The 72,089-nt window shown below is 38.7% G+C and overlaps 1 protein-coding gene across 1 annotated transcript; it reads left to right on the top strand.

The window, feature by feature from the left end:
* The first annotated feature begins 25,593 nt into the window (after nucleotides 1-25,593).
* Nucleotides 25,594-63,567, top strand: ube2e3 (ubiquitin-conjugating enzyme E2E 3 (UBC4/5 homolog, yeast)). Its single transcript, XM_057336668.1, has 6 exons — nucleotides 25,594-26,262; nucleotides 27,308-27,514; nucleotides 28,576-28,626; nucleotides 58,044-58,176; nucleotides 62,068-62,215; nucleotides 62,783-63,567. Exons 2-6 carry the CDS (start codon nucleotides 27,315-27,317, stop codon nucleotides 62,878-62,880), a joined length of 630 nt encoding a protein of 209 aa, XP_057192651.1. The 5' UTR covers nucleotides 25,594-26,262; nucleotides 27,308-27,314; the 3' UTR covers nucleotides 62,881-63,567.
* Nucleotides 63,568-72,089: the final 8,522 nt, after the last annotated feature.

The raw sequence follows: 72,089 nt of genomic DNA, 5'->3' as shown, positions 1-72,089 counted from the left end.
TGCAAGGTTGCGTGTGTTCATGAAGCTGAGAGCTCAGTAAATCACAGGAGAGGAGGAACATTCATATTTTATGATGGAATAAAGCAAAAACCTACAGCAATTCCAAACACATTTCTGTACACGAGACGAGGTCGCGGCCCGTGTTATAAACAGTCAATCAGGTGCACGAGCAACTGATCTATTGCCCACAACCACATGAATCACATTTCATTAGGCAAAGTATTACAGAAATAATTCACTCCATTTATAATTGGAGTCAGTCTAAATGAGCCAGGGTCATATTTGACTTGAGCGGGGGCCTTACAGACCAATCTATCAACCTCTGTGATGTGTAACATTAGTTTAAATCCCTTATGGCCTCAAGAAGCTAAACGGTGCATGCGAGGGATTAAAGACGGCCTCATCTTCAAGAGAGGCCACTCAGTTCAAGTAATGGACCTCTGAACGGTATGAGCACTGGATTCATCTAATGGATTTTGCCTAAATACAATCGCCAGAAGTAAAAAGCTAACATGAGGCTATAAACAGACTACACTATGGTCGCTCGATCTCGATGTCACCACCACCAAGCTCCTGACAAAACTTGATTAAAAACGCATCTACGTTTTTAGAGATTTGTGCCCATGTTGCATTGTTTGTAAAGATTTATTTGCGAGATGACGTCTAACGTCCCCGCCAAAGGAAATAGTAGCTTTTAGCAACTTGTTAGCAACCGCTGTTTTTAAGACACAATAAGGCTCTGAAACATTACGAGCGGGTTATAACTGGTGTATTTTATGTCATTGAATAAAACGTGAAAATATTTAGAGGTTTTGTTTAGCACAAACCCATTCAAAAACCCATAGACTTTTGGGCGATGGAACCAAAAGTCCTAAAATGCTAACTCGCTTTAGGGGTTTGCATACAAAAATACGTCATTTCTCCGGCTCCCTAGTATATATATTCCCAGTATACTTTTCTCTTATTTCTCTCTACATAAAAAGGCAACAAACAACAAAACAGCAAAAGAATCTATGAACCAACAACAAATCTCTAAAGCTGCTCTGTGAAATCTTCACACAATTCAACAGAAATGTTATTCCTTTACACGCCCTGCATTATCACATCCCCAGCCCACAGCCCGGTGTAAACAACAACAAGTTGCCTGACTTAAGACGTTTAGTTAAGAAAACCAGAACACCCATGCAAGGGCCAGAATTCAAGCTTTGTTGGTCTTTTCAGTCGGGGAGGTCAAAATCTTTTTTCTCCTGAGTGATACAGAAGAGCTTTTCTCCTCCCTGAAGGAGGATGAGCGTGACACCGACATGGAGCCATCCCCTGACAGAGATGCTCTAATGCATGGGACAGATGTTCCAGCTGGGCTCAGTCGCCGTGACATCCTGGCTTCCAGCTGTTGACCGCCCACTTTTTCCCTGTTTCTCAGAGCTGTCTTGTTAGGAACAGGCTCACTTCCTCTAAGAGCTCTCCTTCCAAAGACGGAAAGGAAAGGGAAAAAACAAAATGAGAGCGTAAGAACCATAGCCTCAGCTTGACACTACATACATTAGTGCAGTGTCAAACATCGCTTAAATGACGTTCAAGGGAAGTCAATAGCTCTGAGAATAAAGCCTATAATGTAAAGTCTACCATATGATTCCCGCAGTAAATTGTATGTAAATTGCACAGTATGCAATCTTTCCGTATGCATGAATATGATTGACCTTCTATTTCCAGCATGACGAATTAATCATTTCCATTTGCAGCGTGACAAATGAAGTTACAGCTGTGATTTAACACCTCTCTTTAAATAACCCTCAAAGCTTAGGATCTTATTGTTCTTTGCACATGCTTGTAATGTGAAAGGTAAAATAATGTATATGTAATGATAAGGTTCATATTAATCATCTCCATAATGAAAACCGAGTGACCACGCTTTAACGTGACATGATACGGTATTAAAGGTGGAATAATGGAATAACTGTAAGTTTCTTATTTTTAATACACAGCTCTGGAAAAAATAAGAGAATGCTTCGAAATTATTGTCAGTTTTTCTGAATTTAATGTTTATACAGTTATGTTTTTAGGCAACATTTCTCCCAGATTCCAAATAAAATATTGTTTTTTATTTGCATTTATTTACAGCAAATGAAAAATAACAAAAAGATGCAATGTTTTCAGACTTCAAATATTGCAAAGAAAACAAGTTTATATTCATTTCAAAAACCACAATACTAATGTTTTTACATGTATAATAAGTCACTTTTGGGTGACTCCTGAAATGTGCTTTTCTTGGACACATTCTTCACAATGAAATGGCCACTATGCATGTAGAAATACTGATTAGAAAAATGTGGAGTGGTCTCTTCATTTACTCCAAAGCTGTATATGATTTTTAATGCAAAGAATAGCAGACATTAACCAATCTATGAGACACGAGTTTCAACCCCCTGGAACCGCTCATTGCATCTAGCTTTGAACTTTGTATCCCGGTGGACTGATGTACCCAGATTGCCAGAAATTCGAAAGAAAATCACAATGTCTTTTGTGTGCGATAATTTCATAAACAGTCTATGAGCATACCGTCTGAAACTAAAAACTGGACAACCATGGCACAACTGTCTTGCAGGGATACAAAGACTCCTCGTATTCTACCCTCATTTATCTACATCAAGCTGTCTCCAAAGACACGACATGAACTCCACCTCCTGTCCTCAGTTGTCACTTCTCACAGGATCGTAACCTTAAACATGCACAAGCTTCAATTGTGGAACCTTCAAAGTAAGTGTGCGGCTACAAATGCAACTGCTGCAGGAGTCCCTAAATAAACACGCAAACTACACTCCGTCTAAGCGATGGTGAGAAGAGAAATGAATGTGCATGCCATGCAAAAACCCGCAGTGCCGCACACCCCCCACGCGCAGCTCTCTGCTTACACAGGCCCTCAAGAGAATCTCGCTCCTATCACTGAGAGAGAAATAAGAAGCGAGCCGATAAGATCCACTTCGCTCAGATTCGTCTCTCACACAGAGCAGAGATGCCGTGTTGCTGTGATATTCGGGACTTCAAAACATTGAGACAAATTGGCTTTGTGTAAAATCTCAGAGCCAGGTCTAATGGTGCTTCCCCGAGGGAGCGCGCGGAGTAATTGGTAGCGTGCGGAGACTAAACAGAATGCTCGGGCTTGCTCTGACAGCTACAGATGGATCGCATAAAGACTTTATGGAAAGACGAGGTTCAACGAATGAGTCGACTTAAACATGACCCACATTCTTCAGTGGAAAACCTCTCCGCTCAGCTGCGCCCTCACGACCGCTGCAGGCCTCAGCTCGGCTTCACAAGCTGCTCTGCTAATCCAACGAGTCCACGGGGGAGAGAATCAAAGACGCGGGAAGAAGAGCTACATTCATCCTGGCCGTCGATTCCCAAAATTCTGTCATTCATTACGCGTTGTTGCTTTAAACTAGGGATGCACCCATATGTAAATTTTGGCCGATAACCGCTAATTCTTTAACGTTGGAAGCCGATAACTGAAATATTGGCCAATATACAGTACCTAAATATTAATATAAAATTCCCTAACACTGAAACAAAAGGTAAAAAGTGGACAACTGCCTTTATTAGAAAACATTCACTGCAGAAAACAAGGTAACCATTAGTTACTGATCATTTACACATTCATAAATGCTGTATTTACATACTGTACCTTCGTACATCAACAATGTTTTGCTAATAGCAGTAAGAGAATGATCACGGCAGAAAGACAGTACTGTACTGTATTGTAACTGTGAGCAGCGTGCAGAGGAAATTATTTATGATTTATCGGCTATAATAGATTGGGCTAAATTTGATTACCGATATAGCCGATAATTTATAGTGCATCCCTATACTTTAAACACATTCTTCAGCGAAACAAACAAAACAAAAAAGATGTTAGAAATTTAATGACTGAACACATCCATGATGTAGCACAAATACATCTGGGTGACGTCTATTTGATGTCTGCCTTTACATCTGCAAGACGTTTTTTTATTTGATTGCTTGATAATCTGCAATACGTCTCGAAGACGTCTGCTGTCAGATATCGTACAGACATCTAGAAGTTTAACTGCCCTTTCTAAGCTGTTTATTAGACGTTTTTACACAGCAGACCTCCAGATCTTTAGCAGACATCTTACATTAGACATCAGGTACAGTACCTGTGGTATCTGGGATCAGTCCCATTCACTTTCCTTGTATGCAAAAAAGAGCAATGTCAATATTCTTCACAAATTCTCCTGTTTTCCACAGAAAAAAGGTAAAAAAAAAGACTAAATTATGACAAAGCATTAATTGTTGGTTAAAATAGACTTTTAAGGTGACACGCAATGTCTGCACAGCCAGTGCAACCAAAACTATGGCTTTTATAATATAATACAGAAAAATGTCTGTCTGTACTCTGTACAAAAGTAATAAATACAGATTATCAACACACAGAAAAGACAAAAAAATTATACAATTCCAGTTGTGGATATCTAGTTTATGTCAGACACTCTTGAAATATCTTGCAAAGATTTGACTCACTTTCACCCTCAAAACCATGTGTTTTAAATAGTCTAAGCTATAACTTTGAATCTTCAGGAATCAGCCATTCAGATTACAGCGTGCCAGATGGATAAATTCATTTCCAGTTTTGCAAGCACGATGTGCGTCAGATGTGGCAGAGACTAAGCTGAAACCATTTCAACATCCAAAATTACACGTAAACAAACACTTTGAAGGCAGATTCTGATTCTCTAACTGCAAGAAGTGAATTGTATTAATGTAAAAAGTAAAACAAACAAGCTAGTGGTGAGGAAACCCTAACAAGTGTGTTCACTAACAAGGACACATCCAGAGTAATGGGCAGAGGATGCCTGTGGAGGAAGAGCGAGGCGGAAAAAAGCCCTGCCAATCTATCACAAGAAAGCCTTTTGTTCTCGGCTGAATGAGAAGGCCAGGTCCCAGACTGTAATACCCTCCTTCAGCATGGCACTTCTGGTCGTGTCAAGTCCTCCATCTCTGGCAAGACCTCGCAGACGCACCGTAGGGAAGCGACCCAACGATTAATAACCTGTAACGGCACGAAAAGCCCTCTGCCCGGCCTGGCCTGATCCTCAGTGTGAGCGACCTCTCTCCCGTGGCACAGAGAGCTATTCATCATGGCCAAATGAAACGGGCTCCAGCAGAACGCCTCTCATTCACACCACTGTCTGTTCAAATTACACCAGCCACAAGGGGCCGCCACACAATGTGCCTTGTTTCCTGATGGATTCCTCCAAAAGGCCAATGAGGGAAACACCTTGCATGAATGGAACACAGGTGGGCATTAGGACGAGGAGAATGTCTGGCCGGTCTCTGAAGGGTTGGGGTGTTAAGAACAGAATCTGTTATGGGACGATACCGGGTCATGCTGCACAGCAAAACACATCAATCAAGTAGTCAATGGGTCAGGAGTGTTATAGCCAGTATTGGGGATTGAGAAAACAAATAGTGCCGCTGCTAATTTAACAACATATTTCAGAGGCGTGCCAGTATCTTTAGTGTTTATAAGACAGTTTAAGGCAAAAGAAAAATACATTTCCAAACAATTGTAGTCTTTGTACAGACTTGGTTTTACATTCACATTAACCAGGCTAAAATTTAATTTGCTCCGATGAACACAGAAAAATATATTTGGAAGAATGCTTGTAAGCAAACAGTTCTTGGCCACCATTGACTACCATAGTAGGACAAATTACAACGGTAATCAAAAGTGCCCCAGAACTGTTTGGTTTTCTACATTCTTCCAAGTATCTTCTTTTGTGTTCAACAGAACAAAGAAATTGATGAAGCAATTTTCATACTATGGTAGTCAATGGTGGCCAAGAACTGTTTGATTACAAGCATTTGAGAACAAAGAAATGCATACAGATTTGGAACAATTTGAGGGTGAGAGTGAATGATGACAGAAATTTCATTTTTGGGTGAACTGTTCCTTTAAAGTCATCAGGTCGAAAAGACTCCGCCAGATGAGAGAGAACAGGCGAGAAACAGAGAACAGAGAAATAGCATGAAAAAGGTAAGCCGTGATGGACATGACAGCATCCACAGATGCCATTAACCCATTAAGGCATTTTTGCAATCTGACATCACATGATGACAAGCTGTCAATATTTACTAGAGATAGCAGCAGTTTAGTCATTAGATGATGTCCAGCCCATTGTACACCTGAAAATGTTACAGGTTGAGTTGAAATACGGCATGCTGAGAGATTCATGATTTATCTTTCACAATACGAGCACACTGAGACACATCCATGAGTCTTTCACGAGCAGAATAATACGTGTTTGGATGCTATCTCAACAATGTGAGGACATCTGCGTTTCCTCCTGTGAGAAAAGCCACGCAATAATCCATCTCTTCACAAGGCCGATTCAATTTTTAATACCCACATGCACACACAGAAAAAGCTAAAAAGTCCCGACATCACATATGAGACAAGCTTGTTGTCAACCGAACAGTCACGCTAAGCCAAACGAGATAAGATAAAATTATATTGTAGAACAAACTGAAAGATGTCCATGCTTTAGTAGTTACACAGCAAAATCGCCAGTGTTAAAAAGGGTCAAATTAACTCTCACAGTGTTTATATAATCCACACTTTAAGAGTTTAAGAGGGATTATATATACACTGTGATTGTTAATTTGACCCTTTTTAACACTGGCGATTTTACTGTGTAGAGACATGAAAATCAAGGGTTGTATCATTAACCTTATCAGCTTGATTCATGAACATTAATAAGGTGACACAGGGCTGTACTGGGAAGAAAAATCGGCCCTGGCATTTTTAGGCCCGCATCGGTCCTCCACTGAATCTGTACACGGGCGGGGGGGGGACTGTGGTGTTGCATGCATACGTTACGTTATGGCCCCATACGTTAGCGGCAAACGCGTCCGTTACGGCCCTATACGTTAGCGGCAAACGCATCCGTTTCGGCCCCATACGTTAGCGGCAAACGCGTCCGTTTCGGCCCCATACGTTAGCGGCCCACCGGGAAAACGCCCAGTACGACAGATGGCCAGTCCGCCCCTGAGGTGACATAACATTGAAGGAAGAGTTTAGGAAACTCGAGGGTGAGTAAATGATGACAGAATTGTTATTTTTGGGTGAACTGTCCCTTTAACAGCCATCCTTACTGATGGGCCAAAAAGCAGCTAAGTGGGCGGTATCAAATTTATTTCTCATTTTATTAGTATGTGTGTTCCCTGGGAATCAAACCAATGGCCTTTGCACAGCTAAATCAACTGAGCAAAACAAAACTCTTAAACATTTTTCCCCAGAGTCAGGGTGCAAGAAACTCTACAGACATTTCAGCCATGTCTACGTCCCTACAAATCTAAAGTAGAGCCAAAACTTGCTGTCACGTAGCGCTACATCTACAGTGTAAACATACGTTAAAATTCTTTGACCGTTATAAACCTCTTCATGTCAAGCAGTGAAAATCTAAAAATTTCCTCTCTGCCTGTAGAGCACACTGAAACTGTATCAATGATAAATAGCAGCAGTAATGAATAATGCATTGACTGTAAAGGAAACGTCTCTATCCAGTCGAGCGGGCCGTTTGTTTGTTTGTTATCAGTGGCGACGAATGTGGGGGGGTTGTTCAACGCAATCTAATATTGACAATGTCACATTTGTTCCAGTCTGACTTATTCGTTCATGATCACTAATACAGCTATTGAGCCTGGTGTGCGAGAGGAAGAGAGAGAAATGTATTAGTTGTAATGCAGTCTTTCGGAACAGCTGGGTAGAATTCGGCTTGAGAGAAATGTCTTACATCATTATTACAGCACATCAGAAGAGGACAAGCAAGCAGAGAGAGAGAGAGATACACCATAAATACAAGTAATATAAGAGATCTGTAGACACACAAACACACCTATAAGTAGACAATTGTTTTAGGAGTGCTAAAGTCATGGGTTTGAGTCTAGCTAACACACATACATAGAGGGGTCTCGCAATATACCGCCATTGTAAATAACTGTGATATTAAAAACCACGAGTATCGATATTGTGTTAATACTACACACATTATAATATTGTGATTACCTCAGGATCGGTTTAAAATTTGCAGCTGTCGCCATACACACATATAATGATTGTAGTTTTTTGGACTAAAAAGAAAAAACAAAACAAAGTTAAAGGTGAATCTGAGTGATAGCATTAAAGGTCCAGTGTATGAAATTTAGCAGCATCTAGCAGTAAGGTTGCGAATTGCAACCAATGGCTCACTCCACCCCTCCCCCTCCATTTCGAAGCACAACTGTGGCTGACAGAGGATTATGAGGTCGTCACGTTTTCGCTTCTTTGCCGAAGGAGATAACGTAATTACGAAACGCTCTGTAGAGCAGTTTGTCCTTTTAGGGCTACTGTAGAAACAACATGGCGAATTCCATGCAAGTGGACCTGCGGTGTATGTAGATAGAAATAACTCATTCTAAGATAATAAAAACACAATGTTTCATTATGTAAGGTCTTGATACACCTCTGAAGACAGTCATTTATATTATATTGCATTATATCCTCCAAACAATTACACATTGGACCTTTAATGTATATACAGTATACACAGAAACCTACCTGCAAAACTGCAGTACTGTGAAAAGTTTTAGGCACCGTGAAAAATTCTGTTAAGTGGGGATGTTTCCAAAAATTATGTCATAAATCGATTTTATTTGTCAATTAACTTCTATTAACTAAATAAAATCAATATTTGGTGTTGCAACCCTTTGCGTTTAAAGGGTGATATGACACGGCTGAAACGAATATTATTGTTTGTTTTAGATGTAATGCAATGTGTATACACGATTTAAGGTTCAAAAACGCTGTATTTTCCACATACCGTGCATGTTTGTATCTCCTCTTTGCCCCGCCTCTCTGAAACTCGCAGATTTTTTACAAAGCTCATCGCTCTGAAAAGCGAGGTGTGCTATGATTGGCCAGTTCACCAGTGCGTAGTGATTGGTCGAATACTGCAATATTTGGACATTAGGCCCACCTTACTTGCGTATATATTTTGGCGGTCTTAGTCAAATCATACCACGAACTGATGTAGATTTGTGGGGGTGTGGTTACACTAGGCGTTTCAGGCAGCTCTGGGTGAGCATTCGCTTTTAGATAGAACGCATCTTTTGTTCCGACACTTTAATTTTTGCAATTTTAGGTGTCTAATACATGCATGGGCAACTTATAACACACCAAAGACACAGAAAAACACGTATTCGCGCCATATGACCCCTTTAATGCATCGTTTGTCCTAGATACACTTGCATTTAGTTTTTCAGGTAGCTTTGCAGGTTGGTTTCTTCAAGCATCTTTGCCACAGTCCTTTTGGATTTAATCTGTCTGAGTTTTTTCTCTTTCTTCATGCAATAAAAGATGGACTCGATGATGGTGAGACAAGAGCACCAGATGTTTTTAGACTCCTTGTGCATACAAAAATCTCACTGGATAATTATAAATAATGGCAAAATTCATGTTTGGAAATGGAAACAGCGAAAGGCATAAAACTACATTTTGGGTGAAAATACTAACACGTCTAAGCCTTTTGCATAGTCCTATATATTAAAACAGATATCGTGATAATACTGCCATCACATATTCGTAATATTATTAGTGTGATCAACTGCTGTGCTACAAATCAATAGTAGAGTAAATTACGCAGGTATTTGCAAAAATCGACAAAAAAGGAAATCAGCAGTGAATAAATGTACAAAATCAGAAAAATTCATCAATTTGAAATCACATGGAGCCCCCGCAGTCCTGCCTCTCAAATGCCCGGTGTGCTGCACGATGCTTTGGAACAGGCTGTCATTAGTGGCAATGGCTGAAGCTCATTATGACTAATGGAGGTACAGAGACACGCAGGAACATTCGTATAGCGAGACTGGCAGTCTTAAGCGTACCCGAAGCTCTGTCAGATCACTCAGCCCACTGGGTCTGCCTGCTATAGAAGTGTTGATTAAAACTGTCTCTGAAACCACTTCTACTGTAGTTTTTCTCACATTGGTCTGCTTGTGTTTAAATTTGTCAAATCAAAGCTTTGAGTCATTTCACTATAAAACCACTGATATTTGTTAATAGATATTCAAAGGAGATGATAAACAAACAACATCTTCTTTAAACCTTGATTTCGACTACCACAAATATCAAAGATATGACACCATAAAAATACTTGTATCATTGGGACTCACTATAATATCTCATCGGCAGATTCCTGCTGTTTCCCAGTCCATATTTAACTACTATTACTACACGTTTCAAGCATAATATCCTCAAATCACCCATAGAGAGGAGATATAGAATGACAGCCCACCGCAAGGTGCAGGATCCTTCCTGAAGTGCAATCTGAGAAGTACCAGCGCTGTCATTTTCTGCCGTGTGTATTTTTAGAGTGCATTTAGGTCCAGCCGTTCAATCCATGAGAGAGGGACACGGCCATCACTTCTGTGACCCCCTGTTGCTGTTTCTTTTCTGCTGATTTCAAATTACTCCTTCCAGATGCTTTTCCCACTGTCATTCCATGCTGAAATCTAAATTTCAAAGGTGCCCCGGGGCACCCGCTCATGTTTTAAGAGTTCCAGGCAGGCTACGTGCTGTGTCGACAACTCTATCCTGAATGAATATGCATGCTCATCTTTAAAAGGAACGTTGGAAGATCAGGTCTGATGGTGGATAAACTGGATAAACTGAAAGGATAAACTGTCAGCTTTATTGACAGCTTTATGGAGTGGCTCAGAGATGACGTATTTTTGTATGCGAGTTCCATCGCCCCAAAGTCTATGGGATTTTTCAATGGGTTTTTGGTAAATCGCCGGAAATAAGTTCTGTTGCTAACAAAACCTCTAAATATTTTCAACCTTTATTGTGTCTTTAAAACGGCAGTTGCTAACAAGTTGCTAAAAGCGACTACTTCCTTTGGCGGGGACGTTAGACGTCATCGCGCATATTAATCTCACAAATAATGCAACATGGGCACAAATGTCTAAAATTATTGTTGTGGATTCATTAATTACTTCAGTAATTACTTACCAGGGAACACATTTTTAATAAAGTTTGAGAAAGTTGTGGGAGGCTTGGTGGTGCTGACGTTGATATCGAGCGACCATAGTGTAGCCAGGGCTGCGTTCAGCCCCGACAAAACGTTGCAAAACTTTTTTTAAACGGAAACGGTGGTACGGTTGAACACTCTGTTGTGATGACGCAAGGGTTGAACTATGGCAGCTGAGAAGGAAGTGTTCTTTGTGTTCTTTTTGAATAATTTTCAGAGCCTGTTGAAATCGGAATAAATACGTGTTGATTACTGCAAAATACATCTCTTCTAATATCTTCAATTGTTGTGTATACCGAGCTGCAGCGGACACATTTGTAAACGACTTTACTTGGACCCATTGTGCGAGCTGTCTCTTTAATACCGTGTGGGTTATATACATGTTGCTGCTGATTGGGCTGACATTCTTGACACGCCCACCAAACAAAAGAAAACGCATCTCAAACCCTGTTGCACATCGTTGCAAACCGTTTCCAGGAAACGTGTCGTTCAACCCGGAAACCGTAGCAAAACGTTGCGCACCGGTTTGAGCTTGAACATGCCCCTGTTTAGAACATCGTGTTAGCTTTTTACTTCTTGCGATTGTATTTAGGCTTCAAAAATAGCAAATATTGTGTTAATCTGTAAAGATGATCTTGATAGACAAAACGTGTAAACATCATGAAGATTTGTCAATCAAATTCGTGATCTCACGAATGTGAATCGTACAAAAACGTATGATTATTTGAAAAAACAATACTGAAGCCCCTCCCCTAACCCCACCCCTAAACCTAAAATCACTGGCATACTTAGCAATCGAAACTTGAACGTACAAATAAGATAAAAAACCCTCATACGAATTAGCCAGCTTGTAAAATAGTTACAAATTCCCATGGGATCGTGTTGAAACGGTCATATCCGTACATGCCAAGCGTCCCCACAACAACCCCACCATAAAAAATCCCCACCATAATTGATGTAACTTGAAAATAAAAATAGGCTATTAAAATTAAAGTGATGATGTTGTGTTTACACTGTCATAAAAACGCTTCTAACAATGTGTTTACTAGCACGTACACTTGAAGTGAGTTACTGGCCAATACTGGCCTGTGGGCTGACAACACTACAATAAAACAATCAAACATTGCTTTGAACGTGGTGCGGTCCATTTGCTTAAAGCCACTGCGTCACAGCAGGGAAAATATCTTTTTAATAGCTCGCTGGATGATAATCAATTAGCCCCTGAGTGCCATATCTGAGTATGTTGACAGTGAGTGACATTGACTCGTGTCCTGTGAATGCCCATTAACTTGAGGGCCGATCGAGTAGTCAGCTCATCGGGAAATGCCTGTTTAACCTCTCCTCCCGTGGCTTGAACAAGCTGATGGAGCTCCCCAGGCATGATGGGAGCAGGACCTGGCGGATGGGCCGGTAATGACAGGCGCTTTTCAGAGGGAAATTAATTCACTGTTGGTTTGTGCCGTTGACACACTTCACAGTCTCTATGATCTATAAAGGATCTTGTCCTGAGTCGAAATTTCTTTTAAATGAATCGCAGTGCACTGATATGGTGCAGACGCACGGGGTCATCTCTCACAGCTGTCGATACAGCTCGCCGTAAGAAAGCTTTTAGTGAGACGATCATTCATCTGTCTGAATGTGGCGGTCCTGATGATCTTACAAAATGATGAAAGATCAATAATCTGTCAACATAAGGTGTCCTAGCTGACTTTATCTTGCAATATGCCACAATACATTAAGTGTTGTTAAAGTTTTTTTATTTAATTGTCACTGAAAAATAATATCATTTATTCAAATAATTTAAAAATGCTTAAAATAAAATGTATTTGCTACATAATGAAACTGAATAAAATTTATTTTTATCACACATAAATTAAACTCCCTTATTGGTTTTTAGAAAAAATGTCTGTAAACATTTTTTAGACTTCTACTGAACCCGCCCAAAATATTTGCCAATGGGGTTAGAAAAACAAACTTAATTCTTGACATACCTTTATTTTAATTATGTAATTTTGCTTTTTAAGCAAATCTTTTCTTGTTTTAAAGCTGCAATCTATTGTACAAACATTTGTTTTTAAGCAAGTATATGAAAAAACAGTATTCAAAACTGTCACCTTACCTTTCCTCAATCCAGAATAGTACATTTATAATAAGGAATTTTAAATCGAGTTGTCAGGTACGATTTGTCAATTTTATGTCTTAAACAGAGATGGCAAAAGTTAAAGATTGCAGCTTTAAAACTGTTTGTACAAAAGACAAAATTTCAGATTGAGAAAATGCCTCTCTCAGATCTGAAGGCATTACGTTCTGTTGGTACGGCACCTGTAAACGATGTAACAACACTCAGCCAAGAGAAATGCATCATCTTGCATGCATCATCTTGCATGCATACAATGCATGAGTGATGTGAAAGGCTATCAATCAGGTATTCATGAGGTCCCAAGGTCAGCCACAGTCTGACTGAAACACACGGTGAATGAATGAATACAAAGAGAAATAATCGTATCTCACAAAACATGCGTTCTACAGGCTAAGTATGCAAATTGTGCGATCATGCATATTTCATGCATGCAGACTGATGCATAGATGCATGATAAAGTGTCTGAGCACATGGTTCCATAAACATCCATTGTACACAAACCACTGAGACATTTCTCAAAATATCTTATTTTGTGAAAAAGTCACATACAGGTTTTAAACAACATGTAATTAAATAAATGATGACAGATTTTGTTTTATTTTTGGGTGAACTGTCCCTTTCAGATATCTGAAGACTAAGCATGCAAGTTGTATAGACACCTTCAACGTATGAAAAACAGAAGTCCGTTTCACATTACACAAACATCTCATAATTGTAATCATAATATCTGCCCCCGCAAATCTAGCTCACAGCTATTTGCCGCCACCCACGTTGATGTGGAATCCCTCCGGTGAGGCACGGCTAACAGAAATGATCTTCCAGCTCCCATCCCATCCAAAGCACCACTGTCCTCTATCACAACTGACCACGGGGAGCTGCATTTAACCAACAACCAACTCACAAATCACAGGTACTGCAGTTTGATCTGTTTCCACAGAGCTGCAGGACGGCACATTACACATGTCTTTTATTAAAGTAACAGGTGCAACACGAGTGCTTCTCAACCTGTCTGCCATTGGATTCTCAGCACAGAGTTGCATTCAAATATGAGTTCTGATCATATAAAAGTCAATGAATATACAGTACGTATGTATACATACAGATAATACAGCCACGAAAAAAAGGAAGAAAGAGATCATTCCAAATTTCATTAAATGAGCATTTCTAAATTTCTAAAAGTCATTCCAGTCCAGTGTTTGTTGAATTTCCTCCCAAATCAAACTTCAGGAGTGACAAAGTCATCCAACAGCAATGTGAAAGACTGACAGCATGACAAGACACATGAAAACTGTGATAAAAATTGAGGTTATCACATACAAAAATAATTTTTGAAATTTTCCTAAATACAAATATTAGTGTTGTATTACTTTAAAGTGAATATGATCTTGTTTTCTTTGCAGTATTTGAGGTCTGAAAAAATACAGAGCATCTTTTGTTATTTTTGACCTGATTCTCTAGTTTTATTTTCTGCAAATAAATGCAAACTGAAACAATATTTGTATTTGAAATTTGGGATAAATATTGTTGCTATTTCAAAAAATGAAACAAAAATTTTCCTTTTACCGAAACACAAACCTATAGAAATAAAGTGAGATAAACTGAAAATATTTTTTTCGGCAGCTGTATATTGCAATTAAAATAGTATATAAAAATATTTTAAATGAAAATTGCTTTTCAAATATGTTATCCTAAAAAGACATTTACATGTTTTATCTAAGGTAAATTACACAAAAAAGTCTGCGATCAAGTCAGAGAACTCAAACATCCCAAAAGAAAAATCACAGACGAGATCTCTTTCATTTCTGATTTATTTCTTCAAGATGTCAAGAGGTTGAATGGAGGGCAAACTGAAAATTGGGCTTACGTCTCACGGATTTCTCCAGAGGAAAAAACAGAAACCTTACAAATGTCTCCATCAGAGTTTCAAAAGAAATCTCAACAATGACACAAAACTGAGCTGAGATTTGCCAAGTCTGAACTCAAAAGTTCATATTGGTAAAGAACTCAAATACGTCTCATCATTCATTTTACACCTCCATTCTCTTTATTTGTATTTATCTCTCCTAAACAATTTTAGAACTTTTGATGAAAGTTGATGAACGAAACACAATTGAGAACTCTTAGATTTCACATTGTGTTCTTCTGAATCATCAGGAATGTGCTATCCACATTACTGTTACAGCATTACATTATGAGACTTTCTTTCTCAGCATGCTGATGAAAAGCTGAAAGAGTATTCATATGGCAAGGCCATTTCCAGCACATTCACACGGCCAGTCCTGCACAGTCAGCCATCAATCCCAACTCTGACAGCACGATATCCATGTTAATTGAGTGTGTAGAGTACAGAATGTATCAACAGCACAAAGGAAGACAAAAGGGATTAAAAAAAGGCTGCGGTGATGAAACGCAAAAAAATCAGCTGGCTTTGTACACCCTGTAATCCCCCCTTTAGCCCCGGGCCCAGCAGCAGAAACTGGAAATAATGTCCCTAGACACTCCTAAGACAACAAAGAGAGCTCACACACCCACCGCACACACGGCTCGCACCCGATCTCGCTCAACCTACACCGAATTGAAATCACTGCGAAATGTAAAAGCGAAAAGTCTGCATTGATTGTAAATACACTCGCCTCGAGAGAAACCGCATTTGTTTTGAAACGTCCCTCAGGTTGCTGCAGAAAAGCTTCCTCGCAAATCTGTGATCTAAGTGCCTTCTATCTCTGCGGTGAGCCGGGCTTCTGAGCAGTAATCTGTCAAAATCTTCCTCTCGCAGACACCGTTGTTCAAATGACTGTGAAATCACACAAAGGCCTCCGCAACGCAACATCCGAAAAAAGTCCAGGCAGAGAAAACAATGAGAAGACGCATGCCGTCGGCCGCTCTCAGGAAATCGAGCTCCTCCAGGGGTTTTCTCCACCCCTGGCACACTGACCTCCAGGTCCACAAGCATGCAAAGATCACACACTGCAGAAAATCATAGATCTGCAGGAGAAGCGGCGATCAACGGTTCCATACGTTATATTAGTCAACAGTTTAAGCAATGTTTGGTTTGCATGAACAGGTGGCTCAACGACTACAACGTACACATTATGTTTATTGCCTTTTTGTGATAAATCGCTTGTTGTTTGCCTCAACTGTAGTAACTCCCCCGCTGAAATGTTACCCCCGCTGATGAAAAAATGTAGCTTAGATGTAAATTCTACAACTGCTTGATCTTGAAAGTTGTATACAACAACTGTTTCCTGTTCTGCCAAGTTCAGTTTTGGTCCATTACAGCCCTTTTTAAACTTAGGTTTTGTTAAAGGTTATATTTATATTCTAGAAGTAACACTACAAACAAGCTACTCTTAAAGAGTTGAGTTTTACAGTAAAAACATTGAAACATATACATTTATTTGACAGCCAAAATGTACAAGGTTTTACATATTTTACAAAAAAATGTGTCAAAAATTCCCTCATGTCATTCATAACCTGTATATGACTCGGTCTTCTGTGGAACACAAAGAAGATATTTTGAGAATGTCTCAGTGCTTTTGTGCCCATACAATGTATGTCAATGGGGGTCAGTGTTGTTTGGTTACCAACGTTCTTCAAAATATCTTCTTTCGTGTTCTGCAGAAGACAGAAAGTCATACAGGTTTGGAAAGAAATGAGGGTGAGAAACCGATCACAGAATTTTCATTTTTGGGTGAACTTATCTATAATGCACTGGCCGATATACCCTTAGGAAAATTAACCATGTTTTTATTGTAGTAAAAGTGTAGCAACCACTTTAATCTATGATTATTGTGAGAAGACTAAATTCGTGATTACTATGGTTTTACTACAAATAAAAAAATATGGTTAATTTACCACCATTACCGCACAATTAATTATTTAAAGGTTATTTAATTCTTATTAACTAAAAAAAGTCAATATTTGCCCATTCAATATTTTTCCTGGAAAACAAGGTGAAAATAAAATCAATTTTAGACTTCATGTTGCAGTGTGGGTATTTATTTTCCCTGTAACACACAGAAATAATCCAAGATCAGGTAATTTCAGGTCATGATAACCATCAAGTAGACAAAAAGCAGATATGAAGAGATATAAAAAACGAAATATAGGCTATCAGTTGTGTTTTGAATATTGGTCATCCATATGTAACCATGCTTTTGTCTCTTCTCGGTTAGACTACTGCAATTCTCTTTATTATGGAATAAATTGGTCTTCTATGGTGCGTTAACAGTTGGTTCAGAATGCAGCCGCCAGACTGGTACGCACAAATTCCAGCACATTTTCCCAGTTTTGCTATCGTCGCAGTGGCTTCCCGTTAAGCTCAGAGTGGTTTTTAAAAGACTTATTTTGGTGTATAAATCGTTACATAATCTCGCTCCTGTTTATTTCTCTGAGTTGTTGCATCCCCACAACTCAGTGCGACCGATTAGGTCGAGACGTTTAAAAATGCTATCGGTTCCAAGGTCTAGACTTAAGCACCTGGGTGACCGGGCGAGCTTTTGCGATTGCCGGCCCAACTTTTGAAAAGCATCCTCTTTGTCCGATTTTAAATTCATGCTCAAATCGCATTTAGGCTTACTTGATCAAATTATGACTTGAACGTTTTGTCAAGTTTTGCTCGTGTTGCATTATCTAATCACCTTTCCGATTTGTAGTATTTTTAGGTATTTTTATGTCTTTCAATCTCTTTTCTTGATTACCAGTCTGTTATCCTGTTCTTTGATCTGAAATGTACAGCACTTTGGTCAGCCTATGGTTGTTTTTAAATGTGCTATATAATATAAATAAAGAAAACAAAGCACCCAACCAGCTTAACCGTTAAGGTCAACCAGCCGCACCAGGAACACCATGCTGCTCGACTAACTAGCATAAACCAGCCTAAAACGTCACGCTGATCTTTGCGAAAGGAAATAAAAAATTGGCAGAGTAACAGCACAAAGGCAACAAGCAGTAAAAGTAGAAACCTGCACGGCTGAGCGAGCTAAATGGCAGAAATGCTGGTAGCCACGCCAGGCCTAAAATCAGCCCACCATTACATTCTATTACCCATCAGGGGAGCCAGGGAAGAAGTGGCCACAGATTGCAGTGATTAAAAACAAACTCTGCCAGTGAGCATTCGGAGAGGAGGGGGCCGAGGGGCTGCACTTCACTTCGCGGGAGCTGAATAATACAGCTGCTCTTCCATACGGAGAGGGGCTGGAGTCTGCTCGCCGAGTCTGTCTGCGGCCTGAGGGACAGCTCTCAAAATGCCTGCGCTGTCCAACGAAAATAAGCGGCGCAGGCTTCCCACGGTCGCCGCAAACCTCGGCTGCACACCTTCGGCTGAGTGGTTTCTAAACCACAGCAAACGCCAGACAGAGAGAGTATATGTGGTGAGGGTTTAAAATAAATGGTTTAGAACTGAACAACGACTCTTCAGTTGCTTAGGCCTAAACATAGTATAGTTCGTGTAGACTGATTGGATTCCCAGAAAACACACAGTGATAAATGCATACCTTGAATGAAAGTGGCTTAAGATAAAAGTGTCAAACATTAATGTAAACGGAAATGTATGTGACTCAGATACACGTCATTCTAATGCAACAGGTAGAACAGATTTCTAAAGGATTTTAGAGGCATAGTACACCTAAAAATAGAAATTCTGTCAGAACTTTTTCAGCCTCATGTCACTCAAAACCTTTCTTGTGTAAAGATGATATTTTGAGAAATGTCTCAGTGGTTTTGTGTCCATACAGTGGAAGTCAATGGGGGTCAATGCTGTTTGGTTGTTACCAACGTTCTTCAGAATATCTTCTTTGGTGTTTTGCAGAAGAAGTTATACGGGTTTGGAATGACATGAGGTGAGTAAAATATGTAAGAAGTTTCATTTTTGGGTTTCATTTACCTCTTTATACCTTTCCAAACACCCATCTCTCCAAAAGCTGCCTATGTTGGCAAATTCTTAATAGCCAAATGAGTCGCTGGTAAAATACCAAATTCTGATTGGCCAGTGGGCCGCTCCCCTGACTTATTTTGTCATGGTTCACAAAGCCAAGGGGTTGTCCTAGAGACAGGTGTGATTTCCCAAGACACCTATTTCAGTAATAACTGTCAGTTTGTATCAATTTTACGCCTGGTGATCCAAAACAAAATAGCTTACTGTACCGCTCAGTGCGACGCAATGTTTTGTATTCACAGCTGCTTTAGCAGCCTATATATATAAGTAGCAATATTAATTCAGTCTATTTCCATTTGAACACACAGCCAGTGGAAGCAAAGCAATTGTGCTGTCGGAGGACAATGGGCCTTGTGGAGACACAGAATATAGAGGAGAATGAGGGGGGGGAGGGAGGGGTGATTTGAGTCTAGCGGCATGCTAAAGCATCACATAATAGACTATAAAACACTCATGAGCTGAAGCCTTCACATCAGGATTTCACTCCATCACTGTAAAGCACTTTCCGATCTTTAAATACGCGCAATGACTGACAGTGTAGGTTTTCTACCCTGAGAGTTTTATATAGCAGATTTGCGACATCTCAAGTGTGCGACGCTGGATTTAGCGCCGTCAACCGATTCTATTCTCATCTCTCGGGCACGGTGATTTCCTCACCTTTGTAAATGTACTGCATGCTCAGTCACTGCGCTCTCTGATTAAATAAAACAGCTATACACATTTTTGTGCGTTTGTTAGAGTTTATAGAATATGCGCACAACTGCATATTGCATTCGGATTGCATGCTTGGTTACATTTGCCGCCAATGTTTATGAATTACATTTGCCATAATGACAATAAAATGTACACAAATGTCTCTTTTAATGACAATTTTGTTCATTGTCAGCCTTCAGGGAAGTGAACGCAGGTGTATTTTTAACTTGACAAGCTGTCGTGAAAGATGCTCATGTTGAGAGATGCTGAAACAAATGCAAGACTCAACGCAACGGGCGAGCACATCCATCGAGCACAAATGTACATAGATCAAGTCAAGTACTTGTGTTGACGAAACCCACCCCTAGTTCTGTTTCATTGACCACTAAATAAAAGAAAAGAACCAACAATACACAACAGAGGCTGTGTGTGATTGTTCTCCAGAAAACAGAGAGTGTTTCCACTGCTTACAAGGCACCATTCACTGGAACCCCATCAATCAATGAGGCCTTATCTCTACTGCATGCTTCTGGCATACTTCCAAGCAAATTTGCACAAAGCAAACAAACACACACATGCTCACGAGTCAGGCACAGTTTGTACAAACAACAACCACCAGACAATGTATTAATGACTAGTTATCAATGGAAGATCGCGGAAAAATATTCACTTTCAAAATATTGATCTTGTTTACGGGAGCAGTGAATATACAGCACAGTGCCATCGAAAGACGACTGACACACTTAAAGGGACAGTTCACCACAAAATGAAAATTCTTTCACACTCATGTCACACAGCATCCGAATGGCATTCTTTCTTGTGGTTCTATAGGTAGAGCATGACGCTATCAATGCCAAGATCATGAGTTGGATTCTTAGGAAATTCTGCTGATAAAGCACACCTACACAAACAAAATCTATTTAGAATAAACTGGAAGTGACTTTGGATAAAAGCAGCCACCAAACGCATGAATGTAAATGGAACACAATTCTTGCAGAATAAAAAAAGATGGAGAGCAGAAACACCTGTGGTCTTCGTTTACTTTCATTGCATGAAAAATAGGAACTAACACATTCTGTTAGACATTTTATTGGTACACGCAGATGTTTAGTAGTGTACCCATCAGAGCCACAACTGGGCCAAGCTGTACCTTTCTTACAACGGATGAAACTTCAAGGCATAGTTCACCCAAAAATGAAAATTCTGTCGTCATTTACTCTCCCTCTTGTCATTTCAAACCTGTATGACTTTCTTTCTTCAGCAGAACACAAAAGAAGATATTTGGAAGAACGTTGGTAGCCGAATAGAGCTGCCATCCATTCACTTCTATTAAATGTAGACAAAACCAATGCAAGTGAATAGTTGCCAGTCTTCAAAATATCTTCTTTTGTGTTCTGGGGAAGAAAAAAAGTCATACAGGTTTGAAATGACAAGAGGGTGAGTAAATGTTTGGCTGAACTGAGTAACTGGCTTTGAAAGGAATAGTTTAAAACTGTCATCATTTACTCAACCGTACGACTTTTCTTTCTTCCTTCCCTGGAACAGAGGAGTTGTTTATAGCCGGTGTAAACGCTCAAGCTGCTCTTTTCTTATAATGAAAGCGAATAGTGACGACAGCTGCAAATAATGACTCGTCGACTACCAAACAAATTTATGTTCCTTACACAAATTTTTCATATGGCTTTAGTTTTTTGGACTACGTTTATGGTGTTTTTATAGTGCATCATATACTTTTTAAAGATCGACAGCCCCTAGTCCCCATCCACTTTGTAGCGTAAGAACTTTCAGTAAATATTGACAGAATTTTTATTTTTGGGTGAACTATCAAGGAAGAGATCACCCAAAAATGAAAACTCGTTCATCATTCATTCACCCATTACGTTTACATTTAGTCATTTAGCAGACGCTTTTATCCAAAGCGACTTACAGATGAGGGAAACAATGGAAGCAATTGGAACAACATAAGGACAATAAAAAGCATAAGTGCAAAAAGAAAATTGGTCTCATATAGCCTATCACAGTGTACAGAGCTAAGGTTTTTTTTGTTTTGAAAGAGTAGAAAAGAGATAGAAGTCAGAGCTGATCAGTCAGGTGTTGACGGAAGAGATGTGTTTTCAGAATTCACCCTCATATCATTCAAAACCTGTATGACTTTCTTTCTTCTGAGAACACAAAAGAGAAGAAGGTTGGTAACCGAACAGCGCTGGCACCCATTGACATTGTATAGACATTTCTCAAAATGTACTCACAGAAGAATGAGTCATGTATAGGGTTTGAACCACATGACAAGCTTCAACTCGAGCAGGTCCTCTAGTTTAATATAAGTTTGATATATATAAGAGTTTTCTCTTACAGTTTCTTATACAGGCTTTAATAGTGCTTCATATACTTTTTAAAGATTGACAGCCCCTAGTCCCCATTTACTTTTTGGTGTAAAGACTTTAAAAGTCTGGGGTATACTTTAGGCAAATGATAGAATTCCTCTTTCTGGTTGAACTCTCTCTTCAAATGCGCTGCTTCGGCTCAAAAGACTGGTCTTATAAAGTGCTATCATGAATCAGTAGGAGCAGCCAGCTGTGATTTTAAATATTAATGTTCATTTCTGCCTCTGTATGCTGACAGCCAAATTATGAGTTCATTAATATTCAAGTGCACAATCACTTTGGGTTTAAGCAATTCCAAAATGTATTCTCATTTATCCTTTAAGACACAAAATGTGGATTTTTGAGGTGGCGGTGTTGTATTATGGATGCTCTGGGTAAAATAAACATATTATTTTTAGTACCGGCTCTTCTTTTCTTGCCCGAGTGTGTTTAAACAGCTCGGAGACACGAAGGCTTTATTTCCTTTCCGGCCATTTAAAGATATATGATCAGTTGTAGGTCAACCACAAACTCATTGCGGATTTTCAGTTTCCAAAATACCACATCATTCATTGTTACAGACCAAAAAAATACATTTAAAGCAAATTTGTCTTGGCAAGCGCAAGATCCATAAGAGCTCCCTTGTTAGGAGTCAGTCCCAATGCTCGCCTCATTTTGTAAATTTCAATCCAAAGACGTTCTTCAGCAGACGTAAACATATTCAGAAATAGCAAAACATGCCCTTTGACATAGACCACCCTGTGCTTTAAATACTTAAAAACTGTATTTCAAGTCAACATTAAATAAATAGGGTCCATTTTTCCTTCTTAATCCATGTTTTTGGTATGTGCATGATTCATTGGTGCATGTAGATAAATTGGTGCTCATTGCACATTAAAAAACATTGCTCCATTAATTTTTTTACAGATAAATAAATATTATAAATATTAAATATAATCTGGTTGAATTCTTATAGCATTTAACACCCATTCATGTTTCACAAAGTCAAATCGAGTCACATCCTATATGATATCTCCTGTTTCGCTCTGAAATACAACCGATTTGAAAAATAAAACGCTTCACGTTACGTTAACTTTAAAGACAACCGCATGCCTCAGTTAAACAAAATCCATATGCCTAAGGTTATTGTTTTTCTTCAGAATAAAATATAATCTGTTGTTTCTCAAGATCAACATTCCTGTCCTCACAAGCCAGCTAAAGCTTTTTATCTCTTCCCCTACATTTGATTCATATCATGGCTTTTGTATTTCACCTGAGCTCCCGTATGTCATTTTTTTGACATCTAGTGGTAAGCGCAAACCCACGCTGTTCTGTTTTCCTTTTGTTCCCCTGCTGTCAATGCGCTGTCACACACAATAAGCGCGAGGCGCGAGACACCCGCACGCCGAAAAAACGAATACAACCTCCTAAACCTGGCCTGCTCCCATCTCACCTGGAGATTAGCACTCAGAATGTGCAGAGTGACGGCCTGTCGCAAAGGAGAAAACAGAGTTGCTCTTAAACACAGTGCCGTTGTTTGCTGGAGCGTGGAACGTTTGCTTTAAAAGTGCTCTTTAATCTAACATTTCAAAGCAGGTGAAAGTGAAACCCAGTTGCTACGAGCCGTACGCATGACAGAATGACCAGAGGATTAACATCTCAGTTCAGTGACAAAGAACAATAGAGTTTGACAGCTCTCACAGACATGGGCTCAATGAGGGGGTGTATAGTCGCCCCAAATGGTGGACACTGAAGCTACACTTGAAAAAGGTATGAATATTACTGAACCGGATAGCAATACTAAACATCTGCAAAAAAATGATGCTTGACGTTTTCTCAGAACTAACTTTTCTGAGCAATTTTTGCAGTGGCTTTTATCCAACTGGTATCAGAATGATTTTTAGGGGGTGTTAAATGAAAGGGATAGGTCACCAATGAGAATTCTTTCATTGTTTATTCGTGCCAACCCAAACCCGTATGACTCTTTCTTCTGCAAAACACAAAAGAAGATATTCTAAAGAATGTTGGTAACCAAACAGCATTGGCCCCCATTGACTAAAACTGACACATTTCTCAAAATATCTTCTTACGCGTTCCACAGAGAAATGTCATTCACGAGGTGAATAAATGATGACAGAATTGGTGAAATATCCCTTTATTCATTCTGCTTTTAATATGCTCTTCAATTTCATGAACTTGATCAAACTTGTAATAAAGTTCATACACTATTTGTGTGGTTTATGCGTTCAAATAGTTTTCAGGTTAGTAATAGACCAATGCATCAGCCAGCCAACTCATTCTGAGATTGTTTTATAATCCTATCCTACTCTTGTATGCATTCACAAATAATTAAGTAAATATGTAAAATAAACACTCATTTCAGCAATTCTGTGTACGTCTCGTTTGCCGATTTTAAACTGCCTCATATATCAGCATTATAGCAGCCACCCTGCTGTCTACATGCGTCAGTCTCATGTAGTGAAAAACACATATCTGTCAATGCCCAATTAGCATGTTCCTGTATATTCTCATTATTGCTGATTTAAAAGATGAATGTCATCATTACTAAGTATAAATGAACTTTATACTCCTGCACAACTTTTGAGTTCAGAGCAAAATGCAAATAATACAAAGGTTATGATAATGTGATGAAAACCAAATGGTGCATTAACACACCTGAGTGGCCATACGAGACAGAAATAAGCATGCAAACCCACAGCTATTTTTAAACGCTGTTAGAGAACGAATGACTAACAATCCAGTTAGAGAAATAAGTGAGTGTTTCAGTGTTTCTTAACATGACAGATCATTCATTACATAAACACAGACCCATTGCCCACAGTAGAGTATCTGAAATACAGCTGTGCAGAATGAATGAAATATGAGATTTAAAAAACTTGAACTTGTCTTCAATCGAATATGCAGTAACTGTACTGCCTGTAAAGGCTTCCAACTATACTATACTATTCTATTGAGAAGCTGTGCATTGCATATAACACTACAAAGCTGAATGTTCTATACTCAAGCACTACATACTAAATCTATATACTATAGACTACAAAGACACCAAACACGATGTAGTACTATAACAAAAAAGTATAAAATACTGTCCAAATAAAGTCATACAGCATTTACTATTAAAATACATAATACTAAAGTAACCCATGACGATAGAGATGGCATGCAATATGGATATACACTATATGGCATATACATGCCATACAGCACATACTGCAAAGAAATGCATAATAATAAATTCAATCAGTATAGCTAACACTATATATCAGTGCAGACCTGACAACAGAGATGACATGCAGTATATACTATAGAGAAATATAGACCACAAGTGCCACACAGCCGTGTCAGTAGGCAACACAATAGACTATAACAGTTCTGACAACAGGGAAGTCTTGCATTATAATATAGAGGAATAGACCACTGAATATATAAATGTCATACAGCATAAATTGTACAGTGAGACAGTATAGCCGACGCTATATAACATTATAGACCAATAACAACAGAAGTCATGCAGTAAGTCATGCAGCAAGCCATGCACTGCTGTACAGGGACTCCCACCTGCACTGGAATTCCAGGCAAACTTCTCACCCACACACAAAGTTTCCAAGAGCTGATCTTTCACCACAGAGTCCTCACAAACAACATCTACAAACATCTATTCAAACGCTCGTGCTCAAAAGGAAACTCGATTGTCACGCGTTTTTGTCCTCCTCGCTGGTATATACCTCCCATTGTAATGCATCCCCATATTCTCCAAGCCAATTCTTCCAACTCAAATGAAATTTCAAATGTTGTCTTTGAAAATCCTATGATATGGAAAGCATAAAACACACATGCCGAGCTCCTCTCGCGCACTCGAAGTACAGCGCCACCCGTCGGTTCCGACCAAAAGTGCAGCGCCTCCTCTCCTTCCTACTCTCCAATGTTCACAGCTCGGCCGGAGACCGTCGTCTTCCCGGCTCCATTTCAACTGGATTTTTAACACTCCGAACCACCCCAGATCAGGACAGGAGCGCGTCTAAGGTAAAGAAGAACCTCTAAGGGTCTCGTAGAGTCCGGGTTATGCGGGGTAACGTCGTCTTTTCGCGGTGTTTTTCTAGTCTGTCGTTGAAGAGAAGGGAGGTCGAAACTGACTTCACGCATCAGTTGGTACACCATGCTGATACTGGAGTGTCTCCTACCATAACAAACCTCTCGGCGCTTACAAAGGATTTGAAAAGATCCGATCGGAACCCGTGTGCGCTGAACGACTCGATCTTTCCTCGCAATCAGGGTCGTGATATCGCCTTCTTCGACCAAAGTGAAGGAGGGGGGTGGACATGAAATGTTTTATTTAGCCTCGCTGGCGAGCCCCCCTCGCTGCGAATAGGTGCGATTATTGCTTTCCTTTGCAGCTCGTGAAATCTCCTCGTGCGTTTTTGTCGTTTATTCTCGTAAGCTCGGCTGCAGACAGTCACTGCACCTATTCGGCAGATGGGAAGGAAAAACTCGAGATGTTTTCGCGGAGGAGGGTTTTGTGAACGTGCGATGGACGCGGCAGCTCGTATCGTCAAGCGCAAAACTGCTACAATGTATCCGCGCGAAACGTCATAATGCTTGCAACAATGTTGCCGTTCGCGCTATTTATAAATACTATCGACTCATCCCGCTGATGGATTAAGTTGACGTGTTTTTGTGTGTGTGTCGTGTAAAAACGTGGACGTTTGTCCTTCAGAATGACAACAGTTTGGATGTAATTGGATCGGATCGCGGTCGTCTTCAGTCGTGGGTGTTTTCTCGAGTCCAAATGATTCGTTTTGATTCTCGAGACGATTGGTTGTATGCAGAGATAGTCTAGTGAAGTTTCCTTTTGCAGACGCGATATTTCATCTTGTTTGCTTACCCTCTTGGCACGCGCATCCAATATGACTCGGTTCTGTTTGTGTACAGGAACTTAAGGGTTTAAGAGTTGAGGTTACAGGGTTACCACCGAGCAAACGTGCTATTTGCTTAAACCCCCGGAGACTTTTTGCATGCGCGCGGTCCTGTGATCCCAGTGCTTCAGAACTTGTTGTTGTCCTTCACAAAGGTGGAAAATGTCCAGTGAAAGGCAACGGTCAGATGATGAAAGTCCCAGCACCAGCAGTGGTAGTTCTGATGCAGATCAGAGAGACCCTCCGGTGCCAGAACCAGAAGAACAAGAAGAGAGAAAACAGCCCACGCCTCCACAACAGCAGAAGAAATCCACCAAACTCTCCAGCAAAACAACAGCCAAATTATCCTCCAGTGCAAAGAGGTAAATATGATAAAGAGACCCTTTGTGCACGGTTTGGTTCAAAGATCAAATAAATAATGCCATTTGGCATTAAAGCGCCTGATAAATGTTTAAGATGCAATGTAATAATGATTTAAGATATAATGCTTTAGTGCATTGAGGGTAGGTTTATTTTTCATAACATGCCAGTTAACGGTTTTGACACGTGCGGTTTATATAAAAACACTAAACCTAGATCATTGACTGCATGTACAAAGAAACTCACAGATTCATGATCAATTTATATTTCAACGAAGCAAAGTCTTGATTTAGCGAAAGTTCAGCTGAGATTTGTTCAGGGAAAAAAGTACTTCAGAACTTCTGTGTGAAGTTATTACGAGGAACAAGAGAAGCGAAAATGAGGTCTCATCTGTCCGTATTACGGTTCCCATTTTAACCAGGTTAGTTTGTAGGTTAACAATTGAACATAAAAGCATTGTGATCGATTTGGCGCTAAAAAATCAAACTCCCAACTATTTAGTCCACGTCAACCGTGCGGATCGCAACTGCACAGACTCTAAATGTGGGTGGAATTGACAGATCAAAAAACATTTATTCATAGAAAATGTCAAAAATCCTGCCCCGGCTCCTTACACGCTGTTGATAATGCATTTGTAACAGCACCCGAGCTCTGCTTTAAAGCTCTTGTCAAATATGCCCAAGCACACCCCCTCCCTCCACCTCATTTGCATAGAAGCTTTAAAAGAAAATCTTTTGTGCTTAAAGTGACTAAACTAGTAGATGAGGGCCAGGTTGGGAGCTGAGGGGAGCGGGAATTGAGCTGAGGTGGAGATCAGCGGAGTGCGATGGACAGGGGCTGAAAGAAGCACGCTAAAGTTTTCCTGTTATGGGATTCGGGTTATGCCTCGGAGAACAAAGAGGAAGCAGCCATGTTAGCTGTGCTGAAGGCAGAGCCAGCCGTGCAGTAAACGCAGCTGAGGTAGAGGGCAGTGTAATTCCCTGGCTGCTCGCAATTCTCACAGCTTTCTCAATCTCTCTCTTTTTTTCTCCCCGTCTCTCTCCTCCTCGCTTATCTCTCCCAGAATCCAGAAAGAGCTCGCAGAAATCACTCTGGATCCGCCGCCCAACTGCAGGTATGTGCCGTGATGTTCACATCTCTTATTTGAAAACGGATCACTATTGAAAAGATTTAAGCACCAACTGTTGGAGTGGTACACACTCGACAATTTATACTGATGGACTTGCTTTGGACGCCTTCAAAGAGTTAGGAAGGATAGTGTTTTTTCTCCAGGGGCATTATTGTTATTGATGTTCCTGTGGTCTGGGCGCTGTTGTGTTTTTAATAATACGGCAGATGCTGCTCCTAAGCATATGGCTTTGATTTCTCATCCTCATGCTGAACTTACTGCTGAACCCCCATCTGTTTTAATGAGCTGACCTAGAGATGCCAGAACAAGATGAGGGAGCTTTTAAAATTCCCTCTGTAGCTCTTATGTGTGTGTGTTTTGTAAAGAACTGCAGTTGTTTCGGGGTATTTTACAAGTCCTTTGATTTGATAGATTGGTCTTGTTGGTAGTGTTCGTAACGGTCTTGACGTGTTTGTTTTTTGCTTTCAGTGGTATTGGCAGGGTTCAGATGCATTCCTATTTGTGGATTCTATTCTGTTTTATTTAGATGTCATGTGGGTTACAAAGCTTGTCAGTCATGTTTCGTTTGCATTTCACGCCTAAATTAAAAACGAATTAAATTTTGTGTAAAAAATTGTGTTTTTTATATTTATGCAATGCATAGTAATACGTTTTGCTGTACTGGTTTAATGTGTGTTAATTTGAAACGTGAATGTATTTACAACAAGTATCAAGAATAATGGGAATTACAACAATAAAAAAAAACATAGTTAAAAAATATCGCGTTGGAGCCAATAACCTTGTGGTTAGTGCTACGACATATGTCGCTATTGTGCTCCTGGTGAGTTTGAGTCCCGGTTCGTGGCCCTTTCCCGATCTCACCCCCTCTCTCACCCACTTCGCTTCCTGTCCTCTCTTTCCTACTAAACTAATAAAGGCAAAAGGCCCAAAATAAATCCTTATAAAAAAAATGCTTGCCACAATGTAAAAATCGGAGGAATTGTGACCTGAACACACTTTTGGGGTTTTGAGATTCACCCATTCCGAGAGCTGAGATTGCATTTATCTGTATCATTTTTCTGAGGTTGTCATATAATGTTTCTCGAAATGGAGGATGCGAGAGAAATCTAAACCCTCCAAATAATCTTCTACCTGCCATGCAAACAAATGCTTTGGCCTTGATGTTTTTTGTGAACTTAAAGTGTCTCAGTTACCCAACATCAGATAAAGCCGAATGCAAGTCCAATGTCCGAAAGCAGACATTGAATAAATCACATTCGTTTGATCCATGTCAATTCATGAAGACCTCAAACAGCTGATCCCAGCTCAGTTGACAGCTCATGCCTAAGTGACACTACATTCACACACACACACTGGCTCTTTACAAGATCACTCAGTTTCATTGCAACCCAGAGAGATTTTTGAAGGTGTACGAGATGTTTAAATGACATGATGAGAAATGAAAATGCCAGGTTGTATGGAGAGACCGCAGAACGGTGTGTGCTCTGCCAGCCGTGAGATCAATTCAGCGGCTTCAAGCCGCGAGTCGAAGATGCTGATAATGGTAATTGACAATGCATGGATTTCGTGGCTTTTATGGCGTGTTGTGTGCAACCACACAGTTCAGCAGGCTGAGATGTTTATCCCATAACGCTCTCCGACTGGTTCTTTTCTCCGAGAGCATTTCCCTTGAGCACGGTTTACCTGGAGACTGACATATTAAACTGATTTGTTGGTAGTGCATCATATCGCATTGGATCAATGCATATTTGGATTTTTTTCGTTATGGTACGTCTGGGATTTGAAGAAATAGGTTATAAAAATATGAAAATTCTATCAATATTTACTCATGCCATTCCAAGTACAAAAGTAGGAATCTGACTATAAGTATTTTGATGTCATACATGTTAGTGTGAGAAACATATTCTTTAATTCCTCTGAAAAATGTAGCGTAAAAAAACTCCTTTGTTTTATAAGATGAGAAAACGTGACATGGGGGGAGTAAATAATGAGACTGTTTTTATTTATTTATTCAGAAAAAGCGCTAGTTTCGTTTTTCGTTTTGGCTTTTCTTCCTCAGAGATTGATGCAGCAGTGGTGTGTAAACTTCACGCTTTTGTCGCCGGTTTCACGCTGCTGTTGTAATAACTGTTTAGGCAGGCGCAGTTACGCTGACGTGTTGAAACGACATGTTCCAGCAGGACTAAAGAGGAAAATGGTTATGCTGATTAATTTATCCGGGGAAACATTCAAAGTACTTTAACTCTCAGGTGCCGCCCGACCCTCTGCGTTTTCTCAGAATTTTCTGTCCGACCACTTACCATGTCACTGTGATTTACAACCAGATTCTTCTTAAGGAGCAGATATTTAACCGCAACGTGGAGTGCGCTCTGCGTTTTTAAGCAATCTATTAAAATTCATGCCGTGGAGCAAAAGGCCGGCTTCTCTTAGCACGGATTTGCATGTCTTCATAAAAATAAACAGTAAAATTTAGATTGCCTCTTAAGATGAATGATGAGTACCAGTTGAAGCCTCGCGGCCGTGCTGAACAGGCAGAAAGAGGAAGCGATAGGCGAAAAGAAAGCAAAAATTATTCAACGCTATCATTTCAGCGTAGCTGCTTGTGGGTAGATTAGAGAAATTTGATGAGATAAACAATGACCACTGTGTACGTTCAACTGCTGTTCGCTGTTTAAACTGTCACGTTTGTGGAAAACGTAACATGTTGTAAATAATTACCCCAAGGCTCTTAATAACCAGCGTTTGTGTGTGTGTGTTTGAGGAGAATCATGTTTTTTTATTGTGCATTCCAATTAATATCAATCAAACTGCAGTTGGTTTGTTTTGATTTAAGCCATAATCACAAAAAAAAAAAACTAACTAACACAAGAAAACACAATAAAAACATGATGACATAATAGAAAATAAGATTTTTAAATTTTTTTATCTCATTTTGGAACCAAACTCTTCAAATATTTTGAAGAACGCTGACAACATTGACTTCCATTGTTTGGACACAAAACCATTCTCTCCAGATTTTTTCTTTTATGTTCCACAGAGGAAAGAAAATGACACGAGGGTGAATAAATGATGGCAACGTTTATATTTTTATGCGAAATATCCATTAAACCTTCTTTTATTTTTGGCATTAGTAAAACATAAACGCATGTAAAATTTGATATGGGGTTTTTATGTAGTGATGACATAAATTCCTGAAGTTCTATTTATTTATCCAAACAGTTCAAAAGAACTGATTCACTGAGATTCCCAGACATTTACCAAAATGTCTGGTCCCCATTGACTTCTTTTGGATGGACACAAAACTAATGCCAGTGGGGACCAACTGTTTTTTTTTGTTACCAACATTTTTCAAAATACCTTCTTTTGTCTTCCACAGAAGAAAGAGTCATATACAGGTTTTGCATGTCATGAGGGTAAATAAATGATGACAGAATTTTCATTTTTGTGTGGACTGTCCCTTTAAAGGAGTAGTTCACCTTCAAAATGAAAATTCTGTCATCATTTTCTCACCCTCTTGTCATTTCAAACCTGTATGACATTCTTTCTTAGGCAGAACACAAAAAAGATATTTTGAAAAATGTTGGTAACAGAACAGCACAGCCCCCATTCACTTCTATTGTAACCAATGCAAGTGAATGGGGAGGCTGTTAACAACATTCTTCAAAATATCTTCTTTTGTGTTCTGTGGAAGAAAGAAAGTCATACAGGTTTGAAATGACAAGAGGGTGAGTAAACGATGACAGAATTTTCATTTTGAAGGTGAACTACTCCTTTAAGTGTGATTTCTGAAGAAAGGCAGAAGTCTTCCTGATGGAATTCCTCAGAGGATTGAGATGCCATATTGAGCCTCATTTTTAACACTCTAACTTATTTAAGAATTCTGTTTTCATGGTCCCTGTCGTGCTGCTGTTGTTGTAGTCTTGTTTTAGGTGTTGCGTTTCTGTGACCCCTCCACAATGACAGTGTCGGGCTTGTTGAACGTGTCAGCGGCCCTGAACGAAGGTGTTTAGCAGTGCTCTGACGCAACCATGCGCAACTATCCGCCGTGTGAATCCATCCGTCCGCTTTAGATAAATTCGTCTATTAACCTGGAGTGTTGTTTGCTTTGTATTCTTCATTGATTTTTCATTCTGGCCACTGCTGTAGATTTTATACTCTGTCTTTTTATCTCACTCCATCGGATATTGAAACAATAAGATCAAATTTCAGGCCTGGGCTGAAAATCAGACAGCAGAGTAGAACAGAAGCCATTGTCTTTTTTACTTTTGTCTGCTAGCTGCCCCACAGTTTTATCGCTGTTTATACTAAGCCACACAGTAAGTGTTTAGGTTTGAAAAAATTATTTCATTGTTTACTCACTCACTCATGATTTTTTTCCATGCGGAATGTAAAAGAAGATATTTTGAAGAACGTTGGTAGCCAAAAGAATTGTGCCCCATTGACTTCCATTGTATGGACACAAAACCTCTGAATCATTTCTCAAAATATCTTCTTTTGTTTTCCACAGAAGAAAGTCATCTACAGGTGTTGAATGATGTATGGGTATATTTGTGGGCGTGTTGTGAATCAGATGCTCAAACAATACAGACAGTTTGTGCAACTAATATTTATTTATTAGTAAATAACCCCCTTCAGTATTTGGATATGCCTCTTTTTTATGTACGTGCATATTCAGATGGCTTAAATATTGTGCTCAAGACAATTGGATTTCCTTCATGTTTTTTTTTTGTCCCTTATTAAAATGAAACCCAAAAACCATGGTCTCTGTAGTTAAACCATGATACCTAAAATTAACATTAACAGTGGACATAGTTTTTTTTGTAAAACCATGGTTATATAAATGGTTAACAATGTGGAAAAAAACATGAAACCATTGTTAATTTTCATAAGGAATATTTATTTTAACTAGGGATGCACCAATATGTACATTTTGGCTGATAACGTTAACTGATAATTCTTCAACATTGGAAGCCGATAACCGATATATTGGCCAATGTACAGTATCTAAATAATAATATAAAAATGTCTGAGGCTGAAACAAAAGGCAAAAAGTGGACAACTGCTTTTATTTGAAAACATTGTCTGAAGAAAACAAGGTAACCATTAGTTCTCTTCCCCCCCCTAAAAACCACGTACTAAGCCTACTTCACTAGTTAATGATTCTTTAACTTTTACACTTTTCTGGTAAAATGTTTTTTAATAAACAAAGAAATTAAAGATTTTCTTCCAGTGCAACTCAGAAAAGTGTTCTCAGTAGCCACAAGTCTGGTCTCAAGACAGAAAGCATTCAGACAGCAATAGGCTTCAAACAATATGCTTTTGTTCCTATAATTTACACATTCATGAATATACATACTGTACTACATCAACAATGTTTTGCTAAAAGTAGTAAGTGAATGATCATGACAGAAACACAATACTGTACTGGATTTAACTGTGAGCAGCGTGCAGCTGAAGTGGTTCAACCAGAGGAAATGATTCATAATTTATCGGCTATAATATATCGGCCTAAATTGTATTATCTACCGATAACATTAAAAATGACCATTTATTGACCGATACCGATATGGCTGATAATTAATTCATGCATCCCTAATTTCAACAGTTGCCATTATAGTATGAGAAAATATCAACCAGTACGTACCTCCTTTGTGTTTCACTAAAAAAAGAACAATTTGGTGAACAATTCCTTAAGAAAATCCCTTAAACCATTATGATATTTACACAAATAAAAAGGCCCATTACAAACCGAGTTCAGACCTTTTAAGCCTCTGCTACGTAACGCTCTCTCCTCATTGTTGTCATTACAGCAGACCGCTGCGGTAACTCCCCTTCATTACGGCTAAATAAAGACGCGAGGACAATGAAAGGAAACTGTGCACGACGCAGGTCCAGAGCCCTCGTGCTGCTGAGGCATTCCGAGTAAATATTTAAAGAGGACTCCTGGCAAGATTGTGTAATTGAGATCTGATGCATACTCATGAATCACGGAAAGCAATCACGTAGCCAATTACGGCCCGCCGTCTCTTTTAGTCTGTGCTGATGGTGCTCTCGCTGCTATTACGCACAGGTCAGGCTCTCCACAGGCAGTTTGTACACTAAAAATCCTATAAATGTATTCCGTGCTCAGCAGCTCTTTGTCTATATTGAAAGGTAGCCCTTCAGCGACGCCTCATTTTTTTTTTATGCCGCCGTTCTCTCTCCCTCCCTCTCAGCTCACATTTATTACCGGCTTGTGACAGTGTTTATCATGCCCTGGCCCTGGTCCAGCTGTCAGATTCACCGTGGGTTTTTTTTATTAGTTGTGTCACTAAATGTCCAGCAGACAGCCTCACACCAGTCATAAGACATCTGACACATACAAACGTGGAAAACGGATGGAGAAGATGATTATATAATCGATATACAGGGTTTTATTTTTGATAACGGGCTCGCTTCTGATCCTGTTTTGCATACGCACTACGTAGGCAGCTTGCTAAGCAAGTAGTTGGCAAATTTAAGGCGTAAATTCACTTGGGTTGTAAATGTCATTGAATCTGAGGTGGAAGTGTAGGGCTGAGGTACATCTCGCCTATTGTATCATCTCTCACAGAAGCATGAGTCTGAGCATATCTAATGGTAGTCAGCGATATCACATGCCCTCGTGTCTGAAAGGCTGCCTGAGGAAAGCGGTCTGTCATGGGCTGTTTGTTTCTGCCGAGCAGCGTACTGCTCTTTTTCTCTTGACATTCTGTCCTTACTGTGATAATCACTTATCAGAATGCTTGAAGGACATATTTTTTGGTAGCGCATTTAATTTTCAAGAAGTAAAACCGGGAACAAAATATCAGGCGCCAAGGTCGAAGCGTCAGCGAGTCATCTGATTGCTTTAGAAAAGCAGTTAAAGACACGGTTTTATGAAGGTGCTGGAAGATTTGTGTAAAAGAATAGTTCACTCACTCACTATCTGACAGATTTAATAAGCACGTTGAGAAATCTCACCCGTCTCTGTGACGGGTAAAGAGAAAACACTGGCCGTGTTGCTGTTGTTAGCCAATTAGAAGACTGTGAGTGTTAGCGTTCCCTTACGAAAATTAACCATGGTTTAAAGGTCCACTGTAATCAGAGGTGTAAAGACCTTACATAATGAAGCGTTATGTTTTTTTTCTATCTACATACACCGCGCGTCCCCTTACATGGAATTCGCCATGTTGTTTCTACAGTAGCCCAGTGTTTCCCACAGGATTTTGACAGACTAACCAACTAATTAGCATATTTGTGACGTCATCACGTCGTGTTTGCGTCGTGTATCTGTTTTTCTTCTACTCTCTGATCTTATCACATTATACTGTATTTTACAACTGAATGCCACCAGCAGTCACTTTAACTGCTGTTAAAATCCTGATTTATAAACGCAACATCATCGGACAAAATCACAATGCAGCACATCTCCATTATAGAGCGGCTATATGCTGTTTGCCTTTTCTCCACAATGTGTTGCTGTATTATGAACGCTTCTTAGATTTTAAATGCAAGTGACGGTTAAATACACTACACTCGCGGACGAGAGGCCGAGGGCTCGCATACACACATGGAGCTCATCGGAAGAGAGTGCATGCGAACACGGAAGAGGAGGACGCGCACACGGCCACGAGCCACTCACATCAAACAAGTCAGGAAAGAGAGAAGACGCGGAAGTGCAGTTTATCCACTAGTTAATCGATCACAGATACAGTCATTATCACAGATGGATAAAAAAATGACAAAATGTGATGCCAAATATACCTGGGCGCCCATTAATATACCTGGGCGGACCACCCAAGTAAATGCATTGTATGGGAAACGCTGGTAGCCCTAAATGGGCAAACTGATCTACAGAGCGCGTTTCATAAATACGTCATGAAAACGTGACGACATCTTAGTTCTGTGACAGCCACCGTAGTGGTGTGCGCCGCTGGTTGCCGTTTGCAACCTCACTGCTAGATGCCGCTAAAGTTCATACACTGGACCTTTAACTAAAATATTTGAAGCATTACAAATGGTTATCAATCCTTAAAAAAAAATCATGGTTCACTTTGACTGTAATAAAACCATGGTAAATGTTTCTAACGGGTTTGCTTCCCTTTGGTTTTCCAACATATTTTTGGAGCAGAAAAATGGCCGCTTAACAGCAAAACTATTAACCTCATTTACAGCATTGTAGAGTAGGCATTCAAGTGATAAACTGATAAAGGTTTGTATATCTGTTATTGTACAACAGCTTCAAATGTGATGGCATCAGATTCTACAGCCTTATAAATTTGTGTATGTTTATGGAAATAAAATCAGTGAACGCAAATGTTACCCTATCGTAGCATAAGATATCCAAACCGTGTGTGTTTGCATGTCATAGATTTCTCCTGGGGTTCGTGACCGCTGTGCCTATTAATGGTGCACGATCCCACCCCCACGCAGTGTTGCCAGATTGGATGGACAATTTCCAGCTCAAAGGCTCAATAAAACCCACCCAGCCCCCCCAAAAAACAGCCCAAATTTTAACTGCCAAAATAATGTGATAGAAATATTGCAAATATATTGCAATGTCAATCAAAGATGATACTGACCATTTTATCTCCTTAAAACGAACTAGACAAGATGAAAAATATAATTAAACCAGGAAAACCGGTCAAACGGATCAAACATAGCATTAAAGAGAGTTAGAAAATATGACTAATATGTCCAGAAACCACTTCAAAGCGACAATCAAGAAATTAATCAATGACTTTAACCCTCAAAAAACACATTTTTTGCAAAAAGTGCCCACTATAATTAATCGGATTCGGAAAGCTGAGTAGGCATTTTCCACTCGTTCATGAACTTCATTCACACACCACAGCAGCCAAAAATGTGCAATTCATTGATACATGCAACAGAACAAAAAAAAAAGAACAGCAGCAACAATAATGCGCTTACCTTTGAGAGTTGCCTTAACATCTGACAGAACTACACTGTCTTTCGTGAAGTATATATTGCAGAACATATAATGTAAAATTTAGCAAGTCCAGCAGCTGTCAAGGACGAGCATGATGAACAGAAGTAACGTAACCCCATATTCAGTTTGATTTTTATTAAATCATTCAACTGCTGTGAATTCGGTTATAGTTATATTTACAAGTCTTTGAGTCATCTGTCACCACATGTGTAATCCACGTTGTGAGATTTGAGTTACTCTCCCTACCGTGCAAAATATATTTGGGCCACTTTGGCATTGCTATTGCTTCAATATACAAAATCTGGTCCTTTAAGGCACCAAAACCCCGTCACTCACGAGCCATCACATGATCTCAACTGTAGATTGATTGACAAGTGAGGTCTCACTATCCCAGACCTGATTGGTTAAACTGAACCAATAAGGGCTGTTTTAAGGAATAATGTGTTTATGACTGCACTACACATTATTTTCGAACATTTTGAAATAACTTGACAGATCAAAAGCAAAGAAATGGCAAGCTGCTTGGGCGGGTTTTTAATTTCATAAGCAGCCCAAATTTTGTCTACCCGCCCAATGCATTTTTCTCCGGTCTAACCCGTTCAAAAGAAGCCCAATCTGGCAACACTGCCCCCATGCCACTGAGGGCTATTGCTCCATCACCCGCCGCTGATAAGACAGAGGAGTCATGTCATGGCTTGACCGTGTGGCCTGGTCTTTAGATAACCACCCCGTTGCACCTCACACTGTGACTGTGATAACCAGAAGCCCAGCACACACACACACATACAGAAACTATCCCTGCATTACATCGTCTGCTCCCATGTTTGTGTTTGCCTTGCTGTAATTTTCATGTTCAAATTCAGTGTTTTGTGCGAAATTTTTCGTCACTATTCTTGCTTCCTGAGAATCAAACCCACAATGCTCTATCAACTGAGATACAGGAACACCCATTTTGTCACGTAGAGTTTGCCGTCTGTGTGTATCAGCCTTACAAAAAAATTACCATAGCTCTGTTCAGGCTTGTTAAAGATGTTTATTGGATAATTATCCTATAAACCTTTCCTCGCTTTGCTACCTTTGCTTCATTCTCATCTTGTGACTGAGGGAGTCCAAGAGGGTCCTGATGTATTGTTTGCCCCTCCCCCATATTCCCATGGAGACTTAACGTGATTATTCCAGCACTATAGCCCCCATGATGCTCAGGCACTCCGGGGCCGCATATTACGACGTCTGCTGCAGGCTGTTGGGTTATTTGCAGTATGGTGACATGAAATTAGCTCCTCGACTGATTTCACAATTATCTCGAGCATAGACCTAAAACGCTCAAGACATCTTAGTGATATCATTGTTCTCGAGAGCTGTACGGTTCGTTTTCCTTGATGGAGCGTGGTTTAGAAATGAATATGTGACGCTCGTTATATTTTCAGTTCCGTGATGGTGTTCGGCTGTTTTTAAAATAGTGTAGGGTTATTAGAACAAGTGTAGCACGACAAATGCTCTGTTAGGAATAATGAGCACAGATGAATTGTGCACAAGTATTGCACATTAAGAAAATTCTTACATCATTTACCCACCTTCATGTCATTCCAAACCTGTATGACTTTCTTTCTTCTGTAGAACACAAAAGAAGGTATTTTGAAGAACGTTGGTAACCAAACAACATTGAATCCCACTGACTTCTATTGTACGGACAAAACCACTTTCTCAAAATATCTTCTTTTGTGTTCCACTGAACAAAGAGTCATACTCAGGTTTTAAGGAACATGAGTGTGAATAAATCATGACAGATTTTTTTTTTTGGTGAAGTATTCCTTTAACAAGGTAATTTTGGCTCTGTCAACTAAAGCTACTTCAGCTTTTTATCTGTAGAACCTTCTGATTTATTTTCAACGCAAGGTATTTCCCCAACACTGATGATGATCGATAAGACAAGGAATAAGACAAACAGATATGATGTATTACCGTAACTTGCACAGAACATTCACTTCAACTTTGGTTCTGTTTCCAATTAAACGCCTTTCATCTGCCTGTGGAGCTCAGGTTTAAACCCTGATGTGCTTCTTGTTTGTGTTTCTAATGCTGTCGTGTGATATAAAGCGCTGTCAGGATTACAAGGAGCGATTTCAGACAGCTGCAACCGGTCTGCCAACTCTTCCTTGTGTAAAGACGGAAAATATGTGCTGAATTCCTAACAGATATTTCTATACAGCCACAACAACTCGGAGACTTCACTCAGCCCTTTCATTGCACTTTATTGCTTCCTTTACTTTAATCTGCATCCTCTTTACGGCTTAAAAGCTTCAGTCTTCATTGTATTTTTTGCATCGTAGAACCCCCCCATCAAATATAGGTTGTTTTTGTGTTCTGTGATAGAAACTAATTCATACGAGTTTCAAAAAATAAACGTGAGTAAATGATGACAGGCTTTTTGTTTTTGGTGAACTGTCCCTTTTAAGGTTGATTTCAAGATACATTAGTCAAAACCAGCTTTTCAAAATGAAGATGTGAATGGAGAAGCTATTTATAATGTTTCCATTAGATTTGAATATCGGGTCAGGACTGTTACTTAAGCTTTAGCAATGAACCATCGTGTCAAATAAGCAAATGTTTTTATCTTCTCGCTAGGGATCTGGTCACCTGGCTGAGCGTCACACAGACTAGCAGGCTAAGTGTGTGTATTTAGGACAAAATAGAGCCACGGGTCGCATAGAGAAAGATTCTCTGCTCTGCACGGTTGGAACAAAAGCGAGTAGGGCCCTCAGGCAATGCGCCGACTCTTTCCAGCACACACACAAAAGGAAGAGCGCCTTCAAAACATGTCAGCTCAAATTGATTAAGCGTTATCGCAATTCTCCCCTTTGAACTCCACAAAGGTTCCTTTCTTCAGCTCAAAGTGGCCTGTCAAAGAGATGTCCTCCAAAACGCCACTTGTTGCGAGACCCCTTTCTGAATTTGCAATTCTGTGGTGCGTTTTGCTGTCATCAAGTTTTTTTTTAGCATGTGCTTGTTTGATTGGTTGACACTGCCACTACTGGTGTCATTATGTATTTATTTTTTATATTTTTGAGTTATTGAAAAACATTTATTTTTTGGAACAGCTTTTCAAGGGTGGTTCAATCATTCACCCAATACACGGTTTTCAGACCCATATGATTTTGTTAAGCAAAATGGCCTGTATGTTGATGATTTAAAAAAGATGAATAGAAAAAATTGCATTAGCTGTTTCACATGACAGATGTTTACATATAGTCAACAGTACACCACGATAACTGAATTTACAAAAAGAACCCAGTTCAGAAGCTTACATAGACTTCCAAGGTCCAGTATATGAAATGTAGCGCCATCTAGCGGTGAGGTTGAGAAAGTGCAACCAACGGCTCACTCCACCCATCTCTTTTGAAGCACTACGGTGGCTGACACAGAACTAAGATGTCGTCATGTTTTCTGCTTCTTTGCCAAAGTAGATAACGTATTTATGAAAAGCACTGTGTAGAGCAGTTTGTCCATTTAGGGCTACTGTAGAAACAACATGGTGAATTACATGTAAGGGGACCTGCGGTGTATGTAGATAGAAATAGCACATTCTAAGGTAATAAAACATAACGCTTTATTATGTAAGGTCTTTATACACCTCTGAAGACATAGTTATGTATATTATATTGAATTTCTGTCAATAGATCCTCCAAAAAAAAAATGACACATGAGACCTTTAGGTTGCAATCCGTAACTTTTTTTTAGTTATGAATAAACAAAAATCAACTATTGAGCAAGCTTGCAACGGTAAGTTTAGAATAATGATTTATAAGTTGATGTGTCTGGTACAATTTTGCGTGAAATGTCAATTTGACATTTTGAATTTAAATTCTTACTCTTGTCATTTTAAACCTGAACACAAAAGAAGATATTTTGAAAAATGTTGGTAACTGAACACCGGCGTTCTATTGTACGGTCGATGGGTACTGCCATTGTTTGAAACCTGTAAAAATATGTTGGTAACCGAACAGAGATGGCAATATAAAGGAAAAAGTTTACTTTACACTACATTTATACTTTACTTCTTGTTCAAGCAGGAAGTTCTTGGCCAAAATAAGCTTGATGTGGACCAGACTTTCAAATGTCTGGCTATGCAAGACTTCTTCTCTCCCTCACAGTAAAACACCAACTGTGCTTCCACGGATCTCTCATCCTTGACAAGCTTAAAGCTGATGTTTCCTGTAGTCTGGACGAGCTTAATTCAATCTTTCTTCAACATTAGAAAGGCTTCTTTAATAATCACCGCTCCACCAGTGCCATTTTACCTCAAAGTTAATTCAGCAGATCCTAATTGGGCGTCAGAGATCTCGTAATCCGCTTTTAAAAATCGCGACAGATCCCATGGCAACAAGTCTCAGCCGACAGAGCCTGGAGCATGACGGTAATTCTATCTCTCTGTTCTGTTATTTTTTTTTCTCTGAGGATAGAAAATGGCTTGTTTAGGTTTCATGGTGGGTGATGTTAGGCTGGCGGTGGGCTTGATGTGTGCAAAAGGGCGAAGCTGGATATTTGCTCTGAAGATTTTGAAGAAAGTTTGTAACCAAACAACATTAGCCTCCTTTGACTTCCATTCTATAGTAGGGCTGCAACAACTAATCGATAATGAAAATAGATGTCAACGAATTTCATCAGCGATTAGTTGGTCTGTGACGTCACTTGCGAGCTGAGCAGTTATAAATCAAGCGTGTCTTCTTCCCTTTTAAAATGACTGTTTTAGACGTGTCTCTCCATGCGTTATGAGCTGCGCAGTTTTAAAGTCAGGTGCACGCGTCTCCGTGCAGCGCGACCTGCGCTGTTTTTAAGTCAGACGTGTCTCTCCATGCAGCGCAAGGTGCAGTGTTTTCTCTGTGCGCAGTTTTCTCCGTGTAGCGCGAAGTGCGCAGTTTTAAAGTCAGAGGTGTCTCTCCGTGCATGCGTCTCTCCGTGCGGCACAAGTTGCCCAGTTTTAAAGTCAGACGTGTCTCATCGTGCATGCGTCTCTCCGTGCAGCGCGAGGTGCGCTGTTTTAAAGTCAAACATGTCTATCCATGCATACGTCTCTCCATGCGGCACAAGATGCGCCGTTTTTAAGTCAGACGTGTCTCTCCGTACATGCGTCTCACCGTGCGGCACAAGATGCCCAGTTTTTAAGTCAGACGTGTCTCTCCGTACATGCGTCTCACCGTGCGGCACAAGATGCCCAGTTTTTAAGTCAGACGTGTCTCTCCGTGCATGCGTCTCTCCGTGCGGCACAAGTTGCGCCGTTTTAAAGTCAAACATGTCTCTCCGAGCATGCGTCTCTCCGTGCGGCACAAGTTGCGCCGTTTTAAAGTCAAACATGTCTCTCCGAGCATGCGTCTCTCCGTGCAGCGTGAGGTGCGCTGTTTTAAAGTCAGACGTGTCTCTCCGTGCATGTGTCTTTCTGTGTGTCACAAGTTGCGCAGTTTTTAAGTCAGACGTGTTTTGCATGCATCTCTTCAATCAGATGACAAAATTAAAGATTATATTAGTAAAACCCAATTTGTGACAAAGTACATAATCGACTAAATACCCTGATTTGGGTTTTTTTAGTGCAGAGGTGAGAAGTAACGAAGTACATTTACTTGAGTACTGTACTTTAGTGTAGTACAGATACTCAAAAAGTTTACTTGAGTATATTTTTTTCTGGATACTTTTTATTGTACTTCACTACATTTGAATGACAAATATCTCAATTTTCTTGCCACAAAAAAAAAGATTTCCTTGGCCAACCGTCCCCTCCCTCCCACTTTTGGGAGAGACTGTTGTTGGCTGCTTTTAATATGACACACCTGAATCAACTCATCAGCCTTGGTGTGTTAATTAGGGAGATGTCCACAACATTTTGGGAGAAGGCTAATGAGTTCAGTTGTGCATACTTTTCCCATCTCTGATTTAGTTATTATAAGCAAAAGATCGAATTCAACTTTTTTCAGACTAATCGATTAATCGAAAAAACAATCGTCCGATTAATCAATTATCGAAATAATCGTTAGTAGCAGCCCTATTCTATAGACACAAATACAGGTTTTGAGTGATATGAAAGTGAATATTTTGCCTTTTGTAAGATGGCCTGTGTGTTATGACTGTAGAAATGTTTCACATGGGGTATTGCTCTACTGTTTTTTATAAATATATATGTGTGGCTATTATTTACATCCCACAGTGGATAGATCAAAATCAAGCATTACAAGTTCACGAAGTCATAAGATTTACTCATCACCCTCTACGTTTTTTAACACCTGTCTAGTTAAACTCAAAGGTTGCAGAAATGACTCAATTTTTCAGTTGTGTGGCTGCATGTAGTATGTGGTTTGCACCTAAAAGCTGTAGATATTGCAAGGAGTAGAAACCACTTCCTGTAACAAGTGCATCATCAGAGGTGTCGCACCTTGTTAAGTTCCTCTCGCTCAGGGGTCTCGGCGTGTGTTTATTGCAAATGTTATCCAGGACCAGACTAGTGGTCGACCGATATATTGCTGAGGCCGATTTTACCGATAAATCTTTCCGCTTGGCCGATAGATTCTCCAGTTTGGTCACGTAAGCGCATTAGCATTTTGTTCCTTAGGAAGATGGCTGCACTCGACCCCACGCGGCTCCCCACAGACCGGTTGGTGCGCGAAACCAAATCACCACGAGAACAACCTGAGAGCAGACTGCTTCATGTGCTTTAAAAATGCTCCCGCAGCACCCCGGTACCGGCCTGCATGACGCCGAACTAAATCAAACCATCAAAGCCAGCGTCTGACAGAAATAACCAATCGTCATTCCCTTTTTAACATGACGTTCAGTTGTGTGTAACAGTTAACACTCCGGCATGCAGCAACGTCTTATTCAAACAGTTCCGTTAGGTGTCATATCCTCAGCCCAGCGGTAACTACAACTGCGGACACAAATATAATTAAAACAAACGTAAAACATTTTACCTGACAAACTGTGATATTTTGCTAACTTACAAACAAGACGCTGTTTCCCACCACACTCAGGAATTTTATTTAATATCCACCGCGTTTAACTGTACACAATAACTTAATGTGTGGACTGGAGTGTACGTTTTAGTCTGTTCTGTTTTGATGCTAAGCTACATGCCCCTAACTAAGCAAATTTATAGGCTGTGCTTTTTGTCGTGGTTTTGTATTGTTTTCACAGAGAAAAAAAACAGACATAGAACTTTATTAGTCAAGTATTATTAGTTTTTTTTAACTTTGACATTCTGTTTTTGTAATTAATTATACACGTTATCAAAAGTTGGATTAATGAAGCAGTAAAACAGTTTCACTAATTGTCAATATTGAAGTGTTACCTCATTAAATGTTGTACAATTAAGAGAATATTGCATAAATATTATGCAAAATAAATGTTAATTTAGTTTCACTAATTTTGTGTATTTCTCATTTACTATAATTACATTTCTTATATCGGCCACATTGCTTTCTCAAAATCGGCATTGGCCATGTAAATGTAAAAAACCCATATAAATGAAATGGAGAAGCTGAAGATCTGTGCTGAAAATGCTTACTGAAAGGATTAATAAATGGGTTTGGTGCACATTAGTTTGGTTAAACTTTGGTGATTGCTTTACAACATCTTTTGTTTAATTTTATTGTTTGAGCTGCTGACATGTGACCTGCGTTAACATATATAATGTTTTATGTTTACTTTAAGAAGTTCTCTCTCATGCTGTGTTCACACCAAACTTCGCATTGTGTTCCTCGCTCTTTATTACGTGAAAAACATTGCTCGACAGGGAGTGTCCGAACGTGTCAAACAGTAGGTGGCCTTTAGCTCTTTTTGGGAATTCTCTCTGCCCGATTCGCATCATTCACATCACCCGATGCCAGTTTGCGTCTATTCGCATCTGTACATTGACTTTGAATGTAATTTACTGGCGCGAATCACTTAACTCGCGTTTGGTGTGAACGCAGCATTAGGGTGTTCTTGATTTTAATTTTGTGTTAAAATTCCGTTTTGGTTTTCAGTGACAGATCTATTCAATTTGTATTCATTTAACTACAGCTTTCAGTTACTCATGGTTTCGATAAACCTTCAATGTTATAACATCTTTAACAAAATGGCAAATGGATTTGAAAATGTTTAATGTTTTGAAATTGAATCTACAATTTTCAGCATTTTGTTTAAAGGATGATTTAATTGTCATCGTGTATCACATCACATCGTGAGCTGAATGTATTATGTTACACCCCTAATATTAATGGTGCTTTTATCCATCAGCAGAAACGTAAAAACTCCACTTAAAAAATTACAAAGTCCAGATCACATAATTTAATGTCATTGTTTTGTTTGAAAATAGAAAATGGTTGCAATGATTTTAATGCACTTGTATTAGGCAGAGATCTTGGCGGTGGACTAGTTTCATGCCCTTTCAAGCCTTACACAAATACATAAATATGGAGCGAGATGTTTTTCAACTGTCTGTTGAGTCTGCTATCATCCTCGCTATTCAAAACACTGTTATTCTCCAGCGCCCATGAAGCCCATCATCATGCGCTGCCAGATCTTACATCAGCAACGCAAAGCAAGCTCACGTTCTGTGTAATGCGTCACTGTCAGGGTTCTGCTCGCACAGAACGACTTCATCAGATTCACCACTGGTTCTTAACCGGCAGAACATTTCGACTTTGAGAAATTCACCTTAACCAACGTGACATTTATAAGGGTTTAAAAATTGTCATTGCAAGTGACAGAAATGTAGTTCCTCTTTTTGATGTTATATTTCATAATACTGTATTCTTTATCTAGTTATGGATTTAGTGTCTCTGCAGACTTTTATTGACCTGTAGCTGTCAGAAATCTGGATAGAGAAGTGAGTGTTGTTGAAAATTGATATGTGGATTCTGTTGAAAACTATGTTAAGGGAGTAGTAGATATCTCCTGTTAAGCTTATCTCTGACACTAATTCTTATATCTGATTTCTGTTGTGTCTTTCATGTTTGATTGCTTGAAATTTTCATTTTTGGCTGAAGTGAACTGTCTTTAACTATCAGCTCGGTTTTCTGTCCATCGAGCAGAGTGTGCGCAGCTCATCTCACTTCCTGTCTGTCTGTGAAGCAGAGGGCGAGCTGGTCGGCACGCTGCTTATCCGAGCTGTCAGTCTTCATCAATCTGCTCTACATCCTCATCATCATCACAGGCAGATGCGGCTCGCTCTACTGATGTCTCGGCACAGGTTTATTTATACACACAGACCATATTGACTCAGGGCTTATTTTTTGCCCTACTGGCTTTTCATGCTGAGCTGAGAGAGGCAGCGATCTTTCAGGGGTCCGGTATCAATGTTGCTCAGACGGCTGAAGTCAATCGACCCGATGGCCTGTATTGCCATCCACGCATTCTCCTTTTGCTTTATTTGGGACAGGGTCATGTGAATATATTTGATTTGTTGACTGCTAGATGAAAATATTTTAATATATTAGCTGCGGTAATGTATCAGCCACTGAAATATCACGTGAAATATTTTCCTCATCAGATTTGTGGTTTACTTGTCAGATACATTGAATGACTCTGTGTTTAAACATATCGACTGTTCAAGTGACGATAAATTAGGCGCGCTTTATTTTTTTGTCTGCAAGCTGAAAAAAGTGCAGTTTTGTAATGATGGATTCATTTTCGACTGTAAATACCATTATTGTTCATTTTGCTTCGAGTCCTGAGAGAAGATCGACTTTATTTCTCTTGCTCTTAAATCACTCTCTCTAAAGGTGTATCCGTCGGTATTGATTCATTTCATTCCATTTATGTTCATTATGTTCTTTTCCCCGCATTCATTTTATTCATTGGCTCTCTGATATAAAACAATGTGTCTACCGGTAAATAATGTTTGCCGATGATGAGCGAATATAAACTGTCGTGGTCTGAATGAAGGATTGCAGCAGTGCATGAAAAGCGTTGCAATGATTTCATTACACGGCAAGCATCGTTGCGAATTCTGTCGTAGTGAAACACTGAAGGAATCTCATTAATTCTTACAGAACGGTTTAGCGAGTACAGTGCTGCATTTAAATAAAGGGCTTTGAGAAACCTGCTTTAAATCAGCGTCTTGGTGTTGAAAGAGCGAGATCTCATGCATTCTGCTTGATGAATGGACCGGGGTCTTCTAACATTGTGCGTAGAGGGTTTTATTTGATGAAAGAGTGCGTGCGATGGTTTTACATCTCTGCATCTTTCTGATAACCTCTGTCATTTATCTTTGAGTTGTTTTTGTCATATTTGTCAGTTTACTCTATAGGAGAGCGTTTGTAATGAGTTATCATGGTGCATTATGGAGCTGTGTGTAGTGATGTCTCCAGCGTTACAATTTTAATGCTGCTCTTGTTTCATGGACTATTAGAATGAGGCTCGTCTAATGTTATCTTCATTAAGAAATGAGTTTCGAGTTAGAGTTGTTTGTTTTTGTTAAATGTAGTTCTCCCAAAAATTGTCTAAAAAATTTTAACCATCATGCCATCCTGTATGTATATGACTTGTTTCCTGAGTTAAAAATATCATTCACTTGATATACATATAAAAGCACACACATCCTTCATCAAAGGGATAGTTCACCTAAAAAGAAATTCTGTCATCATTTATTCACCTTCAAACCTTTTTATGTGGAACACAAAAGATATTTTGATAAATGTCTCGGCGGTTTTGTGTCCATACAATGGAAGTCAATGGGGTCCAATGTTGTTTGCTTACCAACATTCTTCAAAACATCTTCTTTTATGTTCTATAGAAGAAAGTCATAAAGGTTTGGAGTAACATGACGGTGAGTGAATAATAAAAGAATTGTTATTTTTGGGTGAACTATCCCTTTAAACTTCTCCAAATGTCTCCAGTGAGTTAACAAATGTGTTCTTAAGCAAAATAACGGTGGTATTGGGAAAACAATATTTTAGTCTTATTAAGTGTTAAATTAGGTTAAATAATGTTCATTTAGTGTGTAAAGTAGTGTTAGATTCCAATATGGTGGCACAGTCTTGCGTGTCTTGTGTCTTGTCATGCAATATTTCGCCACGAAGCAATGGAAGTTATTGATTTGTTGCTATATTTAAAGTTAGCCCTCGGTTGTGCTGGTTCTGGTTTTAGTTTCACTAAATCAATTTAAAATATGAATCTTTTGGATTAATCTAAGCATTATTTGGATTATTTTTATGATGGATGTACTGTATGTGCTTTTGGAGATTAACATTTGTGGGTTTATATTTATGTATTTAGTTTGTGTTCTGATAAATATAGGAAGTTACATACATCTGAGATGGCCTAAGGATAAGTAAATTGTGAGAAGTTTTCTTTTTTTGTTGAATAATGATGCCGGCTCAACATAGTCATGTCTGTCAGCCATCGGCGATGGACGATGGCACCGTCTATCGGCCCAACCCTATTTGTGAACTATCCCTTTAACAAGCCCTTTAATACATCTTACCCCAGCTTTCTGTTTCTAAAGTATATGTTCATTTAGGAAAGAAGCTATAGCAAGACTATTAAATGGTTGCAATCCCTCTTTTATTCTCTCATTTTTCGACTTATTTTCTTTTACCCTACTAATGTGACGCCATGAGATTTGATTCCCCTTTTCTGCTCTCTTTGTATGGTAATAAATTGCCCTGAATTTGACATTCTAAGAGCCGAGATTATAGTTATTCATATAATGTCATCATAATTATAGGGCTGACCACGACTTTATTCCAATTGTCAGACAAATAACAGAGCTGGATAGTGGCAGGCAGTTGATTATAGTTGTGTATGCCAGCAGGAGCAGAGCAAAAGGGGCTTGATAGCTCAAAGAGAAAGTCTAAAGCCCAGCCCCAGAGGTTACCGCATTAATTGTGGCCAATTTTAAAATCAGTGTCAGGTCATTGACTCTGCGTACCGCCTGAATACTCTCTGACATCTGTGTGTGTTCAATGGGATATTTAATGTTGAGAGGCAGGCGATTTATTACAGCACATAAAGCCAGGCGGTATAGTTTTAATATTATGTTTTAATTATTGACATATCACCCGCTGCACTAGTGTGAAGTATTAAGCATGTTTTTTAACGGTTGTTTGCCAATTGTAGTAATAGATCTTGTCATGTGGAAGAATGTGATGATTTATTTTGGAGCTGTGGATTACTGGTTAGGTGAGGGATGTGAGTGTAAGCCCAACATTTGCAACCATGTTTTCAATGGTTTTATTTTGTATGTCTTTTATATATTTTTCTATCCTAATTAATAAAGATGTTAACAGTTCACATGTTGTGTCACAGCTCTGTGGTCACGGTTTCAGTTTGGCAAATACACTTAATTTTAGAGGTGCTCTTGTTAGTGGCTATTGTGGCTATAAATCTGCTGCTATTTTAACACTGTGTTTGGTCGATTGCCAATATTTCTTTTCTTTTTTTTAAGAGCCACTTTTACCAGACTGTCACAAGCATAAGCCTAAGCCTAAACCATGCAAAAACGGCAAATGTTGAATTACAGACAACTTCACATTTTGTAATATACAGCTGCGGGAAAAAATTAAGAAACCCATAAAAAATCTGATTTTCTGAAAGGTTATCATTTTTGATTCATTCTGTGAACTACCAATATTTCTCCCAAATTTCAAATATTTTTTTTTTTTCTATTTGCAGAAAATGAAATCTGGAGAAACAGAAAAGATGCTTTGTATTTTTTCAGACCTCAAATACTGCTAAGAAAACAAGTTCATATTCATTTTTAAGAAATACAACAGTAATATTTGTACATGTTTTGAGGATAAGTTCAGAAATGTTTTTTTAATGTGATAACCTTGATTTTATCCCAGTTTTCATGTGTCTTGTTATGCTGTCAGTCTTTCACATTGCTGTTGGATGACGTTCTGTCACTCCTGAGGTTTGATTTGGTTGAAATTCAACAGACACATGACTGGACTCAAATGTCCACAATACATCTAGAAATGCTAATAAATGAAAATTTGTAATGGTCTCTTTATTTTTTCCGTGGCTGTAGGTCAACGTTTATTACATAAGTAACATAAATATTGTTTTATCATTGTTGCATTTGTTTACAATTTCTTCATGTCTGACTATATGTACCATATAATATGCACATATATTGTCGCACATGCTACGGAAAAATCGGTCTGTGCTACGAATAAATTTAATAGTGTAGCATGCGTGCGATACAGTTTGCCAGGTGCATTATACAGAGCCGCTTGTTTGTGTGAAGTGCGTTTGTCGTTGTGCTTGTTCGTGTGTAAGGTTAACTAATGGGACACCATGTTTTTTATTTAGTTTTTGCAGTTAAAACTTGTTTTCCGGCTGTATCGAGTCCATTGATCTAGAACCCTATGGTCTGCGAGATGTGGGAAAACATAGAAGGAATCACGAAAGCGGAATTCTACTATTTAAATATGTCATCTGCTTGTTTTTGCGTGTCTATGAGTGAATGAGTTGCACAATTTAACATGTTACAAGCGGGAAACTCGTGGATTTGTCTGGATCTTACTATACGCATGAACTTCATCCACAGAGTATCTTTTACAAGCATTTCACTGTTTGAGTGAAGATACCAAACACACTAAAACTCAAGCGTCTTTGTGACGACCCGCCAAAATAAAAGTCCAGATGATAAAATAATTAACTTGTAGTACATTTATAAACTGTAGTAAACACTAAAGTGTACTTTAATATTTACTATAGTAAGGTTCAAATATACTATGGTACACAATCATTTTTCTGCAGTTTACTGACGTGAATACTATAGTATATTACAGTATTTTTATGGACAAATATATTTACTACTGTATAGTAAAGCATTGAAAATACAGAACTAAAAAACAAATTTGGTAAAAACAAAAAATGATTATGGCCCTAATTTATCCATTTGTATAATGATAATGTCCTTTTACCTGTTACCTGTCTATTTATGTGATGACCTGCACTTCTGTTTTTTTAAAGATGATAACAGACGTATACTTGTGCTACAACTGTTTGACCTGTGCGACAAAACTTGAAACCTCTGTAGCACCGGTGCTATATGCAAAAAAAGTTAATGTACAGCCCTGGATAATTACCATAAACACTCTTGAAAACGGACACCTCACAGTTAATACATATTTAATATTCATATTTTCAAAGGGGTTAGAGGAATCCTTTAGCTCTGGCGGTGCTTGTAGTTTCTTTGTGCGGAGGAAGGACTTTAGATAAGACCCCCCTCTGCCCCCTTAATGTTTTTCAGTTATCTGTAATGACAGAAGGAGATGGATAGGTGTTATGTGTTTGTGCTCAGATTAACATAATTATATTTTCAGGACTATCTTCTTTCTTCCTAAGCTTTTCAGATATATAGATAGATGAGCACGTCGATCCTGAATCTCCAGCCCCAGCGGTAGCTTAATATCATAAACTCTCGCTTCTTTTAAAAGTGTGCGTAAGAATCTAAATGGAAGCTTTTTTTGAAACGAGAGTTTGCTCTTAAGCTATAAGGGATAACAAGTTCTTGCTTGGTCATTAAAGCAGTCTCTGCAGGGAGAAATGTGTGTGTTACAGGAAGTGGGTGAAGTGCAAACACATTTGAGGTGATTACGGTGTGTGCGCGCCTCGAGGGAACTCTGGATTACACAATACCCGGACTCAGAGCGGCTCGCAGCGATGCTAGAACGGCCTACACGAGGGGCCTCTGGATTATTGAGGTCGCTCTGGTTTTTCAGCAGGATTATTGCCTGAAATTCACTGCCAACATCCTTTCCGGGTTATATAATATCAGCACATGGTATTTGTTGTAATTGCACCATAAATGTGGTTATGGTGGCAAACGTTCCTTCAGGTGCCTGCTTTACATTCACTCGATACGTAGATGGAATCGGTAAGGGTTGAACACCTGTAAATGTAGAGTCTGTGAATTCATTTAACGCCGCATTATATCTGCATAGGTCTAAACCTTTTATCTCGCCTCCCTGCCGCCTGTGTGAATTTCTTGTATGTTTTGGAAACCGTTAGAAGGAAAACTGTGTCTGCGTTTGACGGTCTGGACTTAACTAACACAACTGTCCACTTGTTTGCCAAGAATTCATTAGAATCTAGAGGGCTTGTACGGCTATTAACATCGGCTTTATTCAATCATTTGGCTCTGTTTATGTTTTGTTAAGAGTTTGCTAAATCTGGTACGAGTGCCACTTCAACATCAACGTAATTGCGACAAATCTTCACCGTTAAACATTAGGACGACAGACAGGATTGAAGCTTTACGGTCTGGTGTGAGCCAGTGTTAAAACGTAAGGAGCTGAAAGTAATGATGCTTTTGCATTTGTTTGGTGACGTGACTAAACGGCACAGCAGTCTGTCAAAGCGCTTGACCCTGTGTGAAGATTTATGCTTATGACTTAAGTCTGACATCTTGGGTGGCATAAAATGTAGTGTCTAGTATTTTGCTTTTATAGTTTATTTTTGTGGTTCAGTAAGTTATAATGCTTCTAATTTTCTTGGCGGTATAGACCACTTCGGAAGATGTAAACAACGCTGGTCCAAAAGAACTTTGCATTTCAGTTTTTTAACAGTTTACAAACGTTTGACCAAAATACAACCGTCAGAATATTTACAACCAAATGTTTAAAAAATATCTTTAAGATTTTATTGTATATTATATACACAAGTCTTTACATTTTGCGAAGTGGTCTATAGACCGTTTTATCAGACACACGCACCGGACCCGAAGTTAACTATTTGGTTATAATAAAACAATTTATTTTATATTAATTTAATATTTATATTCATTTGTACTAATATTTTATTGTATATTAATTGTTTTTAAATTAAAACTACTCAAAAGTAATTGATTCTTGGCTGAGGTCTGTTAGAAATAATATTTGGGCCACATAGCATTGTTTATGTTGTTGCTGCTGAAACTGTCTGTATAGTGTATATTCATCTATTAATTTTTTATATTTTTGTCATCCCTCAAAGCTGCAATCTAACATTTGCCTCTTTACTGCCATCTCTGTCTGAAACATAAAATTGCAGATTTTTACATGTTTATGTTGGCTGTCAACCGATTAATCGTGATTAATCGCATCCAGAATAAAAGTTTGTGTTTACGTAATTTATGTCGGTATACTGTGCTAGTTAATTTTGTATTTATGAACACATACATATAAATGCATTTATTTTAGAAAAATATAAAATATAACAATAAATAAACATTTAAATTATTGGTAAATATAAATTAATACATTTAAATATTTCCTAAATATAGACAAGTATGTGTATGTTTTGTGTTTATAAATACAAAATTAATATGCACTGTACACAGATATGATGTAAACACAAACTTTTATTCTGGATGTGATTAATCGCGATTAATCGTTTGACAGCCCTAGTTTTAGTAGGTTGAAGTCAAATGACGTTACACTGACATTTCCTGGAAAATCAAAGTCGAGTTGTAAATAATTATAAACTTGCTGTTGCAAATGGGGATGAGACAAAATTTTTGAAAACTTTTTTTACTTGCTCAAGAACAGATTTTTGTTCATTTAACCAAAAAGTTGCAGATTGCACCTTTAAACCGCTTTAAAAAGTCTTTTTTTTGTGATGCGAGTTATCAGACGCTGGGATTTGGTAAAATTGTTTGCTGAAGTTATTTTCGTTTGTTTTTGTACATTTGTAATTGTATCTTCTCTTATAATATCAGCTAACATGAAACGAAGCTTTGCATAACTTGTAGCCACAGTTTCAAAGTAGTTTCACCAACACCACATGTCCCCTTATGTTTGAAATTTGCAGCTCTGTGGTAATCCTGTGAAGCCCTCACAGGGCCACCGGGTCAATGCGTTACTCGTCGCTCTTGGTGCTTTCTTAACCACCCACTGAAGGCTTGTCAGATCGATGTTCTGAGGCGTTAAAAGATTTTTTTCGATTTCTCCCTCGTTTTTTCCCTTTTAAGCTACAGTTACATGATTCCCCTTGACATCCTAAATGTCATGTGTTGATTTTGCGGCGATAAGCGATGACCTGCCCTGCATGTTGTTTAGCTGTTAAATGATCTATGTAACGGGCTGCTCTCGCTGAATCTGCCATTTATTACTCTCTGATGAATTCAAAGTGTTTTTCAGCCTCTCTGCGGTGCGAGAGTCCAACAGCCCTAGATGATTTATCCACCTGAAAGAATTAAAAAAGCTACATGGCGACAGTTAATTGTTCTGACGCTCTTCACGCCATCCGCTCCTGTTAACTTTATTCTCCGGCTGTAATGCCGCCTATTCTTAGCCCTCAGCGTTATGGCGAATTGAGTTTGACAGCCGTCCGCTCTCGCTGAGAAGCATGATATCCAGCGTGTAGGCTGGTGACTTGCTGGCAAAGATGAACGTTTCATCACATGCTAATTGAGCAATAGATGTTGGAGATAACTAAGTGTTTGCTTACGCCAGTGTCTGGAACCCTCACCTGTTTCCTCTGTTAGAAGCTGGGCACTGAATTACTCTGGCTTTATTTTTCTAAAAGGTTGCTTTGTTGTCTTCCATTAGTCACGGCTGTGTAGTTGCTCCCTCTGACTCTATTACTGCTTGGCACAAAGAATACACTTTGCTGTCCTACTTTGGTGTTGGTGTGGTGTTTCTGTGAGATCTATTTAAAATGTTGGAGACATTAATAGGGTTGTCGCGATAAACCGACGATAAATATCACGTGATTTATGCACAGCTTTTGAGTGAAGTACGGGAAAATGCTGCTGCATCCGAAAGCCAGAGGGCGCTCTCGTGCGGAAACTCCAAATATGTACTGCAGAAGAAGATCATAACATGTTCTAGAATCTAGGAAATGCCTATGGACATCTTTTTATCACTGTTACTCAAGCCTCATCAGGTATTTTTATGATAATAAAGTATATTTATAATGATCATGTTTGACGGGTGTTGCTTTGTCAAATGCACATTATAAGCGACTCAAACTCGCACTGCTTTTAGATCGAGCAGCATTTCCTACTGATCCCAGAGCCGTGCTTCACGGACAAGCTGCGCATTAAAAAAATCGACACATTGCATATCGCAGCCAGCTCGATTACAATAGGATTTAGTGGTATCGCGATAAATTATCGTGCAGCCCTAAAGTAGCCATTTACAACGCATCAAATGACTGTACATTTGTGCTCATTTTTATGTTTTAAGTTTAATGGTTAATACTAGAGAGTTTTACATTTAGATTTGTGCATTTATCGGACACTTTTAGTGTATTCATCAGTATGCGTGTTGCCTGAGTCCTCCCATCATCCCAAGAGTGTTTTTACTTATAAAGAAATTTGCTTCACTACATCATAAAGCATAATATACTTTTTACTCCACTACATTTCCTAAATACATTTTGAATAATGTTGGTAACCCAACAACGGTGGTACCCATTGACTTGCATTGGTTTTGTGTTTATACAATCAAAGTAGGGCTGTGCCGATAAACGATATCATATCGAATCGCGATAGAATGTATTTCAAAAACGATGATAAGCTATTGGCATTTTGACTCGATATGGATTAATCTTACAGTCAAACAGAACGCAGAAATAAACGCAACAACAGTCAGTCAGCGTGCAACTTTTAGCATGCGCGTCAATGTACAAAGTCCATTTCATACTGCACTTGGCAAAGAAAACTCAACATGAGGAGGAAAACATTACTGGAAGCGGAAACAAAGGTGAAACTAGTTATCATCATGCGGTTTATCAAGTGTCTTATTTTTTTTTCGCAATCGCCGGTTAAACAAAACAAACTTGAGGCGCAATTGCAAGCGAGTTACTTCGAAACTCAAGCACAAACTTTTTATATCCATCTTTAACATATCTGCTAACATGAGCTGGTGCTTATGAAACAAACCAGCGCTGCCCTGTACAGATCAGAGATGTAATGAAGTGAGTTTGTGTGCACATTAAAATATTGAACCTTGTATGTAAGATGCTTGCATGATTAAAGAAATGTACTACAGTTTATGTGAGATGTCTTTTTGAAAGACTAAGGTTCACTGAATGCATTGAATGAATCCCACTACTCGAGCAAGACATTATTGCAGCGTTATTTATGTGCGCAGGTGCTGAGCCAATAGCGTTTGAATGTACGCAGTAACGGAGCCCTTTCATTGGTTGAATGTACTGAATGAACACTCCCTTTACTTAACTAGTCAATTGAGTCAAAATGAGACTGAATGAACTGGTACATGTTGTTTATGGCCTAATATCCTCTGTGTTGCAACAGTGCATTCATTTAATTGAATTTTAACTGGTTAAAGGTTAACTTTTGTTAATAAACTGTATTTAAAATAGATTATTTTAAATACAGTTTTGTAATTAAATATATATCGAAATAAATATCGTTATCGATCAATATAGAAAAAAACTATCGAGTTTACTTTTTTGCCATATCGCCCAGCCCTAAATCAAAGTGAATGGGTTCCACCGTTGTTCGACTACCAATATTCTTAAAAAGTCATACAGGTTTGAAATGACAAGAGGGTGAGTGAATGATGACAGAATTTTCATTTTTGGGCGAACTGTCCCTTTAGGTACATTAAAAATCAACTTTTTTATTTTACTCAAGTCATTTTTTTGTGTGAAATCCCCATCTCTGTTTGAAACTAAATTACTTTACGTACTTATGTGTGGTTCGGAAGTCAATACTGCAAAATCAGACCCGACAGCTGAACTTATGAATCATGATAATATTACCTTTGTGAGTCAAATTAATGTATGGAGATAGCTCCGAACACAGATTTGTATGTACTTAAAACATTTCCAATTGCGGTTTTATTAAAAAACAAAATACAAATAAAACGGCTTGTAAAATATGTGGATTGAAATGTTTTCAACAAGATTGGGTACTCTCACTAAAAGTGTTTTAAAAATGTTTATGTGTGTTGTTGCATCTGAAGCCTCTGCATACTGTTTAATAATATTATACTGTAAGTGTGGGAAATACTATACCTCTTTTAACAAACCTGTTTTGTTCTGAAACCAGAATCAACTAGAATGACCAACTATGGAGCTCATGATACGTTGTGTCCCACGAGTGTGATTCCTGTGTAAATAAAGTCATTCTGCTGCCGTTCTGCATTAAAAAGTCATAAAGTCAGTAGGGTTCACTTTAAATATAAACTTCCTCTTGCAGAACATTGAGTGCTTGTTTTTTTTTAAATGTGAAAGCTTGTTCATGGTTTTATGGGTTCTTGAAGAGTCTTGGGTATGTTTGTTTGCAACACTAGACAAACATGACAGTGTAGGTGCATGTTTTGTGGTATCTATGCTGTCAAAGATGAGCTCTCCTTGCCATACGCACAGTGTTACAAACTGCCTTGCATTTTTACGTGTTTCCATCTACCTATGCTTTGACCATAAACAAAACAATGGATTTAAAATCAGATTTTTGTGGTTATAGTGGCCAAATTGTCCTTGTTCACACTCACATTGCTATGTTTATGTGTCTTTTCAGTGCGGGACCTAAGGGTGACAACATCTATGAATGGAGATCTACTATTTTGGGGCCTCCAGGTTCAGTCTACGAAGGGGGCGTGTTCTTTCTGGACATCACCTTCTCTTCTGATTACCCCTTCAAGCCACCAAAGGTAAAAAACACCTCATCCATCTTCATTTGCAAATCCGTCATGCTCCTACCTTTGACCTTTAATCAAACACAATCTTTCAGTTCACTCAACATGTACACAAGCGTATTACAGCAGGGTGAAACTAAAGTCAGTCCGAATGCAAAGCTGTGCAGTAACAGGGTGAATAATTCAGAGATGAGATGAGTGGGCTGCATCTGTGTTATTGCATATGCTGCAGGACCTCAACGCCTATATGAGTCATTTGATGTTAATATCAGGAGTAGTTATATTCACTTTGTGTCTAACACATTTTTGAAATGCTTCTGAAATCTGCATATCAGAATGGTTCAATCCACATTACGAGTTCTTTATAGTAGACACTAGAGCTGCGAGAGAATTTGAAATATTGATAATCACATGTGCATATCGTAGTGGATTACAATATTTAAATTCTTCAGTTAAGTGTTGTCAAAGTTTTCGGACCATGCAGATGGTAGAGATGAATGACGAAAACAGAAGTGATGCTTCTTCCCCTAGGTACATGATGACCAAACTAATATAGTTCCTATAGAACTTCCTGTGTCAGTTTTTAACACTGCACAAACATTTGAACAGAACAATGCAAAATCTTTGAAGATTTGATTATATATGTACGGTTTCAAAAATGAAACCGCAAGTGCTGCTGTACTAGTGTTTACATCTTGCGAAGTGGTCTATATGGTTTTTCGGTTGTGAAAATATTTTAATAACATTTTTATCTATTTTACAAGCCTTAAGAATTACAGTATTGCATTGCATATCACATTATTTAGCAAATTACACAATTTTCTTCAAAATTGTGCGGCCTTAGTGGACACTAAAGCTGGATTTATACTCGAGTGTCGGACCTACGCCGTAGCCTCTATGCCGTAGCCTACGTGTTGGTTTTCATTTATACTTCTACGTCGTTGTCCGCGTCGACAGGCAATGACCACTAGGCGTCAGTGTCTACGCGCATGTTGCTTTTGTAACCAAGAAGAGCCGAAGAAGAAGAAGCTCGCTTGAGAAGCATTAGCAGTGATAGTGGCAAGTAAACAGTCACTTTTGTTGCAGATTTGAGACGTTTAATACAGAAGCACAAATATTTTACATAGATAATTCATTCGGAAATGCGTGCGAGTAAACATGACTCTATCGCCGAGTCTTTTGACCTGAGGGAGGGGTTCAAACAGACCAATCCCAGCGCTTGCGGTCCACGTTGAGTTGACACGTTGTTACATTTTTGGAGAGGTGCGCGCCAGGCTACGGCGTAGGTCTGACGCTCGAGTATAAATGCAGCTTTAAGCCACATGTTGTAATGTCACTGCATTAGATAAATACAAAATATAAAAGCAAGTGGTAAACTTGAAGTGTTGCAAACAAATTATTTTAGACTTTCTCAGCACTATGTCAATTTGTAACTTTGTGTGACTTTTAACCAACCAGTATTGGTCGTGAAGTCAATTTAATGCAGGCATCCTAGCAAAAGTCCCTTATGAAAATTAACCATGGTTTAACTATAGTAAAAGGGTAGTAATCATTAAGGGTGTGACGAGATCCGAGGTGTCTCGCAATTGGCATGATGGAGTGCTGGGCTCGAAATTGCGACCATTTTAGTCGCATGTGCTCCCTATATTTAACCTGTGCGACCTCAAAATATATTTGGGTTGTGCACATTTTGCTGTGGTGCGACATGTTTTCATTACTGTTCAGAACACGCAGAAGTATGTGCGTGCTGTGAGCTACAGTGAGTTTATAGTCGGCCAAGGTGATTTCTACAAAAGGCTATTGACCTTTAATTACTGTAAGACTTATTAAGTCAAAGAACAGATTTTGACCTCTATTCAAAAAAACCTCAAGGGTAATGTGATGCTGAACAGTTTTTTATACGCTGAGTGGCTAAACATACTCTCAGGTGTTCTTTCTACAGATATCACCAACATGAAGCAATTAGTGAGATGGTGACAAGCAGCTGTGTGGATTAGAGAAGCAGGTTTTACTGTGGCTCTGACTGTAAAGGTGAAAGAGTCAGACTCGCCGTCTCTCATTAATTACCATCAGAATCTGTTTCCTCAGCCTCGAGTCTGGCCCTCATCTGTAAACAAGAAGTCTATATAAAGTTCACGAGCTGGAAAGGCTTTTTGTTCACATCAAGCCACTGTGAAGCTCTAAGCCAGTAATTATAAACGGGATTCATCTTCTGCACTGGATCCAGGGCAGAGTCGGCGGTCCAGTGCCCCCTCGTTCTTTTGTCACAAGATGAAACGAGTGCGGGCGACTTGGAGGCCGGTGTTGCCTACATTTGTTTGGGATGATGCTTTGTGAAGTTGCCCGCTCTCTTTCACTTGAGCTGTGAGGTTTGGTGTGTGTGTGTGTGTGTGTGTTTGGGGACAGAGAGAGACAGAGGCGTCTCATCCTACAACTGTATCCAGAAATAAAGAGTATTGATTAAGTGATGCTGTAAGAGGCTCTAATGCACCGCTCTCATCACAGGACAGTTGGGTTTCATCAATCTGTGATGTCTTTCACTGGGGTCTGGTCTCTTTCCATTTCTTTTTTATTTTCTTCTTTCTTTAGCATTTACCCTCTTTTTCTTTCTTTTTTTCTGTCATTCTATATTTATTTTGTTGTCTTTTCTTTCATTCTGCGTTTTTTCTGTTTTCTTGCTTGCTTGCTTCTGTTTTTTGTTCCATTTTTTTCTTTCATTTTGACTTGTTTGTCTGTAAATCTTTCTGTCTGTCGGTTTTCTCGTTGTATTTCAATCATTCATTCTGTCTGTTTTTCTTTCTTTAATTCATTCTGTTTCTGTAGTCTTTCTTCCATTTTTCTTTCATTGTCTTTATTCCTTTACATTGATTTTTTTTATGTCTTTCTGTCATTGTGTCTGTTTTTCTTTTCTAATGCTCTGTCAAACTTTCTTTATTTTTCTTTACATTTTCTTTATTTTCTGTCTTTTTTATTACATTATTATTTATTTATGTCTGTCTCTCTGTCTATCATCTTTCTTTCTTATTTATTTATTTATATTTATTTATTTATTTATTTATTTATTTATTTATTTCCTTCCCTTCCTTCTTTCCTATTTTAGAAATGTTAAACACTTCTTGTGCAATGCTGCTGTTTTCTATCGTTTGGGACAGATTTTGTATCAGGATCTCATCTACTGTATAATGTCTTAAAAACCGCTGTGTAGGCAGCTCAGTAGTCTTAAAGCAGAACTTTTCTCTCTCTCTCTTTTATTTGTCCTGCTTTTTGTCTTCCCGTAGGGACATGAATGTATATCTCTGTTGTTGTGTCTCTCAGTGTCGGTCACCAGGCCTCACACAGACCACCCGTGGCATACTGCCTGTGTTGAGTCTGACTCTAAGACCACCGTGTTCATACAATACCAGCATTGTGCCAGGCAGGCGGGCAGGGTTATTTTGGTCATTTGGTTTATACTGTGTCATGTGACTGCCGTCTCACTAGCTGCTGCAGGGGCAGCGTGAGACAACAACGTCAACAAACACAAGAAGGCCAGTCTGTATATGCCAACGCTCATGATCCGACACTGCCCTTTCTTGACCTTTACCCGGCAGACTCGGTCCTCCCACAATACCGTGGTCTTTTGCTGGCTCCTTAAGCCAAGACCATAAGTCATCAATACCCCGGGCTACAGACACACAGTTGGAAAGCGAGGTCAGGTATGCTTTCATAGCTCTCTCTCCTCATTTGATCGATAGCTTTCAGGATTCCTCCCTGTTAATAAGACTGAAAGCTGCTATCCAGCTCTCCAAAGCCCCCTTTATAATGAAAGCCTGTTAAGACACATCCATAGCATTAAACTGAGGTTCTGCACCGGTGAGCCAACATCATCGAGTTTTGCCAATCTCTTGGGTTTTCTCTTCCGTGCAGGTCACGTTCCGTACGAGGATCTATCACTGCAACATCAATAGTCAGGGTGTGATTTGTCTGGACATCCTGAAGGATAACTGGAGCCCCGCTCTGACCATCTCGAAGGTCCTGCTCTCCATCTGTTCCCTGTTGACAGACTGTAATCCAGGTGAGTAACCTGACACGACTTGTAACGTACTTGAAATATAGTTGTAGTCCCTAAATCTAAATCTTAAAATCAGAGGGAAGTTATGGATTGAATTGATGTTCTAGTAATGGCAAAATATGTTTTTCCAGGAACATGTCCCACTTCATCATAAATGATGTTAAATAATACAGACCGGATCTGGAAATGATTGATCACATTTCTTAAATTAGTTTCATTTTGAAAGTGCTAATTAAAATTGACAGCTTCATTTGTTCATGTTACAGATTCGTTGCATTCATCTTCATTTTTGTGCTGCTTACACTCAAGGTTTTTATCACAAGTCAAGTATAAATAGGCCTTCTGAGACTAAAGGTGTCCTCATGATGTTTGTTTCAAAAACATCTTTGACGTCCTGTCAGCCGTCTGTTGAATCCCGCACAGCTCTTTTATTTGTTATGAAAGCTATCTCGCTTCTTTCTGCTTGCTCTGCCCTGCCCAATGTCTCTCTGAATACTGTTCTCCGTGACTCTTGGGTATAAAAACGTCTCACTTTCTTCTTTTTATTCATTTCTCTTCTCTGTATCTCAGCGGATCCTCTGGTGGGGAGCATAGCTACTCAGTACCTGACCAACAGAGCAGAACATGACAGGATAGCTCGACAGTGGACCAAGAGATACGCCACATAGACGGAGACCTGCGGCACCTCGAGCCACCCCACCTCCACCCCGGTTTCCCTTTGTGCCCCCCTCCTCCTCCTCCACTCCTCCCTCACCGCGATCCCCCTCCCGCACCCCCATCACCCGCAGGAGTGTAAAGATCCAGGAGAGGCAACTTTACAACGTGCAACAAATCTTTATAGCCTTTACAATACGGACTTCTGTGTATATGTCATACTGATTCTACCCCGTGTTTTTACCCAATACGGACTGGGAGCGCAGACAGAACCGAGCGCGGTAAAGGCTGCCGGAGTAGAATTTTGTAGCTGTAGATTTAGTTCTGTTTAAAAAGCCTTCTTGCAAGTCTTGCTTCTTTGGGATATAAAAATGTATTTTGTGATGTAATAAGGAAAATGTTCCTAAAGTCAACCAAATATTATGGTGCATTTTAGCCTAATTCATTATCTGTATGAAGTCGATGGAAAAAAAAGCGAAAAAAAAGACTAAAAAAAAATAACGAGCTGTAGATTATTAGAAATGATGTCATTTATATGAGACCCACACTCATTTCCAGTTCTGTGGTACATGCTGTTGTGAATCTGTTATACCTTTGTCAGTTTGTAATGAAGAGATCTCATTGAACGTTTTGTAGCTCAGCTGAAATGAGCCATCACTGTAACATCCCCTCAAACACAATAAAAAAACCTGTCCCCCGGCGTAAGGTGTGTATGTGTGCTGTTTTCAACAAGGGGGTCTGTAAACATTGACCCTTGTTGTGTTTTTTCTTTGGGCCCAACAGATTATTCGTTTTTCTAAATACAGACATAACAATTTATGTAAAAATATACCTTACAGATGTTTGATTTTTCAATTTACGAGCATCATATATATCACATATAGCATTGTATGTAGCTAATATTTGTCATGTATCTCCATTAAACCACATTTATGAAAACCGGTGCTTTTTGTAATAAGAAATGACCAAAACCAAAAATCGTACATCTTTATAATAATCTGAATCGTTATAATAATCTTTTATGTTTATCTTAAATAATTGAGATTGAGATTGAAAAAATGTGCATTTTATTAGTAAACTTGGAAAACAGGTTCCTCAGATACGAACACCACACAAGGGTTAAAGTCAGCATGAAACTGAAAATGCGATAGTGTGTGACACACATGAGAGTGAAACAAAAACGAACATAAAAAAACGAAAATGTCTGGATCGTTGGAAGCCTAAACTTTAAACAGTCATATAACATAGGTTAACATAGATTTTTAGCCATTTTTATTTTTGATAATAATATTATAATTAGTCAAATACCTACATTCATATTAGGTCTAAATAGAGGTATAGTTGGCTCTTTGGTCGATATCCCCAGATGTTTGTGTCACTGGCACTTTTAGGCCCGGTTTCACAGACACGGTTTAATTTAAACCAGGAAATGCCTTAGTTGACTTAAGATATTCATGTCTCTTTCATAAAACTGCCTATAAAGAAGAATACATTACTGGTGAGCATCTCGAGACAAAACAATGGCACTGATAAATTTTAAGATATTTCTGTGCAAGTTATATTCAGTTAAGACAGGTCACACATTCATTTTAGTCTGGGAAGTCTTGAGTCTGGTTAATTTCTGCTTCTGGTTTCTCGGCTGTCGTATGTGGCAGATACAAATGGATTCCGCAATCTTTGCTTACGGGAAAACCGCTCCGGAAACATTTGTCATGTGACTGATATCTCTTGAGCCCCAGGAAAATGTCATTCTGACAATGCTGATTGGCTAAAGGCGTCATAGATCAACTAAAAGGGATAGTTCTCCCAAAAAGAACAATTCTGTCATCATTTATTCACCTTCATGCTGTTCAAAACCTGTGTGACTCTTTGTTATGTGAAACACAAAAGAAGATATTTTGAAAAATGTCTCAGTGGTTTTGTGTCCACACAATGGAAGTCAATGGGGACCAGTGTTGTTTGGTTACCAACATTCTTCAAAATAACTTAATTTGTGTTCTGCAGAAGAAAGTCAGTCTTACAGATTTAGAATGAAATGAGGGTGAATAAACGATGAATTTCATTTTCGGGGAACTAGCCCTTTAATGGGCTGCGGTGAGACATGCACCAAAGCCATGTAATAGAATATTTGCAATTGATATGTTTTGCAATGATATGCAATTCTTTCAGAATGCACAGCGACTTTTGAATGGCCGCCAATGAAGAGACAGCATTGAGCAAAGCCAAAAATCCAGCCAAGCCCTGACCTCTTCATTTCAGCTTCTGTATGACTGACAGGGCCAGCTGTCGATCAAAACCTTGCATTTAAAGAATACCTCCTGTTCCTTTAGTGTCATATCGGGTCACAGCACTGACTTGTGGACTTGCTAACTTCACAAACATGTGGCTATGACATTAATTAGAGCTGTTATGTCATTTTTGGCCTGCGTCAAAGGACACTCGGTCTCCTGTGTACATTTCACATTCATGCTGGCTCTGTTTTCACAATGTGACTGAATGAGACTGGGTTTTTTAGGGTCGCTCCCCAATCGAGAATTCGCCACGGGGCCTGCTATAGCTTTTCTGTTTGCTGCGAGTGAAGTGAGATTAATGCTGACCTGTGTTGATAGTGTCGGATTTACACCCTGGAGGGCAGTGGAATGTATACGGCTGTCTGACCCAACTTGAATGTTTGCAGCCCTCTGGTGGCCCCCGTGTTAAGTACACTTAAATGGGAGGATGATGGTGATCGATGCAGCGTCATGTAGTGATTGATTCTTGTGTTAGTTGTCAATTGACAATTGCTCATTTCTGTTATGATCTCTGTGCATTCTGTTTTTGTAAAGCGTCCCATAGGGATCTCAAAGGCTACATTCAGAATGGAGTACTAGTTTTACTACAGTGCAGCATACACCGTTTACCAGCAGCTGTTTTTTTATTTGCGTTTGGTGTTATCATTTTGAGAATGTTTATTTTGACTTGAATGAATCAATTTAAAGTGAGCATTGCATTGTAAGATACAATATTTCAAGCTGTGTGTGTTGGTGGTACACTGAAAAAAATCTGTTGGGCGCAGCATACTATATTAACATGGATACATTTTTCATATAGATTTTTTACATTTAATGATCTGTTATGGTTGTTACTGAAAAGCAGACGGTAAACGACAGCAAGTCTTTTACTGTTTTCAAGACTTCTAGTATTTCATTGATCTGAATACTGAAAGGCTTTTCTGGGATACTTGTGCAACATCACTCACTGGTTCGACAGATTTAATCTCCTAGATGAATTGTTTTAAATTAACCATGTCCATAGCAGGAACGGATTATGACTTCAAAGGGCCGTGGCCAGTTACCTCCAAGGGCCCCCCTCCCACAATTTTTCCATTCTTTCCCTTCGCTGCACAGTAGAAAGTGAAAATTAAGATGATAATGAATATTAAAACCATTCTCACTCTGCGTCAAATGCCTGCGCTACGCTAAAAATATTCTGTACAGGGTTTATAGAAGTCTAATATTAGCTACACAGTGAAAAATCAAGAATGGACCAAATTAAGGCATATGAAACACACGTTTTTAATTAACTGTCAAACATACACGTATTTAATGCATCACATAAAAAAATAAAAATGATTTTTCATCATAAAATGCCCCGGTGACATGTCTGTAAACATCAAACCATCAAGCAAAAGATTCAGAAAATGCAATTTAAATGTGCTTAAATTTAATTAATAAGGTAATTTTTAATATATTAAATTTAATTTAATAAGTTAAAGTAACATAAAAAACATATGTTGCCATGATTTGTTGATCATTTCATTTTTTACAGGGTATCCAGTCCACAGAGGCCTTGAATAGGCTATGGGACCCATATATTAAACATAGATAAACATTTGTTTTCATTGTTGTTGGGTTCGCTATACCAAACTGGATGACGCAACCTTGAAGCCCAGGGCCCCCTCGGGCTCATGGTAGTCAAGGGCCCCTGGGCACTGGCCCCTTTGGCCCAGTCAGTAATCCATAATAATATATAATATCTAGTGTAGTGACTACTGCTGATTTAAGCTCTCCTGTTGTGATGTCTTTGACATGAGTTTTTGAACTTGTATTGTCATTTTTCAATTCAATTTTAATTTTAAGGTACAATTAAATTGACTTTACAAGACATTTCAACTTTTAATTGAAAAATGTGTCCGGGGAGAAGGCTCCTGGCCCGGTATTAGCCCTAACCCAGAGCGCGTTGTGCTTACAAATAGCACCCGGCAATGTTCAAGATAGCATTGAGGCAGCTTAGAGAGACAGGCTTCATAGGCAGCGTAACGGAAGTCCATTTGAATTATAAACAGAGAGCGTCTTTGCTATAACCAATCAGATATTTAACAACTACAATACTAATTTCTCGCTAGAAATGCAATCAAAAGTTATTGAAAGTGAAAATTCGGCCGCCATTTTATTTTTTCGAGCTTGAGCCTTCTCGAACAAATACGTTCCGCGCATGTTGTTATGGAAACGACAGGTCTCCGTCATTGGTTAGCTGTGAAAAAAAGGTGCTTGACAGGATGTTTTTTCAGAAAAGTTGAACTTTTTTCCAACCTCAAAAGACGCACTGAGCTGCAGAAAAAGACGTTTGTGCCCTGGCATTTTAAAAAAGCGCTCAGGACTTTTTTTGAAAACACGGTTTACTCTATAGGATTATCATTTAAAACAGACGCTAGCAGCGTCAAAAAAGAAGTCAAGTGTGAACACAGACAGCTTTGTCTATTTGTAGTGGTACTCTCTTGAGCTGATAAGGTAGATGCTGAAATTGTCTGTTATTTGGCGTGAGCTTTGTTTAGTTGGGCAGAGTGAGAACCTGAAAGCGTGTGCGAAAAGCTTACAACCCTGAGCTTGTGAATGAGCAGACACCTGATGCTAGGCGCTATGGTGATAGGGGAGGGGCCATGCATGCTCGGACGCTCCATTGCGTCATCGATCCCCAGTTTTAGCCCCGCCCAAAAAATCCTGAAAAGAGAATTGCTGAAAAACTGTTTAACTGTTTAACTCCACAAGTCTTTGTAATGTGTTTCAGCAATAAATTTCTAACATCTATAATGTGTTTAGAAACAATTCTCAGAATTCTCTTTAAGCATCTTTATTTTTAAGAGTGTAATAAGTTGATTATTTTGATGAGTTGAATATAAAAACGTGAAATGGTGTATGTATATTTGCAACATGCAAAAATATTTTACAGAAACGCTAAATGGCCTGAATGGTTTAAAGCAGTTGATCTTAACATTTTTCCCTTTAAAGCCCCCAACAACATTTAAGCCCCCTAACTTATCCCCATTCAAATATTCTAGAGCTTGGCCTTAAAAGATAACCAAACACCATAAATATATTGATTTGAGTTGTTTTAGATTATTGTAATGCTTTTTTTATTTTATATAATTTGAAGTCATGTTAAGCACCCCATTGGACGTTTGTTGAGGCTCCTGGTTTAGAAACTCCAGTTTAAAGTTTTAGTTCAGTTAACATTTCCTCAGTTACTACACAATCACCATATCTCCATATGTAGTCTAAAATGTGGTACATGGCGATAATGAAATAGCTGTGTGCTTATTTTTTGTCATGTGTATGTTCAGGTTGTAATGGAACAATTGTTTTTTTATTCATTTCAGTAAAAATATAGTTGTAACGGACAGTCTTGTTTGAGAGAGGGTTCTAAGAGTTCAGTCAGGACAGATCTATTCATTCAGAGCGTATGGCCACATGAGGGAGACAAAGCATAACGTTCTTTCCTCTCACAGATGGTAGCTACTAAATATAATTTTGTAATAATGATGAGTTTTTTTCATTCGTGGCTTGTATCTGCTTTTTGCCTTTACATTTTATGTATATGTTTATTTCATTGATCTAATCAGAGTATCATCTTGTGAAAATGACACACAGGTGGCAGAATGTGAAATGATAAAAGTCCCATGTTATTAGAAAAAAGGGGATGCAGATGAATCGCCCCTTTTAAATTCAGTGAATAATGAGAGGGGATGCTCCTCTTCACCCTTCTGACCGACATGATTTATGTTGATCCATCCAAACACTAAAAACATGTGATCTCGCTCCAACCTTGCTTCTCCCCTGTAGATATCACTTGTTATTATTTTACAATGTGTTTGATTTGTTTTGGCAAAGTTGAATTTGCCCTGATGTGATTTTAAAAACGAACGGATAAGGATTTTTCTAAGTGCCTTTTTGTCTGGTGTTGTCTGGATGGCCTCATGTAGATCTATTTTCTGCTACTGGCTCAGATGCATTTTAAAGCTTTATCAAGTTTACTAAAGTAAAGTCCTCGAATGGCTGTACAGGAAAAAAGTTGCATTGCTGTGTTCAATCTACACTATTCCTGCCTAAAAATAGAAACCAGTAAAGAAATTCTAATGCATTTAATGGTTATAATGGGAATTGTATGGTTCTAAAGAATGCTGTAATGGTCATTGTGGGTCTCTACACTGTAGTAACAATATTACACAAAATATTTGTAAGTACTTTAAAGCGTATATTTTTAACACAATATTCCATGAATAAATCAAGCAAAATTACCTAAATTATTACGTCACATGATAATCTTAAAAAAATCAAGAAGAAATACTAATTTGAGCATTGGAGTTAACTTCTTGATCTTTTAAATCTTCACTTTAACATTTTTTATTGTTAACAACAGATATGATTTACAAGTAAGCTGAGAGTCTGTTCACTGAGTGAAAAAAACACATCATGAGCTCTCCCATAACCTGAGCACAAGCACCACTCTTCTGAACGACGGTAACCACGAAATTCATAAGAACAAACAGAATCTCTTCTAAATCTTAAAGACAACTGAACAATAAACTCTATCAAGTCTTTCATTTTATTGTAAAGCACTTAAAATAGCACTTTTTCCCAAAAATGACTCTCTTAATGCTGTCGCATGCAAAGCATGCTGGGAACTCTAAATTCACTGCTCAGTTAACTAAAATAATGAATGTAGTCCCACCACAAAATAATTAAGTAAAGATCCTTTATACAAGTTTAAGTGGGTCGAACATGATACAATTAAGTTGAATTCATAAGTAGAATTCCAGATTTTTTCTATAATTTTAATTTAAATTTTGGTTAAAAAACAAGAATACAATTGTATTAAGTAAAGTTTACTCAATTTATTTCATGAAATCTACTACGACACAGAATCATTTTTTACAGTGAAATGTGTTGAGTTCTTTTGGTGGGTTGTTATCTGGTGATGAACATATAAAACATTTAATCACTGGAATAAGATTAAAAACATTTTTTAATGGTTTTAATGGTAAACAGCCAATGGTTCATATTGGTATTTGTATGGAAACTATTAGAACTTGTTTTGTTTCTCAACAGGGATGTATTTTACATTCTACATCTTTTAAATCGTTTATAGTTGGCAACTTAATGAAAAGGTTGACATTCTTTAACCTTTTTCTTAAGCTATCATTAAGTTCTCATAAACTGTGTTCAGGCTATTAACCCCTCCTTGTCCATGTTACTGAATGTCCGTGAGACAAAAGAAGGGGTGGAGTGAATTCAAGTGCGTGCGAGCTGCAGTGATAGGGGTGTCTCAGGCCTCTTCTCTGCTGTTTTAGAGCCGCTACAAGTGGAACGCACAAATACTTAATTGAGATGAAGTGAGCCGTGGATTAGCATGGGTGCTGGTAAATGCCCTCATCACGGCTGACAATAGAAGCTCTCTGACAGGGGGCGGTCGACTGCCACTATCCAGCCCTCTCTTGTTTTTCAAGGACCTGTGTTTGACTGCACATCACCTCAACAGATCTGGGATGATCTGTTGGGATGATGTCTTTTTCAGTTTCCTGGTAAAAGAGTCCATCACAAATTCTAATGGATTTAATGGTTTTAATGGGAATTGTGTTGGTTTTACTGGACACTATAATGGTCTCTGTGGGTTTACTGTCAATATGTTTTGTTCTAAGGTGGATGTGTACTTTTAAATAAAGGTGCTTCTTCACACTGATGCCTTAGAAGAACCATTTTTGGTTTCCCAAAGAACCATCGAGTCAAAGGAACCATTTCTATTCTTTTTTCTTTTTCCTCAACAAAGAACCTTTTGTGACTCCGAAAAGTTTTTCAGATGTACTTTATACAACCATTCATCTAAAATTGGTTCTTCTATAGCACTGAACCTTTTAAAGCACCTTTTTTAAGGGTGTATCTGCTGACTGGAACCAATATGACACCATTAATGGAATAGTTTGCCTTCGAAATGAAAATTCTTTCATTATTTATACGGCTTGTCATTTCAAGCCTATATGATTTTCTTTCTTTTGCAGAACACAAAAGAAGATATTTAAAAAAATTGTGGGTAACAGAAAACTGTTGGTACTGTACTTGCGCTGGTTTTGTTTCCATACAATAGAAGTCAATGGTGACCAACGGGTTTTGGTTACCAACATTTTTCAAAACATCTTCTTTTGTGTTTTGCAGAAGAAAGAAAATCACACTTTTAAAATGACAACAGGGTGAGTAAATGATGACAGAATTTTTATTTTGAAGGTGCAGCTATTCCTTTAAATCTTACAGAACCATGTCTGTTGTTTTAGAAGAAGGGTTGTATTTGTTTTAAAGTTACACAGGTTATTTATTTATTTCATTTTATATTGACCAAAAGTTTGACCTTGTTGCTGTTTCATGAAGGATTTAGTTTTATAATTTGTGTAATTGTAACATATTGACACCACGCGTTAGCTAAAACACAGTTTATTACTTTCTTTCATGTAATGCTTTCTTAACACATTAAATAGAAGTTTTGTGTTCCATCAGTAATATTCACAATATTTTTATTCAACCTACAAACATTTCAAACCATTTCAGATGAAACATAGCCACAAGATCCCTATAGACCCCAATTAGGTCTCACCACATTCTTCCATTAACAAGTGTTCTCATTTTAGACACCAGAGGTGTGAAACTCTCCCACTCCAACCAGTATGTTCCAGAATCATAATATTTAGATGAGCCGTGTGTATTGAGACGGCTGATTATATAGTGTGCGTGCGCTTCTAAAACTGGTGTCACCAAATTGATGAAAATATTCTCCGATTTTATCTGTTCATGGCATCTTTAAAATAAAATGTGCTCCATAAATTCAAGGTAATGACATTTTGCTTAGGGTTACTCTGTTCTTATTTTAATTAGCTTTTTTTTAAAGCATTTATTTTCCTATTGGATAGTAAGGAACCATA

The sequence above is a fragment of the Triplophysa rosa genome, linkage group LG6, assembly GCF_024868665.1.
Source record: "Triplophysa rosa linkage group LG6, Trosa_1v2, whole genome shotgun sequence".
Classification (NCBI taxonomy): Eukaryota; Metazoa; Chordata; class Actinopteri; order Cypriniformes; family Nemacheilidae; genus Triplophysa; species Triplophysa rosa.
The sequence above is the reverse complement of the archived record's forward strand: the minus strand, read 5'-3'. Positions and strand labels throughout refer to the sequence as shown.

Coding starts and splice junctions, on each gene's coding strand:
- ube2e3 (XM_057336668.1), top strand. CDS start 27,315: ATGTCCAGTGAAAGGCAACGGTCAGATGATGAAAGTCCCAGCACCAGC. Junction 28,627..58,043: donor GATCCGCCGCCCAACTGCAG/GTATGTGCCGTG, acceptor GTGTCTTTTCAG/TGCGGGACCTAAGGGTGACA. Junction 58,177..62,067: donor ACCCCTTCAAGCCACCAAAG/GTAAAAAACACC, acceptor TCTTCCGTGCAG/GTCACGTTCCGTACGAGGAT.